Here is a 72,089-nt window from a genome sequence, read left to right on the forward strand (position 1 = left end):
TTGCATAGAATTCTCGATCTTGCATATAACGTAGGAAGGCTTCGGTTAAGTTTTTGCACCTTTTTCATCCAAATTACGTTTCTTTTTAGTGTTTGTGAAAGGGACTGCTAAATTCATGCTACAAGGGTCTGTACATGTCGTGTGTAAGGGTGAATAAATAATGGAGTCTCGGTTTTGCCAAGCTCGAAGGGAAAACGCTCGGGTTAGTAGCTGTTGTGACGTTAGAGTGCAAGATCGAAAGTTTTGGGTTAGCAGCCATGCATGGCTCGTTTCCAGCCTGGAAGCCGACCCCCTTGGGTCCGTGGTATGGCTGGGAGGGGCTGGGAACTGCTGGTCTTGGCCCTTAAGCAAGTCGAAGGAGCTTAGGTGAGGGGACTTAGGTAGCTTGGGTTTTTTGGATGGCCGTCAGGTGCTTTGTTATGGCTGGGAGGGGCTGGTCTTGGCCCTTAAGCAAATCGAAGGAGCTTAGATGATGGGACTCAGGTAGCTTTGGTTTTTTGGAGGGCCGTCGGGTGCTTTGTGTGGGGCGGGCTTCTTGGACCGCAAGGTGGTTAGGGTTGGTCCAGGAGGGCATGGTGGGTTTAGTCTTGAGTCCAGCCAAGGGTGGTTAGGTGCTGGACCCGTTAGCTCGGAGATGGGAGCGATAGATTCAAGTTTAGCGCCTAGGATTTCCAAATAAGGGTTGCTGGATTTTCCAGCCACTGTCCAGGGCTGGTTCGAAGTTCTAAGGGGCTGGTTTTGAGGTTTTGAGGGCCTTTTTGATGTGTATAAGGTGTGGTAAAAAGTTGGGAGTAATTCGGTTAAGTTTCGAGTCGATACAGATTAAAATCGGGACCTCGATTCAAGTTTTAAAACGAATCGGTTAAGTTTGATATTGGGATCGAGTTTACGTCTAAGAATGATTTTAAATATTTTTTGGGACATTCTAAGGAGTTTGGTAAGCTTCCGGTCAATTTTAGAGGTATAGGGGTAAAACGGTAATTTTGGATTTCCGGGGGCAAAATGGTCATTTTGCACCCGAGGTGAGATTTTGGTAATGGCAGCGCCCTGAGCACATTTTATCATGTTTTAAATGTTTATGCATCACGTTTTTGATTTTTACTAAATTATGATAAATATGGTGCATGTTTGATTTTAAGGAAAAAGTTACGTATATGCATGCTTTTATTAAGTGATGAATATGATGATGTTTTTGAATGATGTGAATTGGTTGTGACTAACGATGTATATGTATACGATGACATGAGATATGATGAGCTGAGGCCAAGGTTCAGTGGACGGGTAATGCTGTCGCTGATGTCCCCGCCGTCCGATACCGTGGTTATACGTAGATGGATCCATCGATAGAGCTGATACGAAAGTCACAACTAATGAATTGAATTCAATTAAAAGAAAATGTATACGTATATGCTGACATGAGATGACATGATTTGACACGAGATGATTTTACACGACACGTTTATGTTATGCTTTTAAATTCATGAAAGATATGTTGAGTATGATATTGTTCATAGCTGTGTGTCATGTATATGTACTTATTATTTCTGGTACAAGTGTGTTGAGTCTTTAGACTCACTAGGCGTGTGTGATGCAGTTGAGCTTGAGGATGAGAGGACTGGAGATGCCGAACTCTGAGTAGGCAGACCTGGTGCGGTGACACGACCCGATGATCGCATGTTTTCCGCATTAGGATTTAGGAGATTTGAGAGGATATGAAAGTTTTTATACGTTGATGTTTTTAAGATTTTTATTCATTTATGTTTACGTATATCATTGGATGAGTTTGGTTATTTTAAACTGCGCTATTTTTACTGTCAATTGTTTAAGATCATTTTTCTTTATGTTATATTTTTCTGTAGCGCGCATGCATGCGAAACTTTTAGTAGTTACAATTATTGGCAACAACATTATCAATCATCTCATTCCACTTTCTATCGTTCATAATTTCCACCGGTCTATCTCCAATAGCCGCCAAACAATTCTCCTTTCTTAAAACTATTTGTATCTTTACTTTCCACAGCATAAAATTCCTTCCGTTGAACTTTGCTATCTTGTACCTGCCCGCCATTATGTTTACAACAATTTTAGTAGAATAGACAAAATATTCCCGCCTTAAATAAAAAATATCAAAAAAATATTTTCTGATGTGGAAAATCAGTCTAGGCTGCAACCACAGAGCATACTCAAAATTTTAAACCAAGGCTCTGATACCACTTGTTGGTCCCACTTGCGGTAATTTGAAATAATAAATCCGAAAATAAAGAATAAACTGGCAATGAAATTTACGTGAAAAACCCCTAAAAATTATTATGATAAAAACCACGGGCAAGATGAAAAGAATTCAACTATAATATTTTGTGGTGTACAACTCACTCACTGTGTTTCCAAATAGAACACACACTCTCTTAATACAGGAGAACAAACACTTAACAAATATTATAGAACTAATAGGATGAATAAGAAAACTCAAGAGGAGGCTTGTAAATGAGATGCACCAACTGATGAAGAAATGCATCTATTTATATATGCATTTCTTCGTATGAACGTAACCTTCCGTTTCAAAATTTGTTTAGGCCATTTTGACAATTATTTTGCCAACCTTTGTTGACTCATTTAATACACAATTGACTTTGCCGACACCTTTTGTAACGATAATCATGATACAACGATTGTCTTTGTTACCTATTTTCAACAGTTCTACTTTGTAATTTTATCTAAAGTAGGATTTTTTTGGGAAAAAACGAGGTTATACGGATCACAAAGAATAGAATGCAATTGAAATATCACTTTATTACCATGTAACATCTGTACCAAAAAAAGGACAGTGGGTTGGAATTAATCGCCTTGGGTAGAATTGTAAATTACTCATCCAAATCTATACAATCATCGTACGTGCGTTGTTTCTCTCCTGTCCTCTGGCAACAACACAAACAAAAATAGAAAATATTGGAATTTGGCAGAGCTGGATGACGTCACCCTATTCGTCATGGTTTTCTCATTTCAGGTCATCGGCGCTGAGGTCGAAACCTTTGTCGCGGGATTCGGAAACTAACGTCCGGACGAGCTCCGGCGAGGGTCTCATCCGACGGCTGGGCCTTTTGGAGCTCATTCTCCTCGGAATCGGAGCTTCGATTGGCGCGGGGATATTTGTCGTCACCGGGACTGTAGCTCGCGACGCCGGTCCGGGTGAGTTTTTTCGATTGAAGCGGATGCATTGCATCAATATTCGTCCTTTGGGGGCATCTCGCAAGTCATTTCGAGTTTCTTTATTCCAATTGTCATTCTGTGTCATGGCATAACACCATTGTTGTTACCCCGATGCAGGAGTTACGATTAGCTTCATCGTAGCAGGGGCATCTTGTGTTCTCAACGCGCTTTGTTACGCCGAACTAGCCTCTCGCTTTCCCGCAGTTGTTGGAGGGGCTTACCTGTATACATACACCGCTTTCAACGAGCTAACCGCTTTTCTAGTGTTTGTTCAATTGATGCTTGACTATCATATAGGTGCAGCTAGCATAGCACGCAGCTTAGCGAGCTATGTGGTTTCCTTGTTAGAGCTGATCCCTTTCCTCAAGGGTAACATCCCAAGCTGGGTTGGTCATGGTGAAGAAGTTTTTGGAGCATTATCTATTAATATATTGGCTCCTATTCTCCTAGCTCTCTTGACATTCATCCTTTGTTTGGGTGTTGGAGAGTCTTCTATTCTGAATTCATCCATGACAGTAACAAAGGTTGTCTATATTTCTTTCATTCCTTGTTTTCCAATGGAAGTAAACTGGCATCAATAGAAGCATTTGCTGGTAATAATTAGTTCATACGGTATATTTCTATGCCTTTGATCCCAAAATGACCTGGTTAAAATAGAAAATTTTGTATGTATACGTATTATTCTAGGTGGTAGATAAAGCTTTGGTTGTTAGATCATATAATGACATCGATATGGATTAAGCAGTTGGTATGTTTGGAAGAGAAAATAAAAATTACATATTTCTGGATTAAATTACTTGCTATTTCCGTATAAAATTAAGGTGGTTGTTGATTTCTTGTGTTTAGGAACTCTAGGTGAAAGGCGTAGATGTTGGTGACACTGATTAAAAGTTCACTGCGACATTATGCGTAATACATTATCCTTGTACTGCTTGAGATGCATTATTGTTTGAACCTAGAGCAAATAAATTTTTATTTATTTTTGGTGTTTCTTCTTTCTGGATAAACCTGCATCTTGGTATTCCTTTGGAAGAATAAGTAATTTTGAAATTATGGAGCTATTTCAGGAAACTATAGAGAATAAAGCACATCAGGGAATTCTATATGGTCTCTCTAATTTTTAATTTTCTGAAATAAAGCTTATGATTTGGACCTGATACAAAATTTCAGTGTTTAATATGTCGCCTTCCAAATATATGTCAATAATGCAAGAACATCAAATGTTATTTCCGTACTTCTCGTTTTCTCATTTACAAGGTTGAACTAGAAAGAAGCATCAGGGGTTTGAGAGGGCTGACAGATCAATAAATCTTTTGCAGGTGGTCATTGTTCTTATGGTTATTGTTGTTGGAGCTTTTGAGGTTGACGTCTCAAATTGGACTCCTTTTGCCCCAAATGGAGTTAAATCAGTACTTACCGGAGCAACAGTTGTCTTCTTCGCATATGTAGGATTTGATGCAGTTGCTAATTCTGCAGAAGAATCCAAGAGACCTCAGGTATGAGTTATGACAAAGGTAGAATTTGTCCCCTTGAGGTTTTGTTTTTGGCTCCGCTAGTTGGTGTAAATAACATTGTTTATGCTGTTAAGGATGCCAAATTTTTCCATTGTCTTATTTTTGAACTTTTGTTTCAGAGGGACTTACCATTAGGCATAATTGGTAGTCTCCTGATCTGTGTTGCATTGTACATTGGAGTCTGTTTAGTGATTACTGGAATGGTTCCATACCAATATCTTGGAGAAGATGCTCCTCTATCTGAAGCTTTCACATCCAAGGGCTTGAAATTCGTATCTGTTTTAATCAGCTTTGGTGCTGTTGCTGGCCTTACTACAACACTTCTGGTTGGGCTTTACGTCCAGGTGAATGTGTGCCTTTTTATTTCCAATTAGAGACTAAATTTAGGTCTTCCCATTTCTAAAAAGTAAATGTATCATGTTTTCTAATTAGTCTCGGCTATATCTCGGTCTCGGAAGGGATGGTTTGCTACCAGCTATATTTTCCAAAGTACACACGACAAGACATACCCCAATTCATTCACAAGTTTGGGTTGGTATTATTGCCAGTATCTTGGCAGGACTTTTGAACGTGCATGTGCTCTCACATATCCTATCAGTTGGATCTTTGGTACGTCGGTTTTGACATTTCAATTTCATTCCCCTGATATTGATAATAGTAGGAAGGTTTCTTAATTTCTGGAGTCCCATAATTTGTGGCAGTGTATCCCATAGACAACGCGTGGCAAATTGAAAATCTTAAATTTATTTATTTAAAGAAACTTTGATATTGTAATTGTGACAAATGGATCATGCCACTCATGTGAATGATTCTTTTCAGACAGGGTATTCTGTAGTTTCAGCATGTGTTGTGACTCTTCGTTTGAAGGATAACACTTCAAGTCAGGCTTCTACCAAGTGGATTTCTAAATGGGTGGAGGGTGTCATTTGTCTCCTTACAGTTGCCTGTTGTGGTTTTGCTGCTGGTGTCTTCTTCCGCTTTGGTGCTTCATTTGTACTCGTGCTTGTTGCTATTATTATTGCTATCTTCTCTGGTGTGGCTCTTTGTCTGCGGCAAGTAAGTTCGATTACCACATGCACAGGATGGTGCAACGATCTTTGGGAACTTTATTGCATCCACAATTTTTATGTGCAATTCTATGCATAAACATGTTCACAAGAAGGCATTGACTTGGATTAATAAATACACGGACCAAAAAACTTAAATCAACCAGAACTTCAACTCATCTAGGGTGAACTCTACTGACTGCCTTGGTCTTTCCATTATGAAGGGACCTGTGAGTGCATTTTGTGGCTTTGGGGTGGGGGGGGGGTGCGGGGGTGGGGGGGGGTTGTTAAGATGTCCTTTTTGGCATGCAATTATTAATGGTGCAACAATCATGGTGAAATGAAATACCGTGTGAACTTCATGTTATGCAGACCACAACTTACTCATTTGTTTTAAGAGTCTTTGTAAGAGAAATGTACATATATTCCTCTGGTTTTAGAGACTAGGATAAGAAACTAGGGATGTTATGATTCTTCCTCTTCCACATTGAAGTTCTAAAAGTTTCAATGCACAGAGAAATTCAATAGCCATTCGTTGATAGTAGCCGAAAACAAACTCAGTTGTCTAAAACTATGAATTATTTATTGTGGTTGGTTGATTTAGTACATGTGTTTCTACTAGAGATTCTTCACTGCTCATGGATTTTAGTTTCTTATTATTCGATTTGCATCTACTTCCTGTTATTCTTTCACGCAATGAAACAAATTTATTAAATGAACTTTTTAATTGTGAATTGGGTTACACTTCTCCTCGAATTCGTCTACTGAACTGGGATACAATCTTTTAACATCATGATATGTTTTCTTCTAAATTCGTCGGATACAACATGATACACTTCTCTTTCTGAATTCTTTAACTTAAATCTTCACTCTGATACAAACTTCTTGTCTCACGTTCTGTTCTGATAGATATGCAATTTCAGTTGATATCTCACCATGGAAAAAAAATAGAAGCTTTGCTTTTCAGACTGGCATGAAAGTGCGTCCACTTATATTTTTCATTGATTAGGAATAAGCATGAGTGCATGACTCTTGAAAAACAATATGCATAATAGAAAATGTGTGCTCCATTAGTTATTTGTTATTGACGAGGGTTGTACAATGCCTTGATGTGCTATTGTAGGCGTATACAGATCCACCGGGTTTTTCTTGTCCTGGAGTTCCCATAATTCCTTCCATTAGCATTTTCATCAACATTTTTTTGTTTGCCCAGGTAATTGAATCATTATCTTGTTCTGCATTTTGAGTACAAAACCATCGCTTCACATAACCTTGAATTTAAATTTGAAGAAACAATGAAGACCAAGTTGTTTTATTCTTCATGTTGCAGCTGCACTATGAAGCCTGGGTGAGATTTGTAGTCCTCATCATTGTTACAATTGGTGTTTATGCATTTTATGGCCAGTATCATGCAGATCCTGTAAGTTCAAATGTGTCGATTATCTACCATAGAGCTCCTGCAGTTGAAACTACTTAGATACAACTCTTTATGTAACTTTGTCTTCTGTAATAATTGTCTTATGACTAAATTTATGTATTAATCCTCTTTTGAGTATTTGCCGTTGAATAACAAGGCAATTTCCATCATGGAAGACCAAAAGTTACCTTGAATTCGACATAAGATGTTGGAGGTTAGAGTTGTATCTGTGTAGGATTCCACATGTAATCTGAATTAAGTATATTAGCTTTTCCAATGTATACATACATATGATGAAGTGTCAGTTTATAAGTGTAATTTGTTATGAATTGGATATTCTGTAGTAATTGTCTTATGACTAAATTTATGTATTAATTCTCATATGAGTGTTTGCTATTGTCCTCACATTTGAGCTCGTCTAACCGAATTCGATCTCAAATTTTCTCTCATCTCTATTTTAGACTTGTGCTGACAGGAAGTTGACTAGCATTTCAGCCTTACCGTCCAAGTAAGCAGGCAATTTCTGACCATGCATGGGCACTGAAACTATTACTCTATTGTGGGTAACTGACTAACCTTTCTCTAACTCTTCCTTGCCTTCACTATTCGTGCCGGATGTCAATCATTAAATTTTTCCTTGGGTTTATGGAACATCGACTTTTATAGTTCTTTTTTGTCAGTCATCAACTTCTTGATGGAGTCTTATACTGATCCATACCTATTTATTCCCAAAAAAAAAATATAGAACAGGAGAGGGGTTCCAAAATCTATCAAATGGCAATTATGTGGTCTCTTGTCAGTTATTATTATTTTTTTTTTGCAGGTTTTAAAGACTCGTGCAGTATACCTACTGCTACTCTTTGTATTCTGTTTCTTTCATTCTTTCATTCTTTTCCTTCCTTTTTTTCCTGAAGAAGTTATTTGTGTAAATGTTTTTATCTTGCTTACTTAGCAGACAAAGTTAGGAATTCTGCTATATTTTTTAAAATCGTCTATTTGAAAATCCTAAGCGTGTGGTGTGAGTGTGCACTCGCATAATCACATTTTACATCAAAATTCGTTATCGCTTCACCTTTTTTTCAAGTTATCGCTAGTTCCAATCACTTTTTCCATTTGTTTATTTCTCTTGTTCCAATTGTTATTTTATATTATAGTCCATAGGAATCGAAAGAGGAAAAAAAAATCACAGCAGAGCAAAGTAGCTCTCTGATACCATATTTAGCAGATATGACGGAAGCCATTGATGAAGAAAAGATAACTTCCATTAAAGAACATATTGGTACAAGTGAAAATGAAAAGAAAATCTGTATTACAAATGACAGAGCAAGACCACTGAGCGATGTTTGTAGCTGATTCTGGTTATGGTCAGCTTTCTTTGATGATTTATATAGAAAGTGCAAAGATTGTGCGAGGCACACTAGAAGTGTTAGCATACTTGATGATGAACAAGTACCTTATGATCTTATATTATTTTTCTGTAAACGCTGGGGGAAATGATATCAAATGATGCTGTTTAACCATATGGCTCGCGACGATGTGCATAACGATAATCGTCTTCTACGGTGTGCAGATATTCTATTTTTAACAATGCTTGTTTGCTATGGTGAGTAAACCCTCTGATGTTTCACCAATGTTAGCAAACTTGTATTAAAGAACAGTGTTGGGCGCTTTTAATGGTTGGGGTGCTGAATGTGTTGAGGTGAAGAACAAATGGCACTAATAGAAATGGCTTCTAGCTGGCTTGAGGAGGTAATGTTTTTACGCCAAAGGGTTTCTTATTCAAGAAGTAGAGGGTGTCGTTTCAGAAAAATTATACACAATATTTTAACCTTTTTCCTTGAGGTATCCGTATTATTTGAAATCATCAAATGATATCTTTATTTGTCATTTTTATTTGGTCAAACCGTTAATTGAAATATGATAACAAAGATAATAGATTCAAGTCTAACTTGTTTTTCCCCATAAAACTTGTAAATTTGATATACATATCGAGCTACGACAAAGACAAATTAATATATGTTTGTGAAATGTTTGTAATTCAAATCAATACATTGTCAATTCATTACAAATGAATATTTTATCTTATGATTTCACTATTTCAAAATCATTTTTTTTCTTATTTCATATATTCATATTTTGTAATTTTTATAAAGATATCATTAAAACTACTCATAATATATATTTATTTACATGTAAAAAAATATATTATTTTGAAATTGATTACTTTAGTCATTGATATTTTCCACGATATCGTTAATAAAAATGGTTATTCATGTAGATCTAGTATATTCTCTTTAGTCATTTTTTTCTCTTGTATTAATTTTCATTTCCATATACATTTATCTAACTATTTTTGTGAAATTTTTTGAAATTACATAATTTGACATGAAATGATCTACTTGAATTTTATCTATCCAAGCAAGTCAAGGATTGTGAAATTAATAGATTTAAATTTTATCAATCCAAACACAACTCAAGGGTTCAGACCTAGAAGACATAATACCAAAAAACAAGTTGGAACAAAACACTTGCAATAAAATGACCACATCTGAAACACCTCAATGAAGTTTTTATCGGAGTTTAATTATAATTAAAAATTAAAGTATAATTTAATCTACTCAAGGATATTACCCTCATGATGACTCCAATGACCACTATTGTACTACAATAAATTTATATCCCACATATTAGATCAATAATGATCACTGAATTTGTAGTGCAGACAAAACTTTTAATAAATCATTAACCCACACACAAAGGGAATGAGTTTAAGAAATAAGAAAAACATCACGTTCCAATAAAAGAATAGCTCACAATTTATCTAGCTTAATTGAACCCATATTCTTACCCTCTGAGTTGTCTATTTTATTTATTTATGTTTAATGAAAATAATAACGATTTATATTTAATAAATATATATGTATAGTTTTATTTATTTAGACAATTTTTCGGAAAAATACAATTTAAATAAAAAAAATACAATTTAAATAAAAAAATATTTAAGTAGATGTCATGTTAGAATATTTATCTTAAAAAACGTCTGTTTTAATCGTATGTTTGCATGTTTTATAATTATTTTTTCGTACTATCAAACATTGTTCATGTACATGTAAATGTGGGTGAACATACCTCTTGACGGTATCTACATAAAATAGCAGAGGAAAGAACAAGCTAACTATATGCTGAAATTAGAAGGAAAAAAATGAAACATATTTCATTCAAATTTGAAGGGTTTTGTACAAAACCAAGTGAGAAAATCCTAGAAGATATGTATTTACAAATACATTGAAAATACTTGAATAGTGAAAATATATCATTAAATTCTTCAGCTGCTGTTTAAACTTACTCTAAGGTCATCTCCAACCATAAAATCTATTTTGGTAAAAATTTCACACTAAAATAGTGCGATTTCTGCACCAAATACAACATTCATCTCCAACCCATTTACTTCAAATCTTACACCAAAAAGAATATTCTCGAAATATTCTTTTTATTTTACATATATTAATTATTATATTTTATTTAATATATTTTTAATTTTGTATTTGTATTCAATTATATTAATTAAAAATCATAAAAAAATTAGTTTTAAATATTATAATTAAAGTAAATAAATAAATATTTTTAAAAAATGAACTATTATTATTTTATAATTTTTATGATTAAATATGTAATTATTCAAATAATAAAATCAATAATATACTATTATTCAAATAATATTTATAATTTTAAACATAAATATTCATAATAAATATAAATAAAAAATAAAAAAAATAGAAAACCCCTGCGCCAAATTGGCGCAAGAGCGCCCCGTTGGAGATGTTAATGCTGCACCAAAATGGTGCAGCGTTGGAGATGGCCTAATGCTCTTACAATCCTGAATATAATCTTGACATGGTTGTTCCATGTTAATGTCTGCTATATTCATTGGAGTGATGCAGAATTTCCATGCTCAAAGCAATACTTTCCGTTGTATTTGGACGATGCAACCGAGAAATCTCTCACATGACGCTCATAAGATCTTTAACATCAAAGCTGGTGAATTTATTTTCTTCACAGTAAGTGTCTGCGGACCACGTAACCAATTATCTAGATAGTTATGAGGAAATAAATAATTTCCATGATTATTGATTTTTTTCTTAAAAACACTGTAAATATCGAAAGTTAGCAATTCCGAAAAACAAAGAAATAAGATAAGAGAACGAGATGTATAAAATCGAATTTTCATTCGCCAACAAAAATAAAATAATAAAATGATTTCCTTGACTCCATAATAGAATCCAACATCGCGTAGCCATAGTATGGGCTAGGCTGGGCTCAAGCCCAGCAAAAATTATCAATTTTTTTAATATAGACATAGTGTAGTCCAATTATTTCCTTAAGTCCATCCATTACAAAAATAAAATGAAAAGAAAAAAAAAGAGAAAGTAAAAAAATGATATAAAAAAAAAGCTCATCTCTTACAGCTTCAGGAGCGCCTGGAAATTGGAATATTCATCTCAATAGAGCTTCTCACTCTTTGTGAAGCCTTGAATCCCAGTGATGCTATTTATTCTTTGATTGATAAATTTTATCTCAATGATTTTTCCAAAGATGACATGAAACATTTGAAGACTCAATTGGATCATTACATGCTCGATGTATTTGAGGATTTGGGGTTTAAAGATGTTGATTCTCTTCCTAAATTGTGCCGACTACTAGTTGAAACAAAGAAGTCGAGGATTTATTTCATTATTGATAGACTGATTCGTTTGATCTTGACTCTTCCAGATTCCACTGCTACAACTGAGCGAGCATTTTCAGGGATGAAACTTCTCAAGACACCACTTCACAACAAAATGGAGCAGAAATATTTAAACAATGCAATGGTTTTGTATATTGAGAGAGAGATTGCTCATGACATTGATATAGATTACATAATTGATAGATTTGATCTTTTGAAAAATCGAAGGTTGGGACTAAAGTAGTGTTTATTATTTAAGTTACTCTCTTTCGCGTAAGTTTTTTTAATTATCATGCGTAGTACTCTTTCATATGATTTGTGTTTGAACTTTTGGAAAATATTTATCAATATTTGATGATTATATTGTGAAAATTGTGGATTGCACTTAATCTTTATGTCACGTGGAAAATGTTGTATTGATTTCTATATTGATTTTTTTTATTTTCTAGCCCCCCATATTTTGAAATTCTGGCTACGCCCCTACATCCAAGAAAATCAAAACCACATCACATGGACTATAAAGAACGAATCAAACATTGAAAAAGAAATTCTATCTTGGCCACAACAACAAAAAAAGGTTGGAACAAAATCTTCTATATAAAAATTATAAAGTGGTCTTCCCCTGCACAACGAATAATAAGACTTGCTAACTTTCCTTACACCAACTGAACAAAATTGTCTAAATAATCTCGGCATGGGTGTATATAAAAAAACACATGGTACAGAGAATTAGGTGAACCCTCTTAATTTATTTTAAATCAACACCACAACAACACTTCCAAAAAATAGGTCCATGATCACTTAGAACACATTCGTGATCATGACCATACTAAGTCGGGCCGCCATGAGTCCATATTCCTCAGAAAATGAAGAGAAACTGGCCATGGATTATGTAACGCGTAAGACTTGGACGATGAAAACGAAGCATTTACACCCAAGTTGGTGCACTTTGTGCTGTCACAAGTATCAGAAAATAAAATTGTGCAATGACTAACAACTATAACATTTTTGCATGGTAGTAAGCGCTTGATCATAACAATTGATATCATCAAACCATATGTAAAACATCTTCATTCTTCTGTCAACCGTCTTCAATACTTGAGTTAGTTTTAATACAACATCTGTCTCCTTCAAGATCATTCTTCAGGAGGAGCTGTTGGAAGAGTTGGCCACCCTGGAGAGTCAAATGCTAGATCTAGCTGAGACAGAGGATATCTAGTTAGCTCTCGGCCGAAGAGCTTTTATCGACTTACAGCTGAGAGAAAGTCTTCGGTGTTTGATCGTTCTTCGAAAAGAAAAAAATTATAAACCACAAAATCAGACAGCTCTCGATGACTATGCAGTAATCTCTCACTTGGAATTTAACATTATCTCTACTGCCTCTAAAGTTTGTTCCATAAGGCAAGAATTTCAAATGCTCGAACTACCATTGCCCAAACTTTTGAGGTTTATGTTGAGGCGGAATATGCCATGATTGCAGAAATAAGGATGGAAGAGGAAACTTAAGAATGAGTTAACACAATGAAACCTGATCATGTGTAATGCCTTGAAGTAGATATCACAAGTTGTTGATTTAGTAATGTGAGATTACTAAATGATTAACGATTTCTAAAAAATAAAATATGACATATTTTGGTCCTATGAAGTCCAAATGATTTGAAATTTGAATATAACGTAGAAAACTCAAAAATATAGAAGTTTCATGTTTTGAAAAATGTGATCGTTTAACTTATTCCAAATGGATATATCGAGGTTAAAAATGTTAAATATATTATATTATATTAATAATATAATATAATATTAAAAAAAGAAAATTGAAAATTGAGGCGGTGATTCAATTCCACCGCATCAGAAAGCATTTCGACAAAGAGGTGAGACAGAGGAGAGGAAACAACATTTCAATTTTCTTTTTGATCTTACGACTTATCATTTTATCTAATCGACGAACCGACTTCAGTTCAAGGATCGTTGGCATGAGGTCTTCGATTTGAGGTATAAATTTTATAGTTTTGGTGATGTTTGAAATTCAACTATTTCTGGAATAAATCTGATAAATTGTTAAATCATACAAAAATTGAAGATTGTTGAGTAATGTATGATTTTAACGAAGAAGAGAAGATTATAGTGGTATTAGTTTGAATTATTCTCAATTTATTATAATTAAAGATTTTAATTGTTGGATTGAAACTGGAGAGTTGTTTTTCAATTGTTATTAATTCTGATTATATATTCGAAGTCTATAAAATATAGGCTACATGTTGATATAAAGTTTTCGTAGTTTAACGGATGTTGTAAATAGCCTAATATTTGAAGTTAATTTATTAAGGTGTATTTGATGTTAGTATTGATAACTAAATACACCAGAATATTAATTGTTGACTGATGAAGATGTATAATCGAGTTTTATATTTTGTTGAGTTAATTATTATTGGGCTATTTGATGTTGTGCATTGAGCCTGTTATGATTGTGTTGATACAGGTGACAATGATTGATATTATTATTAAATTATTTAGATACATCATAAGCCTCAGGATCAAAGAAATAGCCAGATTTTATATATATACTCGATTATTAGGTACGTGTTGACGTACGAGCATATGTTTTTATTGTTTAGTATTGATGAATACTATTATGTTGAACGATGATAAATCAGCGGAATTGAGTGATTTGATATTATATTTGTTGTTTATTATTATTGTTGATTTTTTTGGCAGTCGTTGTTGGGAGATGTATCGTTGTTGTTGTTCGATCGACGATATTGCTGTCGTCGGAGTAGGGGTGCGACGTATCGTTGATGCTGTTCGATCGACGATATTGTTGTCGCCGGAGTAGGGGATGCGGCGTATCATTGATGTTGTTCGTTCGACAATATTGTTGTCGTCGGAGTTGGGGTGCGACGTATCGTTGATGTTGTTGTTGCAGTAGTATGGGAGTGATGTCGTTGATATTGTTGATGGTTTGATTGTACAGAAACAGCAAAAGGAGTATTTCTGTTATGATTTCGGTTATATTTTGTGTTGTTGTTCATATAACTACTATGTATTACGCTGATGATTGTTGTGTATGCTCACCTTCGGAGGCTGTTTCTGTTGGACATATTACATGACTATGCCGTGAGACATGATAGAGGTGGAGGATGGTGTGCCTGGTTAAACAGTCCTGTAGTTGATAGTTATAGAAACACTATAGCTTATTATCTTATTTGAGTTATGTGTGAATTTATTATAGTGTTTCTGCTACATTGATGTAGATAGTGTGATGATTGCACTATGTTATCGTATATGCATTATATTATTATGTCGTTGAAAAGAAATTTTTTAGATATAAGACGTCACATGTTGTATGATTACGTGACAAGGTTTGGGGTGCCACACGTGGTGCTATCAGAGCATATGTTAGATTTTTGTGATGGTTAGGAGTTTGGCTTGTGATGAGGGAGTTGGATGGCGATATTATCTACGTGTGTCTATGCATTTGACTTGTTTTTGCTGATTTCTTGATATGATTGATTGGTATTTAGTTGCGTATGCTTTCGTGCGGAAGGTGTGATGATGATTATTGGATTGTAATTGTTAAATGTTATGATAACAATTTGATTTCCAGTGATGGCAGCTAGAGAACAGGTACATCCGCATGAGGAAACAGAAGAGGTTGACAGTGGGTTTGGGAAGATGAATCCACCGCCACCTCCTCCTATGGGACAAGCATCTGCAGATCAGCCTTTATTGCCCGGTGAGTTGAGTTTGACACAGTTTAGCATTTATCTTTTTCTGAGATTCGATAGCTTTGAGACTGGTGAGCGAGCAGAGGAGTGGATTGAGAGGATAGAGTAGATATTTGTGACTGCTCCATGTGCTAGGTCTGCTTGGTTACGATTGGCTACATTCCATCTTTCGAGGGATGTACTATCGTGGTGGCAGACGACTGAGGCTGGAATGAGAGCCCAGGGCCGAACTCTTGATTGGGATGTGTTTCGATCTCGTTTTCTTGATAAGTATTTTTCTATAGCAGCCAGACAAAAGAAAGAACGAGAATTTGAGGATTTGAGACATGGTAGTATGTCTGTTGTTGATTATGAGTCTCGGTATTCTGCATTGTTGAAATATGTGCCACATGTTGGTACGAATGTTCATGCTAAGATGAGGCATTTCTTGATAGGGTTGAAGTTAGAGTTATTTGATCGCGTGCAATCAAATAACCCGATATCATTTGAGGATGCAGTGACGAGGGTTGAGATGGCTGAGTTGGTGATGCAGGAGTATGGGGCTCAGGGACGATTATCAGAGATGACTACGGAATCATTGCGACTGCAGGGACAATCTTTTAAATATCAGAAGGGTTCATCTTCTTCTTCATCCTCATCTGGGAAGCGTCGATTTGATTCACGACGTGTTGAGAGTCGTGGGGGTAGTTCTCAGTCTGTTCAGGTGCAGAGAGGAGATCCTAGAGGAGTGAGATGTTTTCGTTGTGGGGGACCTCATCTGATCAGATAGTGCACACAGACCTGAGATCACTTGTTTTGAGTGGCGGTGTGGGCCATATAGCCAGACATTGTCCTAGTCGTGAGGGACAACGAGAGCCCAGGAATGATAGAGGTAGATCCTCAGATAGATGAGGACGACAGCCTCAACAATTTACACCACGACCTTCTGGAGGACAGCCACGTATGTAAGGAGCTGGTCCACCTCAGGCACATGTGTATGCTTTGACATGAGAGCAGGCAGAGGAGGCACGATAGGAGATGATAACGGGTAAGTGTTATTTATGTTCTTATCCTGCTTATATTCTATTTGATACAGTCGCATACTTTTATATCGAAAAGGTTTGTGGTTGAGCACCATATGCGCCCGTCTCCATTGTCTATGCCTCTTTCTGTTTCAACACCATTTGGAGTTGATACATCAGTCGTATCTATGATATCAGATGGTATTATTTCTTACGAGGGCTACGAGCTGAGATCTGATATGATTATTCTGGAGATGACTGATTTTGATTGTATTGTGGAAATTAATGTCCTGAGGAGATGTTGTGCGACTGTTGATTGTTATCAGCAGGGTAGTATATTTTTACACAGATCAGAAAGAGCATTGGACCTTTTATGGGAAAGGTTCTCGTCCCCGTGTTCCGTTGGTATTTGCTATCCAGATGTCTCAATTATTGGAGCATGGACATGAGAGATCTTATTTATGCTGTAAATGTGACAGAGAAGAAGAAGGAGGTGGGAATAGAGGAGATACCTGTAGTTGATGAGTTTGCCGATGTATTTCTGAGGAGATTCCAGGCTTCCCACCAGCCTGTGAGGTGGAGTTTGGGATTAAGTTGATGCCAGGTACTTCCCCTATTTCTCGTGCTCCTTAAAGAATGGCACCAGCAGAATTGAGAGAGTTGAAAGCCCAGTTACAGGACTTGATGGACAAGGGATACATTCGTCCTAGTCTATCGCCTTGGGGTGCACCAGTCCTATTTGTGAGAAAGAATGATGGAACAATGCAGCTTTGTATTGACTATCGACAACTGAATAAGGTAACGATTAAGAATAAATATCTCATCCCTCGTATTTATGATTTGTTTGATCAGTTGCAGGGAACCTCAATGTATTCAAAGATTGATTTGAGGTCAGGATATCATCAGATACGAGTTAGAGATGAGGATATCCAGAAGACAACATTCAGGACCAGATATGTGCATTATGAGTTTTTAATTATGCCGTTTGGGTTGACGAATGCTCCAGCTGTGTTTATGAGTTCGGTGAATATGGTATTTCCTCCTTAGCTCGATCAGTTTGTTATTGTGTTTATTGATTATGTGTTGATATATTCCAAGAGTGAGGTTTAGCATGCAGGGCACTTGCATTCAACATTACAGGTATTGTGAGATAGAAAATTGTATGCCAAACTCGTGTGGTCTTCTTGGGTCATGTTATATCAAGAGATGTGATTTCTGTTGATCCAACGAAGGTTGAAGCTGTGTTGCAGTGGTCTGCACCTACATCTTTACCGGAGATCCGTAGTTTCTTAGGTTTAGCAGGTTATTATCGTCGATTTATCGAGGGATTTTCAAATATTGCTAGACCTTTGACACAATTGACTCAGAAAGTTGTGTGATTTCAGTGGTCTGAAGCATGTGAGAGGACTTTTCAGGAGTTGAAGCACCGACTGATGACCGCACCGGTGTTATTAATCGCTACAGAAAACGAGAGGTTTTTTGTTTATACTGATGCATCATTACATGGTTTAGATGTGTTTTGATGCAGGATCGACATGTTATGGCATATGCCTCGAGACAACTAAAGCCACACGAAAGAAGGTACCATGTGCATGATTTGGAGTTGGCAGCCATTATCTTTGCCTTGAAAATATGGCGATACTATTTATATGGTACATCGTTTACGATTCATACGGATCATAAGAGTTTGAGATTTTTGTTTACACAGACAGAGTTGAATATGATACAGAGAAAGTGGTTAGATTTGTTGAAATATTATGACAGTGAGATTGAGTATCATCTTGGTCGAGCTAATCTTACAGTTGATGCATTGAGTCGTAAAGTGAGCTGTACCACAGAGGATGTGAATCGTTTATCAGCTATGATGATGTCTTGTTGTTCCTTTGGATACGGTTTTGATATCGCAACGACTCCTATCCAGGTATCTACCTTATTAGCTGAACCTTATTATGGTTGTATTCGTGAGGCACAGATGACAGATGAGAGAGTTCAACGGGAATGAGTTAGTTTCTCGGAAACAAGATACTCGTTTTAGAGTAGCTGATGATGGTAGTTTGAGGATGAATGATAGATGGGTAGTTCCTGAAGCATCTGAGTTGCACCAGGACCTACTGTGGCGTGCACATTATAGTCGGTATTCTATCCACCTTGGTGGCAAGAGGATGTCTAAGGATCTATGCTCTCATTTTTTGTGGAAGGGAATGAAACGTGATGTGATTTCTTTTGTACGTCGATGTCTCAATTTTCAACAGATCAAAGCTGAGAGGAGAAGGACAGAAGGTGAACTAAGGAGTTTAGAAGTACCGACTTGGAAATGGGAGCATATATCGATGGATTTTGTGACTCATTTGCCAACGAGCACTAGAACTATTGATGCTATTTGGGTAATTGCTGATCGATTGACGAAAGTTGCACATTTTATACCCTATAGTATTAATAGTACATATTTGAAGATGGCACAGTTGTATATACGAGAGATTGTACGGTTGCACGGGATTTCAATGTCTATTACTTCTAATAGAGATCCTCGATTTTCTTCTCATTTTTGGGAAGGATTACAGACTGCGATGGGGACAGAGTTAAGATTGAGTACGGCTTATCATCCTCAGACAGATGGTCAGACTGAGCGTACTATTCAGACGCTAAAGGATATGTTGCGTGCTTATGTTATGGATTTTAAATCTGTTTGGCAGTCATCTATTCCATTGGTGGAGTTTGCATATAACAATAGTTATCAGAATAATATTCAGATGGCTCCATTTGAAGCATTGTATAGGAGACTTTGTAGATCTCCATTATACTGGGATAATGTTGATCGAGCAGTAGTTACAAGCCATGAGATGATTCAAGAGATGGAACAGAAATTAAATTTAATACAGCAGCGATTGAAAGCAGCTCAAGATAGACATGCCGCCTATGCAAATAAAAGACGAAGACCCTTAGAGTTTCAGCAGGGCAATCGAGTATTTTTGAAAGTTTCTCCGTTTTGTGGCACAATGAAAGGAAAGTTGGCACCGAGATATGTTGGCCTGTATGAGATATTTCAGCGGATAGACACTTTGGCTTATCGATTGGCTCTACCTCTATCTTTATCTGATATTCATGATGTGTTTCACATGTCGATGTTGCCGAAGTATGAGCCAGATCCTTCACATGTGTTGGATATTTCTGAGGTCCAATTAGATCCTGATGTGTCTTATGTTGAGAGGCCAGTTTGTATTTTGGATCGATCTGAACGAAATCTTCGTAGTAAGCTTATACCGATGATGAAGGTTCAGTGGGAGCATAGAGGTGTCGAAGAGGCCACTTGGGAGACAGAGCGGCATATGAGGGAGCTCTACCCCTACTTATTCTGATGGTATGACGTATCTTTATTTATGCATGTTATTACTTTTGTTGATTAATTTCGGGGTCGAAATTCATTTAAGGAGGGTAGAAACTGTAATGCCTGAAGTAAATATCACAAGTTGTTGATTTAGTAATGTGAGATTACTAAATAATTAACGATTTATAAAGAATGAAATATGACATATTTTGGTCATATGAAGTCCAAATGATTTGAAATTTGAATATAACGTAGAAAACTCAAAGATATAGAAGTTTCATGTTTTGAGTTTTGAAAAATGTGATCGTTTGACTGGTCCAAACGGATACATTAATATTAAAAATGTTAAATATAATATAGTATATTATTTTATTAATATAATATAATATTAAAAAAATTGAAAATTGAGGAGGTGATTCAATTCCACCGCATCAGAAAGTATTTAGACCAAGTGCTGAGACAGAGGAGAGGAAACAACATTTCAATTTTCTTTTCGATCTTACGACTTATCGGTTTATCCAATCGACGAACCGCCTTCAGTTCTGGGATCATTGACATGACGTCTTCTATTTGATGTATAAATTTTATAGTTTTGGTGATATTTGAAATTCGTCGATTCCTGGAATAAATATGAAAAATTGTTAAATCATACAGAAATTGAAGATTGTCGAGTAGCGTATGATTTTAACGAAGAAGGGAAGATTATAGTGGTGTTATTTTGAATTATTTTCAATTTATTATAATTAGGGATTTTAGTCGTTGGATTGAAACTGGAGAGTTGTTTGTCAGCTGTTATTATTTCTGATTATATATTCGGAGTCTACGAAATATAAGCTACATGTTGATATAAAGTTTTTGTAGTTTAACGGATGCTGTAAAATAGCCTATTATTTGAAGTTAATTTATTATGGTGTATTTGATGTTAGTCTTGATAAGTAAATACACCGTAATATTAATTGTTGAACAATGAAGATGTATAATCGAGTTTTATATTTTGTTGAATTAATTTTTATTGGGCTATTTGATGTTGTGCATTGAGCTTGTTATGATTGTGTTGATACAGTGATAATGATCTGATATTGTTGTTGAATTATTTAGATACATCACAAGCCTCAGGATCAAAGAAGTAGCCAGATTTTACATATATACTCGATTATCAGGTACGTGTTGACGTACAAGCATATGTTTTTATTATTGATGAATACTATTGTGTTGAATGATGGTAAATCACCAGAATTGAGTGATTTGATATTATATTTGTTGTTGTTTATTATCATTGATGTTGTTGGCAATTGTTGTTGGGAGACGTATCGTTGCTATTGTTCGATCGACGATATTGTTGTCGCCGAAATAGGGGTGCGACGTATCGTTGCTGTTGTTCGACGATATTGCTGTCGTCGGAGTAGGAGTGTGACATATCATTGATGTTGTTGTTGCAGTAGTATGTGAATGATGTCGTTGATGTTGTTGATGGTTTGATTGTCCAGAAACATCAATTGGAGTATTTCTGTTATGATTTCAGTTATATTTTATGTTGTTGTTAATATAACTGTTAAATATTACGATGATAGTTTTTGTGTATGCTCACCTTCGGGGGCTGTTTCTATTGGACATGTTACAGGACTATGCCGTGAGACATGATAAGGGTGAAGGACTAGGTGTGTCTAGTCAAACAGTCCTGTAGTTGATAGTGCATAGAGAGATTATAGCTTATTATCTTATTTGAGTTATGTGTGTATTTATTATACTGTTTCTTCTATACTGATACAGATAGTGTGATGATTGCACTATGCTATCGTATATGCATTATATTATTACGTCGTTGAAAAGAAAACTTTTATGCATGAGACATCATATGTTGTATGATTATGTGGCAATGTTTGGGACGCCACATCCTGCTTTCTTCCATAACAAGAAATCAGATTGTGGTCCTTCGACCACCGATTTCACGGTTGGTTCTACTTCTGATCAAACCAGTGACACCAACTCAACCGGTTGACATAAATGTTCCCAATGATGCCTCCCCCATTATCCCCACTTGTGAAGGTGCAATTAGGGCTGATCATATGAGCTAATCACAATTCTCAAATATTTGTTATTTTATATAATTAATAGATTCTCATGTATCACACATTGCTCTCCAGCTCATTCTTCAAGATATTATCAGATCTACAAGGATCACTCAGAGCATGAAAACAACTACTCAACTGTTTTTTGCTAGCAACAGTTAAAAGAATGACATGAATTTATATTTATATATATTATGAGGAGAATGCCATTAATTTATATTTACATGTATAGTTATATAGATATTATTTAATTTAATGAAGAGAATGACATTAATTTATATTTATATGTATATTTAGATTAGATTTATATTCATATATTCTTGAATTAATTAAAAATCATTAATTAATAAAATAAATAATTTAAAATGCAATTCATAATTCTAAACAATGATTCATTTATATACATAATAATAACAATAGATTTTACATGTAAATGTCGTGGAAGATGTATATAACTTAACTTCGTAGATTTGGATTCTCCACTGTATTTTTTGTCGGCAAAGATGATTGGTCAACAAATTTGAAAAAAAAAATGAGGTAGGGACAACACATTTTGTAGACTTTGAAAAATTAAACTAAGGTTGGCATTTTGACGAAGGATATTCAGACGAATAATGCGTTATATATGCGTTTTCACACTGACAAGAAGCTCTATAAATAGAGCTCCACCTTCATTCTGAAATCATCATTTCTTTGAGTTTTATCTCATCTTATAGCATTTGAGTGCTTAGTTCTATAATATTTGTGAGGTGTTTGTTCTTCTGTATTAAGAAAGTGTGTGTTCTCTTTGAAAACACAGTGAGTGAGTTGTATACGATAAAATATTATAGTGGAATTCTTTTCATCTTGCCTGTGGTTTTTCACCCTAATAATTTTGAAGGGTTTTTCACGTAAATCTCAGTGTCCATTTTATTCTTTATTTTTGGATTTTATTATCTCAAATTACCGTATGTGGGACCAACAAGTGGTATCAGAGCCTTGATTTAAAATTTCTTAAAATTCTGAGTATGCTCTGTGGTTGCAGCCTAGACTGATCTTCCACATCAGAAAAGATTTTTTGAGATTATTTTATTAAGGCGGGATTATTTTGTTCAGTCTACTAAATTGTTGTAGACATAATGGCGAGCAGGTACGAGATAACAAAGTTCAACGGAAGCAATTTTATGCTGTGGAAAATAAAGATACAAGCAGTTTTAAGAAAGGAAAATTGCTTGGCGGCTATTGGAGATAGATAGGTGGAAATTATGGATGATGGAAAGTGGAATGAGATGAATGATATTGCTGTTGCCAATTTACACTTGGTTATAACTGACGAAATTTTTTTTCAAGTATCTCTGAGATAAAAATAGCCAAAGTTATCTGAGTTACTCTGACAAAGATGTACGAGGTCAAGTCGCTACACAACATGATTTTCCTAAAGAGAAGGCTTTATACTATTCGGATGGCGGAATCCTCATCGATGACCGACCATATCAATACACTAAATATTCTATTTGCCCAACTCACTTCCATGGGGCATAAAATAGGGGAAAATGAACGTGCAGAGCTTCTACTTCAAAGTCTAACAGATTCATATGATCAACTTATCATCAACATAACCAACAATATTCTTATGGGCTTTTTAAGATTCGACGATGTCTTAACTGCGGTTCTCAGTGAAGAAAGCCGGTACAAAAATAAGGAAGATAGTTTGGTAACTTCGAAGTAGCCAGAGGCTTTGCCGATGATAAGATGAAGATTTATGGACCGTGACTCCAGTGGGAGCCAAAGACGAGGTAGATCAAAGTTGAGAAGTAAGAAGAAAAATATTTATTGCTTTAAATGTGGCGGTAAAGGGCACTTCAAGAAAGAGTGTACGAGTATCGAGAAAAGTTCTCAAGGAAATATGGCCAGTACTTCAGGCGGTGGTGAAAAATTATTCAGCGAAGCAGCAACTGTTGCAGAAGGCATGCACAAATTTTGTTACACATGGATTATGGATTCAGGAGCGACGTGGCACATGACATCTCGAAGAGAATGGTTTGATCATTATGAACCAGTCTCAGGAGGATGTGTATTCAATTGAAATGATCATGCCTTGGAAATCGCTGGTGTCGGTACTATCAAAATTAAAATATTTGATGGCACCATTCGCACCATACAGGAGTTACGACATATGAAGAGACTGACTAAAAATCTTTTGTCCTTGGGGCAATTGGATGACATCGGGTGCAAAACTCGTATCGAGAACGAGATCATGAAAATTGTGAAGGGTACGCTTGTGGTTATGAAGGCGGAAAAAGTTGCTGCAAATCTGTATGTACTTTTGGGAGAAACATACAAAGAAGCGGAACTAGCTGTTGCATCAGTTGGTTCAGGAGAAGAATTAATAGTGTTTTGGCATAGAAAGCTCGGTCATATGTCAGAACGAGGGTTGAAAATTCTCTCAGAACAGAAGCTGCTGCTGGGACTCACAAAAGTGTCACTACCCTTTTGTGATCACTGTGTTACCAGTGAACAACACAGATTAAAGTTTGCCACTTCTACTGCCAGGAACAAAAGCATATTGGAACTGATTCATTCGGATGTTTGGCAAGCACCAGTTGTATCCCTAGGAGGAGCGAGATACTTTGTCTCGTTCATTGATGATTTCTCTAGGAGATGTTTGATGTATCCAATCAAGAAGAAATCAGATGTTTTCCAGATCTTCAAAGATTTCAAAGTACGGGTTGAACTTGATTCTGAAAAGAAAATCAAGTGTTTGAAGACTGACAATGGAGGAGAATATACTAGTGACTAGTTTGATGCATTTTGTCAACATGAAGGCATCAAAAGACAATTCATGACGGCTTACACACCTCAAAAGAATGGAGTGACAGAGCGGATGAACAGAACCTTGTTGGACAAAACAAGAGCTATGTTGTTGACTGCGGGTCTAGACAAGTTATTTTGGGCAGAAGCAGTCAAAACCGCTTGTTATATTATCAATCGTTCTCCTTCAGTGGCGATTGATCTGAAAACTCCGATGAAAATGTGGATCGGGAAGCCGGCAGATTATTCTCATTTGCATACATTTGGAAGTCCTGTGTACGTTCTGTACAATGAGCAAGAAACATCGAAGTTGGATTCGAAATCCAGAAAATGTATCTTCTTGGGTTATGCTGATGGAGTAAAGGGGTTTTGCTTGTGGGATCCTATTGTTCACAAGCTTGTCATCAGCAGGGATGTTACCTTTGAGGAAGATAAAGTAAAGGGAGACAAAGGCACATTGAATTCAGAAATTACTATATTTCAGGTGGAAAATAAGACGGAAGAATGTCAAGTTTCTTGTGAAGCAGTACCAGAGCACGAAGAACAAGAACATGTTGAGTATGAGGTTTCCAATGTGAGGCAGTCAACTCGAGACAGAAGACCACGAGGTTGGCTTTCAGATTATATCACTGAAAGTAATATTGCATATTGTCTATTATCAGAGGATGGTGAGCCATCGAGTTTCCACGAGGCTACTCAAAGCTCGGATGTATCCTTGTGGATGATAGCAATGCAGGAAGAATTGGAGGCATTAAACAAGAATAAAACTTGGGATCTTGTTACACTACCACGAGGAAGGAAAGCCATTGAAAACAGATGGGTCTATAAGATCAAGCGTGATGGAAATAACTAAGTGGAGCGGTATCGTGTTAGATTGGTTGTAAAAAGGTATGCTCAGAAAGAAGACATTGACTTCAATGAGATATTTTCTCCTGTGGTTCGGCTAACAACAGTCAGAGTGGTGTTGGCATTGTGTGCGGTGTTTGACCTACATCTAGAATAGCTAGATGTGAAAACAGCGTTTCTTCATGGAGATCTTGAAGAAGAAATCTATATGCTCCAGCCAGAAGGTTTTGCAGAAAAAGACAAAGAGAACTTGGTTTGCAGGTTGAACAAATCTTTGTACGGTCTCAAACAGACGTCGAGGTGTTGGTACAAGAGATTGATTCCTATATCACGAGCCTTGGATACAACAGACTGAGTGCAGACCCTTGTACATATTTCAAGAGGTCTAGTGATGATTATATCATTTTGTTGTTGTGTGGACGGCATGTTGGTAGCAGGTCCCAACAAAGATCAGGTCAAGGATTGAAGGCACAGTTGGCTAGGGAATTTGATATTAAGGATTGGGACCAGTAAACAAGATTCTAGGGATGCAAGTTCACCGAGATAGAAGTTACAGAAAGATTTGGTTTTCCTAGAAAAATTATTTGAAGAAAGTCTTGTGACGCTTCAACATGCAAGATAGTAAGCCAATATCGACCCTTCTTCCTGTTAACTTCAAGTTATCCTCCGAGATGTGTCCTAGCAATGAAGCAGAGAGGATGAAGATGTCTCGAGTACCATATGCATCAGCAGTGGGAAGTTTCATGTTCGCTATGATCTGTACAAGACCGGACATTGCTCAAGCAGTAGGAGCAGTTAGTTGGTATATGGCGAATCCTGGACGAGAACATTGGAGCACTGTCAAGAGGATCTTTAGATACATTAAGGGTACCTTAAATGCTGTATTATGTTATGAAGGATCAAATTTTACGCTTTGGAGCTATGTTGATTCAGATTATGCAGGTGATCCTGATAAGAGAAAATCTACTACTGGTTATGTGTTAACACTTGCAGGGGGAGCTGTAAACTGGGTTTCAAAACTGCAGATAGTTGTGGCGTTATCTACAACAGAGGCAGAATACATGGCAGCTACTCAAGCTTGGAAGGAGACAATATTGATTAAAAGGTTATTGGAGGAGATCAGACACAAACAAGAGAATGTTCCTTTGTTTTATGACAGTCAGAGTGCCTTGCACATTGCAAGGAATCCAGCCTTTCATTCTAGGACGAAACACATTGAAGTCCAATTTCACTTTTACGGAAGTAGTAGAAGAAGGAAGTGTGGATATGCAAAAATTCCATACAAAAGATAACATAGCTGATTTTGTGGGGACCCGAGCTCTAACTCAATTATTTTCGGGATTAGTCGCGGGCTCTAACTCAATTCTTTTCGGGATTAGTCGGATCATGGTTCAAAAATACGGGTCAAAATTTTGTTTTTAACATTAAATCAAATGTTTATAACTCAAGCACCAAATAATTCTATATTCATTTCATTACAACAAACATAATATACATGTCTCGTTTTATTCATATTCTGCAAACCAGTAATTAAATATAGTACATTTCAAAAGTACAACTACTAGTTCATCTGCTACGCCCGTGATCACCACGCTATGTCCATCTCTCACCTCTGCCGCGACCCTGATCCTGCCCCACCTGTTGTTATGCACACATACAGACATAACAACAGCCGGAAACTCCGGTGAGAACAAATTCCAGTATAAAACATGTATACATGCTGATACATAATCATAAATTAGAATCAAAGCAATAATAATGGGCTTCATAGTCTATGAAACCAATCTATATAAACATGCAATTCAAATCAAATCATGTCTTGACTCGACTCGACTCTACTCTAGGGATCCCGGTGTGAATAAGACGTCACTGTCTGTCACCTACCCTCCCAATCGGGGTAACTGTACGTCTTATTCTTAGACTTCGCTCATGTCTTTATCGAATGTCTACAATCGGAGTGAATCTGATCCGAAGCGTCGATACCACCGAACATCTAGTTTGGCAAGTCTGCCAATGACTCTCCTATCTCAAAGGCTTAAATATAAATCTATAAACAAGATAGCATCCTATCAAGAGATTTGAATATAAATCTATAAACAAATCAAATTCATATCAAAAGATAAACAACAGTTCTAGTATGTGATTTGGTTGGGAAACTCAAATTGAATCTCATTTGAGTTGTGTCTTCCCCAAACAAAACATGAATTATACCTTTCGTCGCACAATCTGTGTCGTAGTCAAAGTCTCGAAGACGAATCTGTCAATACCAAATCTAAAATGGAAATGTTGATACATATTCTATTAATCTCTAATCTCAATCAACACATATCCAATTCAATACTTGATCTCGGTACCATTTGACGGCATAACAACGTAATTTCTCAATACCGGTCAATCCAACTCCCACATATATCAATAATTCATAAGTCTCAACTCATAATCATCATTATAAGCACATGATAGTACTCAAAATCTGCATATTTAACTCTAAATATGCTGGAAAATAATAACTATAGCATACAACAGTCCGTTCTTCGATCCGGTTGCGTTTCTACGATATCAATAATCTCAAAAACATATTATAGAACTCAATTCATCCTTCTCATAACACATATATATCAAAATGTGCTGGAATTGAATGAAACTTACATCTTCTTGTAGCTAGTGATGAGAGGAACTCAAACCAAAATCGGATTAAAGTTTGCATGTAAAAATCTTGTACAAGCTAGCGTCAAAAGTGAAAGAACTTTCCTTTTCCTTGATCCATTCTCCCTATCGATTCTCAGCTGTCCAGGAGAGGAAATGAAGACACATATCCTTTATATTGCATGGCAAGGACAAGTGTTGTAATTCTTTGAAGTACACGTCTCGTGCATATGCGCGACATCACCCGCGCATATGCGCGAGACCTACTGGTCTCGGCAATGTCAATCACAACACCCCGCGCATATGCGCGCTTCTTCTCGCGCATGTGCGCCAAAGTCTATGGAGGTGTCGCGCATATGCGCGTCTTATCTCGCGCATGTGCGCCAATGTTCTGGACGTGTCACGCATATGCGCCGGTCTGGTCGCGCATATGCGCCAATGCTACTGTAGTTCTCGCGCATAGGCGCGCATATCTTCGCGCATGTGCGCCCACTGTTCTGTCCTATTTTGAATATTTTCTCATCTTTTCCATGTCTTTCCTACTCCCATCTCACTTAGCACTTCTCCTGACATGTCATGCATTCTCATATCTACGAATATCACATTAATGAAGACTAATAATCTCGAGCCTTTACAGATTTTCTGACCAAGCCATTGATCACTGATAAGTTTGAGTGATCTAGATTCTCAAGTGACTTAGCGGAAACGTAAACAGCAGGAAATGGCAAGATTTAAAAGATGTGTGAAGATGTGTTTGATTCTCAATCAAATCTCCAAGTGGGAGAAATGTCGGCAAAGATGATTGGTCAACAAATTTGAAAACAAAAATGAGGTATGGACAATACGTTTTGTAGGCTTTGAAAAATGAAACTAAGGTTGGTGTTTTGACGAAGGATATTCAGACGAATAACACGTTATATACACGTTTTCACACTGACAGGGATACAACTCACTCACTATGTTTCCAAAGAGAACACACACTCTCTTAATACAGGAGAACAAAATAATATAGTGGAATTTTTTTCATCTTGCCTGTGGTTTTTACCCTAATAATTTTTAGGGGTTTTTCACGTAAATCTCGGTATCCAGTTTATTTTTTATTTTCGGGTTTTATTATCTCAAATTACCACATGTGGGACCAACATTCTTATCTTGGAATTGATGATTTAACATAACCATGTTGCAAGTCGTTTAACAAAGTATGGCAGAGCTCTTGGTGATATTGTGAGGACCATCATTGAGTCTTACTTCTAATAATAAAAAACTAGTGAAAAAAATTCAATTTACTTCTAAATCAATTTTAAAAGTTTATGGTTGGAGTAGGTCTTTTGTGAGACGGTCTCACGAATTTTTATATGTGAGACGGGTTAAACTTACCGATATTTACAATAAAAAGTAATAATTTTTCATGGATGACCCAAATAAGAGATTCGTCTCACAGATTACGATTCGTGAGACCGTCTCACACAAGTTTTTGTCTTATAGTTGTTATTATGATCACCTACCAGCTCTCTAAATACCAGGCAGTAAACCTCCTCTTTACAACACCTGTGTGTTAAAAACTTAAAAGGACGAAGACCAAAAATTTATGCTGTAATTATGTAACTTTCAGATAACATCTTTAAATTGCTTTCTGACTTAAACATCGGAATATATGTCCAACTTCTCTGACGTTTGTTAGTGACACAGGTTATGACACACAAAGTTTTCTTTTCACCAGCTACTGAGACCCGTTTACGAGCTAGCTGAAATAAGCGTCTACGATTACTTGGATCTGTTTAAGAACATGCAGAGTAGTCCTGATAATCACAATTTTTGGCTACATCAATCTGATTTGTCTAATTATAAAAAGATCAAAGGAAAAATCATAATTATCATCGTTTTTTTTTTAAAAAAAAACTTGAAAATGACATAATCCTCGTAAGGAAGTTCAAAGCAATGACATAATCACGAACAATTTATGCCAAATTGACATTTAATAAACATGTTTATGACTCAATCAAGGGAAATGTCCATCCTTTTCCAACAATTGTTTAATTACGAATAACATGTCATAGCTCCTAATATAATAATAAGTCACAGTGGAATAATACACAAAATCCAAAAAAATATCCCCTTTCCCAATTTTGTGAACCAAATTCATAACTTTTGGTGTCACAAGTCATCATTTAATATGCAATGCCAAAAAATCATACCTGTATTTCGAATTATTGGGAAATTAAAAATTATTGAATTGTCGATTGACATGACGTATTTTTTATGATTCAACCCCCCTTGAAGGATATTCCGCTTGGGATATTCTTCCAATACAGTCAAAAGTTTTTATTTATTTATTTATTTATTACCGATAAAGTAGTTCTCAAGATAGATTTAACGATCATTATTAAATTTAAACCTTGTTTATTTGGGATTATGAAGATCAATAAAATATCAACCATCTGTTTTGGATGTGATAAGATCCATATGTTTAGAAGCATAACACAAGAAAATGTTGTTCCATACACTTTACATGTTTAGAATAGCAACCATCTATTTTGGATGGAATAGACCACAAACGTCTAACTGTTTTGTTTTTTTTTTTTTGGAAAATATAAACTTTTAGTGAAGTTAGATGTTTGGTATATATATATAAAAGATTGGTCATAATTTTTTTTTGACTTGTATCTTTCTTTGAGGTTATTTTTTTTGCAAATTAATATATTCAAACGTTTAATTAAAGAAAAGATCAAATTTACATTAAAAATAAGCATTATTATTCATCAAAATTCTTGTTAAGAGGCTAAATTTTTAATTTTCCTTTTGATCTAAAACTAAAATATGTGATCTAGCCGATAATATGGGTGCAATTGAGTCGAGTCCGAGTATCGCACTACTCGAAATTGACTTGAAAAAAATTTGAAATACTCGATCTCGACTCGATTCCGTCGATTCCGGTATTAATTTTTGAGCTCGATCTCGACTCGATAATGTACCGAGTTACTCGAACTCAAAAAACTAGATTTCAGTTTTTTAAAAAATTTAAATTAAACAATTTTGTGCGAAAAACAGTCAGAAGGTTCTTATGAAGATTATATACTCAAATATAGTGGATTAATAAGATAAATAACTGCGATAAGAAAATGACATAAGTATTTTTATGAATGTTCGGAGACTCGATCTCTTACGTCAGCCCTTCTTCTACTTAGGAAATATTTCACTAGAAGACTACACTTTATAACAACCCACTTTAATCTTAGGGCTTATCAACTATCTAATTTGAAACTACTAGTATTCTCACAAACATATGAGATACACAGTCTAACAGCTAATACAACACTTAATGAAGTAAAGTGATGAATCCTTCGATTCAAGCTGTCAGAAAACTCCTCAAATGATTTTGGCAAGAAAAGGTCGAATGATTTGGCAGAGGCCCTTGTTAATCCTTGAACATCTGATGAGTGTTTTTTGATGAGTGGGCTGTTGAGCAATATATATTTTGTGAAGATTAAGAGTGCTTAGAAATCTTTTCAGAGAATGCTTCAAGTGTTTAAATTCTCGTAGTTGTTCTTTTTCTCTCCTCTTGACATTCTTTATTTATAGTACTTCTTGTATCTTTTAGTTCAACGTTCGACTGTAGCTCAATAAATGAGCATTTATGCAATAGTACTGAAGTCTCAGTCTTTTCTTGATTTATTATATACTTTAATTAATGATTAATTTGGCATTTACCAAATGTTATAGGAAACGACTGATGACAACAAAAAGTAACTAGCTCTGCGCGTAGAGTTTTAAGAAAAACAGTTCGATCTGCTGACATCATGTTTTGTCGTTCATGATCAGTCCATCAATTTTTCTGATAAAGTAGGTGAGATCCTTGTAGAATGCGTGGTTTGTATCTGAAGATAACTTTGCTCGGATATTTATTATTGTTCTTGGATAGAAGGAATGATCGAGTAGTCCATGTGCCACAAATTGGGGCGCAAGAGCGGTTGAGTAAATCAAATATGTTGTTGATGATGAAACGATTGAATAGCTTAACATTACATGACCGATTAAATAGATTCTTCTGAATTGGTGAAGTACCTATAATACTGAGCAAACGACATTTAAATTTAATATAATATTATATGTTATCACCAAAGCTAAATGATCTAAAAATTTATCCATTTTTTGTGATGACAAAACGTAAAACCTAGAAATAATACACAATAAAAGAAAAATTAATTTTATTGAGATAATGAATTTAATTTTTACAAAGAATAAGAAAAAAATAAAAGCCTATTGCACCTACATGTATAAAAAAAAAATCTACCTCCTAAACCAGGAGCTTCCACCACCTCCGGATCCAATATCTCTCTTATGATAATCTCTCTTTTTCTTCTCCTCTTCAACTGTGTTCTCTTCTTTTAGCTTCATCAACCTTCTTTGGCTCAAGCTGAGAGAGAAACGTTGCATACTAATACTTTTCAATCATTGGTTTCCTAGTTCTAAGAGGAATAGACGGGTTACAAATGACCAAATTGTGTGGATAATTTATATTCCACCGGTAGTTTTTTCCAAGATGATGTGTATCTTGTTGATGTTGATAATCTTCTTCAATGATGATTCCTTTTTCTCCTCTTCCTGGATCACTCTCTACGACCGGTTTCATGAGCTTTGGATATAGTCCGGTCTGATTGTTCTCTATGATCATTGGACTGGTAAGAACATCTTCATTGTGACTCCTTAACTCAATCTCACTATCACTCTCATAGATGAGATTTGTGTTTTCCAATTTTTGACTCAGCTCATTGATATTCACATGTTCCTGAGTTACACATACAATAGATTCATCAAAGACAACTAAATGGTTTCTTCAACTGTCTGAGACTTGTTGATAAAGACTCTGTAAGCTTTGATAACTGATGAGTAACCGATAAATATTCCTTAATTAGCTTTATCAACGAAGGTAGTTAAATGAGTTTTGTGATTGTTGTGAATGAAAAACTTACAACCAAAAATTTTGAAATATGAGATATCATGTTTCATGTCATTTCAGATCTCATAAGAAGTTTTATTATTTATTTTATTAATCATATATTTGTTTTGAGCATAAAAAGTTGTGTTGACTGATTCTTCTTAAAGCCTTTGATAAACATTTGAATCAGCAATCATTGTTTTAACAGTCTTTTTTAAATTATGTTTTCTTTTCTCAACAACACCATTATATAGAGGAAATCAGACAAGTGAGAACTCATGTTTGGTTCCCTGATCATCTAGATAAGATCCTAGGGTTTTATTTGTAAACTTTGTACATTTGTCACTCCTTATCTTATATATCACGGTAGATTTCTCATTTTGCGACCGTTTTAAAATTTTGATCAAATTTAAAGCAGTTTGATATTTAGATGGTAGAAAGATTACTCAAGTGTATCGGAAGTAATCATACACTATTATCAGAGCATACTTATTCCCCCTATATTCTTTACCGTTATAGGACCAAATATATCTATACGCAGTAAATCCAAGCATTTGGTGGAAGAGTTATACCTTCGCTTTTAAAAGTAGTTTTTACTTTCTTGTAAAACTGACATGCAATGTAGATCTTATTTTTGATAAAAATGCATTTAGGAAACTGATCACCAACTATTTTTTACTCAAATTTTCAATAGATTTGAAATTAAGATGATTCATCCGCTTCTGCCACAACCAATTCTTGTCACTATGCTGAGCAACAAAACATGTAGGGGGAGGAAGTTGATTATATTTCCAACTTATTCTATAGGTGTTTTGTTCTCTTAGTCCGGTTAGCATGACGTCATCATTGCTAGATTTCACAGTGCAAATATGTTGGTGAAATTCAACTGAGTAACCATTGCTACACAATTGAATTATGCTAATCAAATTATAACACAAATTTTCAACTAGTAGGACATCTTTAATAATTAATCTACCATGGATAATCTTAACCTTGCCCATGGTTCTACCATTTGATTTATCACCAAATGTGATTCTTGATCCTTTGCATTCAATCAATTCTATTATAATCGTCTTGTTTCCGGTCACGTGCCTTGAACATCCAATGCCTTGAGCATCCACTGTCAAGCTACCAGGTTGACTCTTCGACTTTTTTTACCTTCTGTACATGTCAAGAACACAAAACATTTTTGGTACCCACATCTGATTGGATCCAGATCTGATTCATCCTTTCAGGGCCCACACTTGATTATCTTAATAGGTCTACCAGTGTGTGTAATGCCCGAGATTTTGATTCTGTTAATCTGAGATTATTGATTTTGAACTGATGTGATTATAGAGGGACCATTCCAAGACAAGATTGGGCAAAGCATATGAATTATGCCATTTTTTGGGCAGAACTATTGGCGCCCGAGCGGTAGTTTTTGACCGCCCGAGCGCCAGTGTTCAACAAATATATGTCTCGGACAGAAGGTTCGGCGCTCGAGCGGTAATTTGTGACCGCCCGAGCGCCATTGTGCAATAAGAAAAGTGCTTGGACAGAAAATGCCGCGCCCGAGCGGTAGTCTAGCACCGCCCGAGCGCCGACCGAAATGCTTGGAAAATGAGCCACGTTTCTTTGGAATGCAATTGGGATATATATATATACACACACGCCTATTTCTTCAGCAGAAAGAAGGAAAAAGAAGAACGAAAAAGGTCAGGGGAAGTGAAACGTCTGCCCTTTTTATTGCTTTAAAAGTACTAGAAATTTTTTTTTTAAACACTCGATTTTCGGCCATGACATATAACACATGAAAATATTTTTATAAAATATTTTACCCCTTTAAAATAAAATACCAACCAACTAGTATTTCAAAAATCAAGTGCAATAGTCATAAATGAAATCGTCAACTGTTTTGCCCAACTTAAAAAGCAATAAGTTTGAAAAGTATAGCCCATACTAAACCTCTGAAAAAGCATAAATAAATGGTCTTAAAAATCTTTAACATAAATCATGAGTCAAAAGTCGTAAATGCGGAATAATAGAAGCGCTGGTCCTCGGGTTGTGTGCACCGACAGTCCAATAGGATCATCCATCAAGACCTCCATCAAACTCACCTGCATCCATCACACCTAGTGAGTCTAAAGACTCAACACACCATCATCTTTAATAGCAAATAATATATATAAAATCACATGCAACAGTGAAAATACTTTTAGGTAAAAATAACATTTCATGATATGCATAAATAACCTTAATCTTTTTCCTTATCATGACATAAAAGCATTTTAACATGATTATAAACATTTTTCTTTTCCTTTTCCTTTGTTGAATTCAGATCGTTAATTGTGACTTTCCTCAACATGACATGAAAATCGATGGATCCATCTACATATAACCACAGTACTAGGCGGCGGGGACATCAGCGACACTCTCACCGGTCAACTGAGCCTTGGCCTATCATGATCGAATAGAAATACGATCGTCGGGGTTCCCTCGGGGGCTTTTTCCCATAAATGGGTTCCCTCTGGGGCCTTTTCCCCTCACGATATTCCCATCTTACCGTTACCACATATTCGCAATGATGGAAACACGATCGTCGGGCTCCCACTGGGACCATAACCCTCACGACGTCGCCACCATTAACGAATTAGTCACAATCACTTCACATCCTTCAACATTTTTCATTCACATCACTTAGAAAAATCATGAATAACATTACATTTTTCATTTTTGAAACCAAGCATGCAACACGTCTTTTAAATGTCAACCTTAAATCATAAAAATCCCTTAGGCATTTAAAAATCATAATTTAATCATGAATATTTCATAAAAATTTAAAAATAATCATAATATCATAAAAATAGCATTTAGGGGCACTGCCATGACCTTAACTAATTTCTAGGTGTAAAAAGACCGTTTTACCCCTAGACCCGACATTTTACGTTTTCGACTTTTTTCTTGATTTCATGACTCTAACATGTCCCAAATAATTATTTAAGCTTACCTGAATTTTTCATAATTTTATTTGGCTTAAAACTTAGACTTTTTCATTTATCTTTAAATAATTGTTTTGACGGTGTTTTAATCCCGAAAAATCCCAAACTTTAATATAAAATTCCTAAATTCTAAATTTAGTCTTTTTTATATTATTTTAGCCCTTATGGACCACGACTCGACCCCCGTGAGCCGTTTTCCAATTTTTCTTATTTTAAAAACCCTAAATGACACATAAATTTCACCCCCGAGCCAACTTCTGATTTTTACGAGTTCCCCCCGAACAATGTCGACCCAATACTTGACCAACATCTTAAACTAGCCTCCTGGATCCTTAGACCACTAAGAACCCTGCCCAAACAACAAAACCGAATCAACCCAAGAGGTACCTATTCTGGCCGAGAGTAGTATCCTACATGGACTCTATGTTTGATGCAACCAGGACCCTAGCCGACCCTCTAGCCACAACCCAGCGCACCGAGCACTTACCTAGGACCCTGAGGACTCGCCCCAACCCTGCCCAGCAAGCATGGACCGAGCCCTTCCCTCCCAGTGAACAGCGCAACTCCTGCACAGATTCTGTGCGTGCGCGCGGGTAGGAGTCCTTGTATATCAGGACTCCTCCCAACCCTCCAACTCGAATCCTAGCTTGTCTAGGACTCTAGTCTCGACTCACCCCAGTCCCTAGCCAACCCTGAACCCACGCCAAGACCAGCCCTCCCCCTGGTGCATGAAACCCGATCCCTCACACTTGACAGCAACATCATGGTTGTTTGTTCTGATTCTGCCGTTCCCTAATTTCTTTGTGGTGTTAGGGTGAGTGTTTGTGATTCTAAAACGTGCATAATCCTTACCTGGTCCCAACCTAGTATCATGGCAGCCCCTAAATACGTACAAGACATGAATTTTGGGCATAAAATCAAAAGTTCAAAGCATGCACATGATGAATTCCGAAAATTCTGAATAATATTTCATGATCTTCATGCATACACTAATTCAAAACATAATATGATATGATGGATGACAAAAGGAAGATTAAGGCATGTCTTTGCGTTAAATACGCTCGAATATCCGTTGACGACGAAGAACGGAGGAACGACTTTGGCTTGTTCTTGCTTGCCCTTCGAAAATCTCCCTAGGTTGCTTTGTGTGTGCTGCCATGTGTGGGTGGATATGGGGAGAGTTTTTCAGACTTTTAAAACTAGGTGGCCGATTGATTTTGTTTCTAGAATAGGGTTTTCAATTTAATTAATACATTAAATACTAATTTGTTTACTAAGTAGGCCTTAGGCCTAACAAGCCATTTAAATTAGGCCCATTAGTTTTAATTAGCATTTAATAAAATATTAACAAAGTCTTTGTTTAATTAATCTTGTGAATTTATTAGCCGGGTTGCCAAAAAGTTCGTATTTTTGTTGAAAAACCAACACCGATAAAATTTACGTCCCGGCGTATAGAATCACCTCACAACCCTTTATTTTCAAAAATACTAAAAAGCATCGACCATATTTTAAATAATTAAAAATAATTATTTAATAAAAACATTTTACGTTTTTCAGCCATCGGTCCCCGTTCCTCGATCGTCACTTGAATATTCCTTAAAAAAATACAATTTTATGCATGATGACAATAAAATCTCATTTAGCATATAAACAAGTAGGTCACATAATTAATTAGCAATTAAAATCAAGTAATTACCCATTTTTCATTTTTTTCCTAGATTCGCATGCAGTTGGATTACGTCGTCTTAATTTTTGGACCTTACAGGAAGTTTCAGAAAAATCCTTACGCCTTTTCATTTCATAGATTTGTGATTTGTGCAAGATCCGCCCGTCTGATTTTCAATCCGTCTTCAGTACCGTGTTCCTATCAACGAGAACTTCAACTTCAACTGATGTTCCTATCAACGAGAACTTCAACGGATTTTCCAGTGGTATATGAAATTGCTGATGTTTTCTCAGATGGGATTTCAGAATTGCTTCCAGTCAGAGAGATAGATTTCAGCATTGATTGCGTACCAGGTACAGTTCTTATTTAGTACTGATTGAATTGAAAGACCAGGTAGAAGATTTCTAGCCGAGAGTTACATCTGATTGAGTGTTTCTATTTGGGATGCTCAGCTATGTTTGTGGGTTGATGAACCCTGTATTCAGAAATTATTCTGATGATTTTACGCTTGTTTTATCTATGATATCCCGAAATATTTGAAGCATATGACTGATCAGATCGAACATTTGAAAATTGTATTGAATATTCTGAGAATTGAAATGTTGTATACAGAAACTGTTGAGATGTGAATCTTGGCCGAGACAGATTGTATTCGGAACATGTTAGATCCGAAGATAGTATATCGGTTGATCTTAGCACAGTTAAAATCGTGATCAGTGGGCTGAGACCGATAACATTGTTAGAAATTACAGTTTTATGAGTTGGCAGATCAGTATCGATGAGTGATGTTTGGAATCTGATTGAATATTGCTGTTGTTCTGAATCCGTGTTTGAAACAGATAGTAGACAGTGGAGAATTCATATTGTGCAGTCCGAACCAGAGCTGATTTTGAGAATTAAAGCAGTTCAGAAAGTTGATCAGAATGTACAGAATTCGATATCGATAGTTAGAGCAAGGTATCGATCAGAAAATCAGGTATGTGATACTGTATTATATATGAATAACCGATTTGTTGTGCCAGATGTTTCGGGTTTGAAACGACAGGTATTGACAGAAGTGCACACTAGTTGATTCAACAGTTATTCTGATGATTGAAAAGACAGATTTTGGGCGAAACAGATGAGATCAGATATAGCAGAATTTGTACTGAAATGTCTGAATTGCCGACAGATAAAGACAGAAAGAAAGAAGCCAGGAAATTGGTTATATAGCTTATCGATTCCTGAATGGAAATGGGATTACATTTCCAGGGATATCGTGATGAAGCTACCGCATTCCTCCCGAAATGGAGCATTGATTGAGTTAGAAGTGCCAGACTGACCAAGTCTGCAGGTTCTAGTTCGTATATGAAGACGTACATATATGACTAGATTACTGAGATTTCGGCCAAAGAAATAATTTGATTGCACGAAGTGTGTAAGGACCGTGTATCGTATTATCGTAAATCCTGTGTGATTATCGATAATTCATGAATTTGATATGTGATTATACATTTTATGTATATTATGACAATGAAATTGAGAAATGAATATTGAATATGAGTTGACGTTGTAAGAGCTCGAGTGGAGAGGCCGGACGCCAATTTAGTGCAAACATAAATATTTGTACAGAACGTGTGGCGGCCGGGGGGTAGAAAGTGACCGCCCGAGCGCCAGGGTATATGACAATTGTGTTCGGGCAGAACATGCCGCGCCCGAGCGGTAATTTGTGACCGCCCGAGCGCGGTGCAATTGTTAGCCGAGGGCAGATTGTCTCGCGCTCGGGCGCGAGAATTCTACCGCCCGAGCGCGAGAGCGGTGGAGATAATAATCAGATTTTTGTTTGTTTCTTCTTCATTTTCATTTCAAGAGTTTCGAGAGAATACGAGGGAATTCATTTTCTATCATCCAAATCGACTTCGAAACGCTGTCTAAACGCGAAACAAATTATATATTTGTGATCTTCACGTCGAGGGCTTCTGACTGAGGTAATTTTTTTCTAGTTCCAGTAGCTCTAAATATCAAAGTGCTGGAATAACATGTATTTGAAGTTGAATTTCCTATATGTAGTAGAATAACCGACAAGAAACTCATATTCGAAGTCGGAATTGAATTATGATATGATTTGAATTTGATATGAATTTTTGAAGTTTCAAATATCATATCAATGATTTTGGAGTATGTTATTGATGTAGATAAAGTGTAATATCGATATCTTCAGGCTACATCAACTGGAAACGAAGAATTGAGGTATGTTGCCACCGGGTAACATACGACAGGTATCTGTATTATATGATATATGTCGGATTGATTTGATTGATTGGAATGAGATTATGTGTCTATATGCCTTATTTGTTGATTGATGTTGCATACATGACATTGAGATTGAGATATCGATGTATAAAATAAATGTTTTGTTAACACACATCATTTTATGCATACATCGATACATGACATTCACGTTGAGCTATGATCCTTGGATACCTTGATATGATTGGATTGGATTCCGGGGTTTGTGAACACAATCGCTATGCCGGTATTATATTACCAGTAAAGCATAGACAATTGTGGCCCCATATGATTGGATATGAGATTTGGGATTTGATGGCGCTTTGCCGACGCTATCATACGAGTATCCCATATTGGCCGGTGTGCCAGCTCGAGCATTGATTTGATAGCGATTCGATTGATTCTGACATGTGCTCAGTGGATGGGCATTTGACCTGATACCTCCACGACATACATGCATTGCATACCATATATCATTGTTTAGATACTTGTGGTATATATGATTGGTTGTTCCATACGGAGCTTTGCTCACCCCCAAGGGGTGCTGTTGTTGTCTTTGTGTGTGGACAATGGCAGGTACTCCAGGATATCAGGAGACCGGAGAGGGTACTTCTGGAGGGAGCCACAGCTTGGGCTGAGGTTTTATGTTTATGTCTTGTTCCCAGTATATATGTATATGTATCTATATACCGGGGCATGTCCCGAGGATATGAGTTGTTTGTATATGATTGGTGTTGATTACGTGGGGGCATGTTTATGACGTGAGATGAAATACTATTTTTAGTATTCAAATAAAATGATTTGGGCTCATTGTAAAGAAAATTTAAACTCGTTTTCCGCTGTAATTAGTTAACTCTAATCAGATTGGATTGTAATAACGATTAGGAGCTAAGGGCCCCATACTAGATGGTATCAGAGCCTAGCTGGGAATGCTCGATTGAGTCTTGTGCATACGTAATAGGCACAAATGAATTGTGCGTATGTTTGAATTATTTGTATTACTTGCTCTTATTTGATTTGAATTGAGTAAGTATTTGATGAGATTGACGATATGAGATGATGAGATTATGAAATTGTGATATTCATCTTTTGATTTGTAGATGGATCCCACAAATGAGACTGCGAGTAGCAGTACTGAGAGGATTGTTGGGCAATTTGAAGGATTGTCCATGGATTTAGTGATGGCTCGATTCCAGGATCTAAAACCACCGAGGTTCTTTGGCACTGAGAGTGCAGAAAGAGCTGAAGCCTGGTTGAAGGATATTGAGCATCTGTTTAATATTGTTGAGTATTCCAAGGCTCGGAGACTGAAACTTGCTTTGTATCAGCTGAAAGACCGAGCTAAATCTTGGTGGGAAGCCGCTGAGATTGGATTGAAAGAAGCCGGGATTGAAGTCACCTGGGATGTCTTCAAGGCCCAGTTTTTGGAGCAGTATTCCCCTCCATCCTATTATACTGCTCAGGAAAATGAATTTAATAATCTGCAGCAGGGAACGATGTCTGTTGCGGAGTATGCTTCAAATTTTCTACTCTGTTGAAGTATGCACCTCACGTAGCTGAGAATGCGAGGGCAAAATATAACAGGTTTGTAAATGGATTACATCCTGCTTTATATACATATGTTGTTTCTGGATTGACTACCAGCTACGCGGAGGCAGTTGAACGAGCCAAGGCAGCCGAGGCTGGACTTAGGAGAGGAGGTTCACAGTATACTCCTCCACCTCCGGTGTCAGCTCAGCAGCCTACTTTGCGACCGAGGGGTAAGAAGTTCAAGAAGGCTGGCTCTGCTTCTTCGTCTTCTTCGAGCTCTAGTGGATCACAGAGGGGGAGTCCTGTGATTGCTCCTTACTGTAGCCATTGTGGGGGTAAACATACTATCGAGCAGTATCGAGGTATGTTTGGCACTTGTTATTAGTTGATGGACCCAAGTGGAATTTTTATGGCAAGGGTTCCCAAGCCAAAATTCCATTGGTATCTTCCTTGGAAATGTCCCGATTGTTGACTAGCGGAGATGAAGGTTATCTTATCTACGCTATTGATATTTTGAAGAAAGAGTCTTCTTTATCTGAGATTCCAGTTGCGAAAGAATTCCCGGATGTATTTCCCGATGAGATTCCTGATTTTCCTCCTCATCGAGAAGTTGAGTTTAGTATTGATCTTGTGCCGGGGACTGTGCCTATTTCTAAAGCTCCCTATCGCATGGCACCTCTGGAATTGAAAGAATTGAAAGAACAATTGCAGTATCTTCTCTATAAAGGGTATATTCGACCGAGTGTATCACCTTGGGGAGCTCCAGTTTTATTTGTTCGAAAGAAAGATGGTACTATGCGAATGTGTATTGATTATAGACAACTGAATCGGGCTACTGTGAAAAACAAGTACCCACTTCCTCGTATTGATGACTTATTTGATCAGCTTCAGGGTACTTCTGTATACTCGAAGATTGATCTTCGTTCTGGGTATCATCAAGTACGAGTTCGAGACGAGATGTGCCCAAAACTGCTTTTCGTACGAGGTATGGCCACTATGAATTCTTGGTTATGCCTTTTGGTCTCACGAATGCTCCTGCTATCTTTATGGATTTACTGAATCGGGTCTTCCGAGATTATCTAGACCGATTCGTTATTGTTTTTATTGATGATATTCTTGTCTATTCGAAATCGAAAAAGGAGCATGCTGAACATTTGAGACTGGTACTTCAAACTCTTCGTACTAGTCATTTATATGCCAAATTGTCCAAATGTGAATTCTGGATGGACAAAGTGGTATTTCTGGGCCACGTCATTTCGAGACATGGCATATCTGTTGATCCTGCGAAGTTCGAAGCTGTATTGAATTGGCCAAGACCTACGAATGTTCCTGAGATCCGTAGCTTCATGGGTTTAGCGGGATATTATCGACGTTTATCGAGGGATTTTCGAAAATATCTAAACCTATTACTCAACTGACACAGAAGAATCAGCGATTCATTTGGTCAGATGAATGTGAAGCTAGTTTTCTTGAATTGAAGACGAGATTGACCACAGCACCTGTGCTTACTATTCCCTCAGGTACCGGAGGATTTGTGGTGTGTACAGATGCGTCTGGTAAAGGTTTGGGCTGTGTTCTGATGCAACATGGCAAAGTGGTTGCTTATGCATCTCGTCAATTGAAATCTCATGAAACACGTTATCCTGTTCATGATCTCGAATTGGCTGCCATTGTGTTTGCTTTGAAGATTTGGCGCCATTACTTGTACGGAGAAAAGTTTGTTATCTATTCGGACCATAAGAGTCTGAAATATCTTTTTTCTCAATCTGATTTGAATATGAGGCAACGCAGGTGGATGGATCTCCTGAAGGATTTTGATTGTGAGATTCAATATCACCCTGGATCGGTGAATGTTACTGCGGATGCCCTTAGTCTGAAAGTTCATGATTCTGTTTTAGCATTTGTTTGTGTCGCCAAGGTACATGAAGATATATGTACTTCTGGTTGGACTTTTCACTCGAATTGGAATCTGTCACTGTCTCAGCATTGTAAATTGAGCCGAACTTGATATCGAAAATAAGAAAGGCCCAACGAAGCGATGCTCAGATCCAAAATTCGAAAGAACTTGTATCTGTCGGACATCAGTCTGGATTTCAAATTTCTTCTGATGGTTCTTTACGACTTAATGGTCGGCTGGTAGTTCCTGATGATTCTGATTTGAAATCTGCCCTTCTTCGTGAAGCACATTGTAGCAAATACAATATTCACCCTGGAGGTCGAAAGATGTATTTGACATTGAGACCTCAATTCTGGTGGAAACGTATGAAGAAGGACATTGCTGAGTTTATTTCAAAATGTCTTGTCTGTCAGCAAGTGAAAGCCGAGAGAATGAAACCGGGAGGATTGCTCCATAGTCTTGAAATCTCGAAATGGAATTGGGAACATATTGCTATGGATTTTGTGACTCATTTACCTCGTTCGCCCAAGGGCTGTGATGCTATTTGGGTGACTATTGATCGGCTTTCCAAATCTGCGCATTTTATTCCGTATGAACGGACTTATCCTTATAAGAGAATGGCCCGTTTATACATTGAGAATGTTGTGAGACTGCATGGTGTGCCAGTCTCAATTGTATCTGATCGTGATCTCAGATTTACTTCTAAATTATGGGGTAGTTTTCAGGAGGCGATGGGTACGCGTTTGGCTATGAGTACTGCTTATCATCCTCAAACTGATGGCCAGACCGAGCGTATGATTCAAACGTTAGAGGATATGTTGCGTGTTGTTGTGATGGACTTCAGAATGGGATGGCAAGATGCCTTACCATTGGTCGAATTTTCTTATAATAATAGATTTCAGACGAGTATCGGTATGGCACCGTTTGAAGCTCTATATGGGAGACGATGTAGATCACCGTTATTCTGGGATGAAATTGGTGAGAGACAATTGACTGGACCTGAAATGATACAGGAAATGAACGATAAGATTCAGTTGATTCGGCAGCGGATGAAAGCTGCTCAGGATCGTCAAACGAGTTATGCGAATAAACGAAGACGACCTTTGAAATTCTAGAAAGGTGACAGAGTATTTTTGAAAATATCTCCCTTTAGAGGCACTGTTCGATTTGGCATGCGAGGGAAACTATCTCCTCGTTATGTTGGTCCATACGAAATTCTGGATCGAGTTGGTGATCTTGCGTATCGATTGGCATTGCCACCAGCTCTATCTGCCATTCATGATGTGTTTCATGTTTCTATGCTGAGGAAATATGAACCAGATCCATCACATGTGCTTGCACCTGATGAGGTTGAACTTGATCCTTCTTTTCCTATGTTGAACAACCTGTTCGCATTATGGATCGAAAAGAAAAGATATTGCGAAATAAATCGATCCCGTTGGTTCGGGTACAATGGACACGACATGGTATTGAAGAGTCGACGTGGGAATTGGAAAGCAAAATGCGAGATTCGTATCCGCATTTATTTGATGCTAGTCCATCTGTTCCATTGTATTCGATGTATTCTGATCCTTTTACTGATTTTAGTTTTGATATGTACTATAACTGGTAACATATATATGTTTGCCAATGTTATGTATATTGAGATGTTTGATATTTCGAGGACGAAATCTTTTAAGAGTGGGAGAAATGTAAGGACCGTGTATCGTATTATCGTAAATCCTGTGTGATTATCGATAATTCATGAATTTGATATGTGATTATATATTTTATGTATATTATGACAATGAAATTGAGAAATGAATATTGAATATGAATTGACGTTGTAAGAGCTCGAGTGGAGAGGCCGGACGCCAATTTAGTACAAACATAAATATTTGTACAGAACGTGTGGCGCCCGGGCGGTAGAAAGTGACCGCCCGAGCGCCAGGGTATATGACAATTGTGTTCGGGCAGAACATGCCGCGTCCAAGCGGTAATTTGTGACCGCCCGAGCGCGGTGCAATTGTTAGCCGGGGGCAGAATGTCTCGCGCTCGGGCAGTGAGAATTCTACCGCCCGAGCGCGAGAGCGGTGGAGATAATAATCAGATTTTTGTTTGTTTCTTCTTCATTTTCATTTCAAGAGTTTCGAGAGAATACGAGGGAATTCATTTTCTATCGTCCAAATCGACTTCGAAACGCTGTCTAAACGCGAAACAAATTATATATTTGTGATCTTCGCGTCGAGGGCTTCTGACTGAGGTAATTTTCTTCTAGTTCCAGCAGCTCTAAATATCAAAGTGCTGGAATAACATGTATTTGAAGTTGAATTTCCTATATGTAGTAGAATAACCGACAAGAAACTCATATTCGAAGTCGGAATTGAATTATGATATGATTTGAATTTGATATGAATTTTTGAAGTTACAAATATCATATCAATGATTTTGGAGTATGTTATTGATGTAGATAAAGTGTAATATCGATATCTTCAGGCTACATCAACTGGAAACGAAGAATTGAGGTATGTTGCCACCGGGTAACATACGACATGTATCTGTACTATATGATACATGTCGGATTGATTTGATTGATTGGAATGAGATTATGTGTCTATATGCCTTATTTGTTGATTGATGTGGCATACATGACATTGAGATTGAGATATCGATGTATAAAATAAATGTTTTGTTAACACACATCATTTTATGCATACATCGATACATGACATGCACGTTGAGCTATGATCCTTGGATACCTTGATATGATTGGATTGGATTCCGGGGTTTGTGAACACAATCGCTATGCCGGTATTATATGACCCGTAAAGCATAGACAATTGTGGCCCCATATGATTGGATATGAGATTTGGGATTTGATGGCGCTTTGCCGACGCTATCATACGAGTATCCCATATTGGCCGGTGTGCCAGCTCGAGCATTGATTTGATAGCGATTCGATTGATTCTGACATGTGCTTAGTGGATGGGCATTTGACCTGATACCTCCACGACATACATGCATTGCATACCATATATCATTGTTTAGATACGTGTGGTATATATGATTGGTTGTTCCATACGGAGCTTTGATCACCCCCAAGGGGGGCTGTTGTTGTCTTTGTGTGTGGACAATGGCAGGTACTCCAGGATATCAGGAGACCGGAGAGGGTACTTCTGGAGGGAGCCACAGCTTGGGCTGAGGTTTTATGTTTATGTCTTGTTCCCAGTATATATGTATATGTATCTATATACCGGGGCATGTCCCGAGGATATGAGTTGTTTGTATATGATTGGTGTTGATTACGTGGGGGCATGTTTATGACGTGAGATGAAATACTATTTTTAGTATTCAAATAAAATGATTTGGGCTCATTGTAAAGAAAATTTAAACTCGTTTTCCGCTCTAATTAGTTAACCCTAAGCAGATTGTATTGTAATAACGATTAGGAGCTAAGGGCCCCACAAAGTGCCGAAAGGTAAATTATATCAGACCGTGATTTTGTTTGACTTTGCATGTTTGGCAGAGTGTACAGCAAGAGTTGGGTACGAAGTTATATCTGAGTACCATATATCATCCACAGACTGATAGATAGTCGGAGTGTAAGGCTTGAGATTATTAGTCTTCATTGATGTGATACTCGGAAGATATGAGTATGCATGACATGCAACGGGAAGTATTAAGTGAGATGAGATGAGGAAATATTCAAAATAGGACAGAACAGATGGCGCACATGCCCGAAGAAATGCGCGCACATGCGCGACAATTCCAGAAGCATCGGCGCACATGCGCGAGATAAGGCGCGCATATGCGTGACACCTCCAGAAGCTTTGGCGCATATGCGCGAGATGAAGCGCGCATGTGCGCGAGGTGTTAAGATTTGCATTGCCGAGACCAGTAGGTCTCGCGTATATGCGCGGGTGATGTCGCGCATATGCGCGAGACGTGTTGCTTGAAAATGATAACACTTGTCCTTGCCATGCAATATAAGGGATATGTGTCTTCTTTCCTTCCCATTTCAGCTGAAGAATACCGAGAAGCTCCAGAGAAATTCTTCAAAGCTTCAACTCTTTTAGGACTTTGATTTTACAAGATTCAATCATCCAAACGTTAATCCGATTTCGGTTTTGAGCTCCTCTCTTCAAGGGCTACAAGAGGATGTAATTTCATTCAATTCCTGCATGATTTGAGATATTGTGATTGAGGAAATTGTGAATTACACTAGATTATATGTTCTTGTGAAGTTGGTGATCGTATACTCGCAGTCGGATCAAAGAAATATTATTGTATGCAATTATTATGATTTTCAGCATGTCTTGAATTGGAAATATGGAGGTTTCAGAATTGATATGAGTTTATGATGTATAGAGTATGAGGGATATGAGTTGATGATATTGATTCTTGTTGTGTGAGTTGATCGGTATCGAAATAATACGTCGTTATGCCGTCCAAAATGTACCGAGAATGAATATTGTTACGTACATGTATGGATTGAATAGAATGTTGATCTTGTATCTATTGAACATTACCGTTTCAGATTCATTGTGCCTCACTTCGACTTCGAGACCTCGACATCGATAAAGGTTCAACAAGAAAGGTATAATTCATGTGACTTTGGGGGGACACAACTCAAATGAGATTCAATTTGAGTTTCCCAACAAAATCACATACTAGATTATGTTTATATTTTGAATGTTTATGCCTTGTTTATAGATTATATTCGAAGCCTTGAGATAGGAGTCATTGACAGATTTGTCAAACTAGATGTTCGGTAGTATCGTCGCATTGGAGCAGTTCGACTCCATGTGTAGACACCCGATACAGACATGACCGAAATCTAGGAATGAGATGTACCGTTACCCCGATTGGGAGGGTAGGTAGCAGACAACGACGTCTTATTCACACCGAGATCCCTAGAGTAGAGTCGAATTGAGTCAGGACATGATTTGATTGATGTTACATGCTTATATTGATTTGGTTTCATAGACTATGGAACCTATTGCTTTTGATATTATTCATGATAGTTGTTTCATGATTTATATTTTATTTATGCATGCATACCATGTTTTATACTGGGATTGGTTCTCACCGGAGTTTCCGGACTGTTGTTATGTCTGTATGTGTGCATAACAACAGGTGGGGCAGGATCAGGGTCACGTCCGAGATGAGATCGAGATAGAGTGGTGGCTTCGGGCACAGAGGACTGCTAGTGATTATTGTACTAGACTTGTACTACTTATGATTTGGAGATTGTATGGTATGGAACTTTAGTTTGGTATGGATGTATTAGGACAAACCATGTATTTACGTTTGTTGTAATTAAATAAAGAGAATTCTTATGCTTGGTTTATATACATTTGATTTAAAGTTAAAAGCAAAAATTTGACCCACGTTTTCTAACAACAATCCGATTAATCCCGTAAAGAACTGAGTTAGAGCCCGGGTCCCCACATGGAGCGAACTATCCAGACACTGGAAGATATGCTTAGAGCGGTAATGCTTGATTTAGCACTAGTTGACAAGATTCATTGTCACCCCAGTGAGTTTCGTACAACAGTAGCTATCAAAGGAATATTAAGATGACATCTGTCGAAGCGTGGTACGGTAAGAAATGCAGATTCTCTCTATATTGGGATGATATCTCTGAGATTCCCGAGATTGGGCCTGATATGATCAGAGGTATGACAGAAAAAGTGAAGCTAATTCAGAAGAAAATGAAGGCAGCTCAAGAGAAACAGGTCAAGTATGCCAAGGTTCGACGTAGACCATTGGTATTTGAGGCAGGAGACTGAATATTCTTGAAAATTTCACCTTTCGGAGGAATTGTCAGATTTGGCAAGAAAGGGAAGTTGTTTCCACGACATATTGGGCCGTACGAGATTCTCAAGAAGATAGGAGATCGTATATATCGACTCGTATTACCACCTTCTTTATCAGAAATACCTGATATTTTCATGTATTGTTATCGAGGAGATATCAGTCTGATGCTTCACATATTATTCAACCAGACGAGGCCGAACTGAATGAGACACTGAGTTACTTCGAGAAGCCGATTCAGATTTCTCGATCGTAAAGAAAAGCAACTCTGAACGAAGAGTATTCCGCTTGTGAAAGTTCAAGAGAATTGTTATAGCATCGAAGAAGTTATCTGGGAGACTGAGTCAGACATGAGACAGAGATTCCTAGAATTATTTTATTGATGTGAGTTTTTGTTTAGCTTCTGTTATACATTCTTTCCGATATGATTTGATTGTCTGTGATTTCGGGGACGAAATCAAATCTTAGGGGGGAGAAATGTAATGCCCGAGATTTTGATTCTGTTAATATGAGATTATTGATTTTGAACTGATGTGATTATAGACGGACCATTCCGAGACAAGATTGGGCAAAGCATATGAATTATGCCATTTTTTGGGCAGAACTATTGGCGCCCGAGCGGTAATTTTTGACCGCCCGAGCGCCAGTGTTCAACAAATATATGTCTCGGACAGAAGGTTCGGCGCCCGAGCGGTAATTTGTGACCGCCCGAGCGCCAGTGTGCAATAAGAAAAGTGCTTGGACAGAAAATGTCGCGCCCGAGCGGTAGTTTAGCACCGCCTGAGCGCCGACTGAAATGCTTGGAAAATGAGCCACATTTCTTTGGCATGCAATTGGGATATATATATATATATATATATATATACACACACACACATACGCCTTTATCTTCAGCAGAAAGAAGGAAAAAGAAGAACAAAAAAGGTCAGGGGAAGTTTCAGAAAAATCCTTACGCCTTTTCATTTCATAGATTTGTGATTTGTGCAAGATCCGCCCGTCTGATATTCAATCCGACTTCAATACCGTGTTCCTATCAACGAGAACTTCAACTGGACGTAAGTTTTCTTATGTTCTGATATGATTTGAAATTATGATGTTGTCAGAATCAGATATGATTGATATATGCAGTTATTGACATAGTAGACATCGTATAATTGAAACCGGATCGAAGAACAGACTGTTTATGTAATTGTTATGAATTTTCAGAGTTAATTTGATTGTGATTAGACCGATTTGATATCAGAATTATATTGTTATCGATTATGAGATGTTGGGATTGATATCTGATTGATACTGTGTCACTGGGTATATTGATATTATTCAGATTTGGATTAGATGAGTTGTTGATTCGTATATACTGATATTGTATTGCCGGTATTGCGAGCTTGTACAGATTTTAGATTATGATCTGTTATTGTTGAGATTATGGGCTGTACTGATATTGATTATGAGTCGTGTTATTATATCTGTGATGTTGAGATTGACGGGAGTATCGAGATTATATTGTTATGCCATCGAAACATCAGTAGATTGACATTGAGCTGATTTGGTATTGATTGAGATTGTATCGTTGTATCATGACATTGATCAGATTATGGCTTGATTTGCGTATGGATCAGAACAGGTCTTGAATTGAGTTGTATATTGATATTGTGCCTATTCGATATCGTCATTTCAGATTTGATATGGACAGATTTGACTTCGAGACGTCAACTTCGTCAGACCGAGAAGAGAAAGGTATAAATCAATGTGGTACCGGGAGAACGACTCGAGTATGATATACTTGAGTTTCCCTAAATCACATACTTATTGTTATTGTGTGCAGTTGAGTTTCCCTAAATCACATACTTATTGTTATTGTGTGCAGTGATTTGAATTGATATGCTTGTTCTATTGATTTATAGAAAGCAGGTATTAGACGAGTATTAGACGAGTAATCTTGTGACATAGGTGCCGGATAATGATGGAATCGTCACTGGCACATTGCACATTGTCACAGGATATCGATTTGGCGAAAGTGCCAAAGTCTGTAACGGATAGGTCAAGACACCGGATGTTTGGTTATATCGATGTTGAATAGAATCGGAGTTTCTTCTATTACTGAAATTCGATATAGGAATGCCAACATCTGGAAACCGGGATCCCTAGACTAGGAATGAGTCTAGTCTGAGATATGGAGTCATGAGTTGATTTACAGATTTATATTGACTACGTTTTCAGATTTGATACATATTACTGATATCTGTTCATGTTTTATATTGATTATATGAAATGCATGTATACATGGTTTATACTGGGAATATAATTCTCACCGGAGTTATCCGGCTGTTGTGTTGTTTGTATATGTGCATGACAACAGGTGGGACAGCACCAGAGTCAAGATGAGGACGAGAGAGGACTAGTTTAGCGTGGAGATTCGGACCCAGAAGTAGATCTGTTTCATTACCTGACATGTAGTGAATGAACAGTAGTCGTTATGCTTTACTTTTGTACAGGACTTGTACTTAGATCTGGATACTGATCTTGTAAATGAAATAAGATTTATTTCATATGTTTCCGCTTTTGTATTTTTTTAAAAAAATTAGACCTTGTTTATTTAATTGTTTTAATTATTCCCAAAGATGATTAAAAACTGAATTAGCGTCCGGGTCCCCACAGTGTGTGACCAGAAATTGAATCGGTCGATGGAGTTGTGTGCAGTGCTATGATGTGTTCTAGTTTAACCATATGTTGTTTAGGTCGTTTGTCTTTGCTATCCAGTATGTACCTTTTTCGAACAGTCCTGCAATTAAAGTATTGTGATGGTTTCCTCTTTTAGACACTTTGTCTAGATTGAATCAGCTTCTTCCAAGACCGATTGGAACTCAACCGGTTAACATGTCCAGTTCTATTTGATGAATTTAAACATGTCTTTCCAGACTTAGTGTCATGAGGTTCAACGTATCTCAGTTCTCTATGCTTATATTTATTCTCATAATGGACTTTCTGGTCTGTTAGGATTTCGAGCTTATCATGTTCATATATCACATTGAACCGAACAAAGTTTATAATATTAGACTTGCCTTTGTCTATATGCAGTTGAGTACTCATTTCAGTATAATTGCAATCAACATTGTCAATGCCTAGAATGATTTTATCACCAGCTTGCTTTTACTTTTCAAGCATCTTACTTAATGAAACTGAAGATTAGTTCCACGTGTTGATTACTTTAAGAAAATTTTGATTTTCATTCAAAGTGGCTTTGAACATTCTTCTCATGTTATCATTCTTAGTGGCCAGCAAACTTAGTTTTACCTTTAAGCTGTCAAGTTCCTTTTGCTGTATGCAGATGCATTCACTTGACTTATCTTTCAGGCTTACTTTTTCTGCCTTCACTTCCTCGAATGATCGACAGAGAATCATGTACTATTTTACCATATCATGAAGTGCAGTAACAAGGTCTTCTTGTGTAAATTCAATAGAATTGAAATCAAATACATCATCGTCGTCGTCTTTTGGTTCTGAGTTTTCCATCAAGCACTTGACCAGCTCATCATCACTGTCACTTGAGTTGGCTTCCGATCCAGAAAACTCACTTTTCGAGTCTGCCCACTTGCTTTTGTTTTCCTCAGCAACAAGAACCTTCTGATCTTTCTTCTTCTTGAAGGATCTTTTCTCATACTTTAACCATCTTCTCTCGAATGGTTTCTTTTCATTCTTTTTGGGCCTATCATGGTCTGCAATAAAGTAGTCCTTCTTGCCACAGTAATAAAATGCTTTACCATCATCTGTCTAGTTCTTATTATAATAACGTTTATCAAATTTTGATTGATTGTTGCACATAGATTTATAAATTTCCTGACAAATAGAGGCATGGCCTCGTTGCTTAAATGCTCAGTGGACTTCTTGCTTGAAGTTTATTCGACCGGAAGATCAACAATGGTTGCAGCTAGAGCCTTTGTTGGTTGGGATGTAGATGACTCTTCTTCAGTCTGAATTTTAAGTTTGAACTCGTAGGCTTTGATATCAGCAAAAATTCATGCAGCTCTAGCTTGTTTAGATCATTGGATTCTCTTATTGTTACCATCTATACATCCCATTCTCATGGCAGAGCTCGCATTACCATCAAAGCAATTTCACGATTAGAATATTCCTTACCTAGATATGCAAGTTCAATAATGATACTGCTAAATCGTTCATCAAACAAATTGAGAGATCCTCCGGGCATCATCTTGGTTCTAACGAACTTCTGAATGACCACAATTGAATTGTTCTCATTCGTCTAGTCGTTTTCCTCACAAAGTTGAGTAAAATTCCCCCAGATTTCTTTAGTTGCAGATAAGTTTTAATTTTACTGAACATATTCTTATCAAGAGTTTTATAAATTATATATTTGGCAATATTGTCAAGATTGACCTTTTTATCCTTGGTGGTCCACTCAAACCGGTGCTTCTTTACCATCTATGGTGCACCATCAGATATTACAATGACTGTATTTGCCTTTAAGATCTTCATTGGTCTTTCAATGATGATATGCCACATATCATCATCATGTACAAATAAGTATGTTTGTATATAAATTTTCCAGTGGTAGAGAGCATTGGAATCTTATTTAAAGAAGTCATCGGAGTATATGTATATAAAAGGTCTAGAAAAACCTACTCTGATATCACTTGTTAGAATAAGTGATGTGTTTAGAGGGGGTAAATAAACATTTTTAAAATTTTCTCTAAAAAATTAGGACTTTACCCAAAGGCCTAATATCAATAAAGATATTATTTCATCTTATTAATCAATGATCTTCTTATTAATATTTCAATGTGAGATTTTGATTTCATTTCCAACAATTTGTTATCACAAAAACTAAAAAGCACAAAAACTAAAAATCTAACAGCCCTAGTCAATAACGATTCACGCATAAGTCCAATGTTATGTCAAAACTCAGACTAAAATGATGATTAAAATGGGAAAAAAAAATGGTATGCTAGAGATTAAATCTTATGTGATCAAATAATCAAAAATTTAAATAAATCTGTTGAAAATATGAAAAATATTTGTGTTGAAAATTATAATGTTGAATGTTGAAAATTCGGTAAAATTAGGTGTTGAATATTGAAAATTAGTGTATGATGATGTATGTAATGATGAAATTGTTTTTGGATTGTTTTCCAAAGAAATCTTATAAATAGGTCTCAATTTGTAAAGATTTGATACAATTGAGTAGAGAGAAAAATATTATAAAGTGTGTTGTTTGGTAAATTTTGAGATTTGAGATTTTTACTTTTTACCATAAATTTTTACTTTTTCACAACACGTTATCAGCACGAAGCTCTAAAGGTCCTCCAAATTTTTCCAAGCTCCAAAACAGAAGAAAAAGGTAACAAAAGTAATAATATTTATTTTACTGTTTATTTATTGTGTATCTATTTAATATATAATATAATGTTATTCAGAAATAACAAAAAATAAATTTTTCAAAAACTTTTTATAAATCCTGGGAGGATGTTAAGACGACATCCCACACTCCCGGTAAGGGATACGACAAGTATAAAAGCCTATAAGATTTTTAAACAAAATAACTTGTGACACCGCATTATAATAATGTGATATGATATACATAATTATTTAAACATGACTAATATTATATACATCATATTATTACCATAAAATTATACAAATGTATACATTTATTTTTTTATACACCAACGGTCATAAACGATAACAAAACGGCTAGTTTTTGCCCTATAAATATGATCTCACAAACTCTTTCAATCACTTCAACTTTCTCCTATTCTCTAAAAATTATTCTTCATCAAATTTTCGAAGAAAAAAGAAGATGGCTTTCTCAAGGTTATTTTTAATTATTTTGGTTATTATACTCACGAGTCTTTTATTTATCGGAGAATATCCTCCTCGTGTGTTTTCTTTATTTTTACAAATGCTTGTACTTGTTGTTTATCCATTACTTTGTATTGCAATATTCATTAACTAATACAATGCATCGTAATTTTTTTTAGTACCACCATGTCAAATTTGACAAAGCTCGAATTTGTTGCGCTCGACATCACGGGAAAAAATTATATGCCATGGACTCTCGATGTAGAAATGCATCTTAAGTCATTGGGTCTAAGCGAGACCATTAAAGAAAATGGTATATCTTCATCACAAGAAAAAGCAAAAGCTATAATATTTTTGCGTCGGCATCTCGATGAAGGTTTAAAATGTGAATATCTCATCGAAAAAGATCACATGGCTCTGTGGAAAGGATTGAAAGAAAGATTTGAACATATAAGGGAAGTTATACTTCCGTCCGCCCGTGATGAATGGAATATGCTAAGATTCCAAGATTTTAAGAAAGTTAGTGATTATAATTCAGCGATGTATCGAATAATCTCGCAGTTAAAATTTTGTGGACATGAGGTTACAGAATCGGAAATGCTTGAAAAAACATTTTTCACGTTTCACGCATCAAATATAACTTTACAGCAACAATATAGAGTGCGTGAATTTGCGAGATATTCTGAACTCATCGCCTGTCTTCTTGTGGCGGAAAAGAACAATGAGCTATTAATGAGAAATCATCAGTCCCGACTCACTGGATCAACAGCATTTCCAGAAGTAAATGCAGTGAGTAAAAATGAATTTAAACCTGGAAACCAAAATCAAATCCAGAGACAAGGTTTTGGTCGAGGTCGAGGTCGAGGTCGTGGTCGTGGACGTGGAATTGGTCGTGGTCGTGGTCGAGGCCGTGGTTTTGAAAACAATAGAGATAGTTATTTTTATAACTCATCTCAAAAGGGCGTCACGAACCATCCACAAAAAAGGCATCATGAGAACATGAGTGTTAATGAAAATCACTCGAAAAGATTTGAAAGTTCTTGTTTCAGATGCGGCACTCCAGGACATTGGTCTCGTATTTGTCGAGCCCCTGAGCACCTTTACAAGCTCTATAAAGAATCGATAAAGGGGAAAGAAAAAGAGACCAACTTCACTGAACGAAGTGACCGTTTGAGTGATTCAACTCATTTTGATGCTGCTAATTTTATGAATGCTTTCTCTGGAAATGATCAATATGTTGGTGGATAGAAATGAACAATATTGATGCTACAGATTTTCTCAATGATTTTTCTGAAAATGAACAATATAATGGTAGAATATAAATGTACAATAATTTATTTTTCATGTATTCATATAATAATGTTTTATTGTACAATTATGATATGTGTTATATTTACATATGTATTATCAGTAATTTTATTTCATTGCATATTTTTTTTTTGAAGTTCAAATATGGAAAATGCTATGAGCAAAGCTGAAGTTTGCATACCCGATAGTGGTACAACACATACTATCCTCCGAGATAAAAGATATTTCTTGGAACTAAAACCAACAAAAACAACGGTGAATACAATATCAGGTCCTGTAGACTTGATTAAAGGATGTGGTAAAGCACAATTTTTGTTACCTAATGGTACAAAATTTTTGATAAATGATGCTTTATATTCACCACAATCGAAAAGAAATTTGTTGAGTTTTAATGATATATATTTTCCCATGGTTATGATACTCAAACAATAAATGAAGAGAATGAGAAGTATATGTGTCTTATCACATATAAATCAGGAAAGAAATATGTGATTGAAAAACTACCAATGCTCCCTACTGGATTTCATTATACACATATAAGTCTCATTGAATCAAACATGATAGTTGATAATTCTTCAATATTAACCAATTGGCATGATCGATTAGGACATCCTGGTTCAACAATGATGCGAAGAATTATAGAAAATACACATGGTCATCCACTGAAAGACCAGAAGATCTTTCAGAATAATAAGTTTCAATGTAAAGCATGTTCTCTTGAAAAACTTATTATAAGACCATCACCAGCCGAAAATCCAAACTGAATCACCAATGTTTCTTGAACGTATTCAGGGTGATATTTGTGGACCAATCCATCCACCATGTGGACCATTCAGATACTTTATGGTATTGATTGATGCCTCCAGCAGATAGTCACATGTATGTTTATCGTCAACTCGAAATGTTGCATTTGCAAGATTACTTGCTCAAATAATAAAATTGAGGAATCAATTTCCCGATTATACAATCAAGAAAATTAGACTTGATAATGCTGGTGAATTTACTTCCCAAACTTTCAATGATTATTGTATGTCTATGAGAATCATTATTGAGCATCATGTTGCTCATGTACATACACAGAATGGATTGGCTGAATCATTGATTAAACTTCTGCAAATGATTGCTAGACCAATGATTATGAAAACAAAGTTTCCTATTTCTATATGGGGACATGCAATTTTACATGCTGCTTCATTAATTCGCAGTCAGACCAAGTACATATCATAAATACTCCCCGTTGCAGCTTGCATTTGGTAAAGAACCAGACATTTCTCATCTGAGAATTTTTGGATGTATGGTGTATGTGCCTATTGCACCACCGCAACGAAAGAAAATGGGACCTCAAAGAAAGGTTGGAATTTATATCGGTTATGATAGTCCATCAATCATTCGATATCTTGAAACCTCAGACAGGCGACGTGTTCACAGCACGTTTTGCTGATTGTCATTTTAATGAGGAAATATTCCCAATGTTAGGGGGAGAACAGAAACATAGCGAAAAATAAATTACATAGTATGTATCATCATTGTTACATCTGGATCCAAGAACAAAACAATGTGAAAAAGATGTACAGCAAATTGTGCACTTGCAAAGAATAGCAAATCAAATACCAGATGCATTTGCAGACACAAAAAGGGTAACTAAATCATATATACATGCTGCAAATGCCCCTGCTCGAATTGAAATTCCGAAGAAACAAATTGAAGATACTCATGATGTCATTAAACGCCTGAAGCGTGGAAGGCCAGTCGGTTCCAAGGATAAAAATCCTCGAAAAAGAAAATTCATAGAGAAACACGATGATCACAAAATAAAGAATGATGTTCCTAAAGAAACACATGATGATCACAAAATAGATAATAGTGTTCCTGAAGAAACACATGATGATGAAAATGTTCTATCAGAACCACAAACTGACGAGAATCATGAAATCTCTATCAATTATATTAATACTGGAAAAATATGGAACCGAAAAGATATAGAAGAAATTGATGATATATTTTCTTATAATGTGGCAATCGACATCATAAATGATAATGAAGATCATGAACCGAAATCTTTTGGTGAATGTAAAAATCGGCAGGATTGGATAAAATGTAAAGAAGTCATCCAGGTTGAATTGGATTCGCTAAATAAACGTAATGTTTTTGGACCTATAGTCATTACACCTGAAGGTGTAAAACCTGTTGGATACAAATGGGTTTTTATTCAAATGAGAAAAATGAAATAGTAAGATATAAAGCTCGACTTGTTGCACAAGGTTTTTCTCAAAAGCCTGGAATTGATTATGAAGAAACGTATTCTCCCGTGATGGATGCAATTACGCTTTGGTATTTGATTAGCTTGGCGGTATCTGAAAATTTAGAAATGCATCTTATGGATGTTGTTACAGCTTACTTATATGGATCACTTGATAGTAATATATATATGAAAATCCCTGAAAGATTTAAGATGCCTGAAGCACAAAGTTCAAAACCCAGAGAATGTTATTATGTGAAATTACAAAGATCATTATATGGGTTAAAGCAATCCGGTCGAATGTGGTATAATCGACTAAGTGATCACTTGATGAAAAAGGGATATGTAAATAATTCAATATGCCCTTGTGTTTTCATTAAGAAAACAACATCCGGATGCGTAATTATTGCTGTATATGTTGATGATTTAAACATCATTAGAACGAATAAGAAAATTCAAGAAGTTGTGTCATACTTGAAGGAAGAATTTGAAATGAAGGATCTTGGAAAAACCAAGTATTGTCTGGGTTTACAAATTGAACAAAAAGAATGTGGAATGTTTGTTCACCAGACAAATTATACAGAAAAGATCCTTAAACGTTTTAATATGGATAAATCATATCCTTTAAGTACTCCAATGGTTGTTAGATAATTAAACATAGAAAAGGATCCATTCCGTCCATGTGAAGATGATGAAGATATTCTTGGTCCAGAAGTACCATATCTAAGTGCTATCGGTGCTCTTATGTATCTTACAAATTGTACAAGGCCTGATATATCTTTTGCCGTAAATTTGTTGGCAAGATTTAGCACATATCCAACAAAGAGACACTGGAACGGAATTAAACATATATTCCGTTATCTACGAGAAACGACAGACTTGGGACTTTTGTATTCAAAAGATGCTAATCCAAGTATAATTGGTTATGCAGATGCTGGATACTTATCTGATCCACACAAGGCACGTTCCTCAACTGGATATGTATTTACTCGTGGAGGCACTGCAATTTCTTGGCATTCACAGAAACAAACGCTCGTAACAACTTCATCAAATCATGCCGAGATTATTGAACTACATGAAGCAAGTCGTGAATGTGTGTGGTTAAAATCAATGACCCAACATATCCAAATATCATGCGGATTATCATTCGACGAGAAGCCTTTGATACTATATGAAGATAATACTGCATGTGTTGCTCAAATGAAAGAAGGATACATAAAAAACGACAGAACTAAACATATTCCTTCTAAGTTCTTTGCATTCACCAAGGAGCTTGAGAAGAATAAATGTATTGATGTTCGTCACATTCAATCAAGTGAAAACTCATCAGATCTCTTCACAAAGTCACTTCCTACGACAATATTCAGAAAGCACATATATAATATTTGGATGCGCAATCTATGAAATTTGTGAAGAATTGTTCATGTCAACATGAGGGGGAGTTTACGTGACTGCACTCTTTTTCCCTTACTATGATTTTTATCCTAATGGATTTTTCCTAGTAAGGTTTTTAACGAGGCAGTACAAAATCACGTAATGAAGACATCATCGTATCATGATCATCATCACAAGGGGGAGTGTTGAAAATATGAAAAATATTTGTGTTGAAAATTATAATGTTGAATGTTGAAAATTAGGTAAAATTAGGTGTTGAATATTGAAAATTAGTGTGTGATGATGTATGTAATGATGAAATTGTTTTTGGATTGTTTTCCAAAGAAATCCTATAAATAGGTCTCCATTTGTAAAGATTTGATACAATTGAGCAGAGAGAAAAATATTATAAAGTGTGTTGTTTGGTAAATTTTGAGAGTTTGAGATTTATATTTTTTACCATAAATTTTTACTTTTTCACGACAAAATCAACTTAAAATGTGACTTTGTAATTTTCCTTTTTAAAATATATATCAGAACAATTATAAATCTACTCAGCAATTTATAAATAGCTTTATTATTATTTTTTGTTCTTTTATCAATTAATAATTAGCTTGGAAGTATTCACCTATGCCCTATCCATTAAAGATGGAGACAGTACTGCGCCAATAATAGAGGGTGGTAATATTAAATTTTTTTCCTTCTAATTTCAATTTATTTATTTTATTAATCTAGTTAAATTTATAAAATAAATTTATAGTGGCTATAATTTCTTCTAAACAACACATACATATAAATTAGGATAAATTATATTTTCAAGATTTCACTTCCCTAAAATTTTATTTGATAACAATGGATTTAATTTGACATGTCTATAGTTTTAGATCGATTAATCAAAATTAAAATACTTCTACTCATTCACCAATTTATTAATTTTAACTTGAGACGGAATTTAAATTCGAATTAATAAATGAAAAAATTAACTTTCTAAAATTTTCCATATTTATTAATAATAATCATGCGAGCGTACTATTATTAAAATTATTAAAAATTCTTGTAAAACCGTCTCACAGGTTAATTTTATTTAGAAAGATTTCCAACCTACTTCAATAAAAGTAACATTTTTTTATGTAAAAAAATGTTATTTTTATCTGTAAATATTTATCAGGTCAACCCGTCTCGTAGATTTTTCTCATGTACTTATTCGTTAAAATTAACATTTGTTACACCAAAATGTTTCTAATAACGAGAACACCTATACTAAGCATATTTTTAATGTTTTAGTTAATTTAATGAAATTTATTGATACTTTATTTTAAAAATAATAATTCCTTCGTATTTTGATGCAAGATAGATTCGTGTTTGTTTTTATTAATTTTATAATAAATTATTATTAAAAAAATATTTTTGACTACTTTTTTAAAGGACACGTAACCCTCCCAAGTTAATAATTCATTTGCTACGCTGGCGACATCCAGTGGTCTCACGTCTCATTCCTGCTAACTTTTTAAATAAACTATTTGGAAAGATAGAGCTGCCCGTGGGTAGCGGGCAGGCTTCCCGGGCAGGGGGTGGGGACACAATCGCTGCTTTAGAATCTGGCCCGCAAGTGTCAGTTGGTCCACCTGTAAGTGTTACTCTTGTTTGGTTCGGTCGACCCTACCCCTGCGGGCAGTGCCCGCAGGGGTCGATCCAACGACTCGGATATTTTCGAGCCAATTTTTTTTTTTTTTTTTTAAGGGAGGTGGGCCCGGATCACTCATATGGAGTGATCCGGGCCGTTCATTGCCCGTGCAGACAGTGCCTGCACGGGTAGTTTGAAACAAACCCTCCTGTTTGGTTTACCTTTTAAGTGGGGTCCATTTGGATAAAATTATGGGAACGTGGGGCCCGATCCTACGTGGCTATGAGGTGTGGGCGTGATTGAAAACGACAAAAAAGAGTGGGTACTTTGTCTGCAATTATTGAAATTGTCTGTCGTTTATTAATGTTAATTAGGGATGTAAACTTTTTACACGAGTTTGGGTTCCATGAAGAAAACCTGAAATAGGGATAGGGATACAGATTTTTTTGGGTTTGAGGATTTTTTTAAATTCTCGATGTAGTTCGTGGCGGATATGAGATTACTATCTCCATTCCTGAACCCGCCTCGAAAATAATATCAATTATAAAATTATAGTATTATTGATATAAATAATATAATAATATTATTATTTTTTAAAATATTAATAACAATATTATTATTAATATTGATATTAAGATTAACATTAATATATCACTAATTATAATAGATAATAAAAAATTTTGGTTCAAGAAAATCTCCGAATTTGTCATTGTCTTGTCATATAATATTTTTGAAACGAGTATGATGGCGGGGATGAGAAGTTGATCCCCGAAATTTTGGGTTTAGGGATTCCTCGAACCCGATAAAGTGGAGATCGGGACGGATATGAGGATGAGGATGGAATTTGGGGACGAGGACGACTGATTCCGTGGATGCATTGGATTTAAGGGATCGCCAGACGGAGGCCGGCTTGACCCTAAGGTGGTAAGCTCTTTGGGTGCTGGTTTTTCGAAACTGATTTTTATTACTCAACCAAACATCCGGATCCAATCTACAGAAGTATAGATAATACGTACTCTCCTTTGGTTCTCAAGACCTCGACAGTTCCAAACGAGGCAATTCATGGAGCCGAAAATAATATCAATAATATAATAATATTATTATTTTTTAATATATATTATAATAATATATTATTAATATTGATATTTATATTATCACTAATAATAATAGATAATAAAAAATCTTGATTCGAGAAAATCTTCGAATCCGTCATTGTCTTGTCATATTAATATTTTTGAAACGAGGATGATGGCAGGGAATGAGAAGTTGATCCCCGAAATTTCAAGTTTGAGATTCCTCGAACCCGAAAAAACGGGCCCCTCGATCCCTAATGTTAACATCATCATTGTGGGATAGAATGTTAGTGGTTCTTTAAGGGCGTGCTCATTTCTGCTTATTATATGTCGTCGTAGCCTAGGACCGTGACCACTGTGTTTGATGTGGTATGAAACACAAATTTAAAAATACATCTTTGTGATTGCGACAAATAATATTAAAGTTTAGTTAGTAAATAATTAGTACAATAATAATACATAAATATGCCGAAAACAATATATTATATAAAAAAACAAGTAGATGAAATATTTGAAATAATTATATAAATAATAATCGTCTAGCTATTTTAAAAGAAAAATGAGTAGGTCTCTTGTGAGAAGATCTCGCGAATCTTTATAGATGGGTTAATCCTACCGATATTCACAATAAAAAAAATATTCTTAGCATAAAAAGTAATATTTTTTCATGAATGACCAAAATAAGATATCTGTCTCACAAAATACGACTCGTGAGACCGTCTCACACAAGTTTTTGCCAAAAAATATATATATCAAATCTATATAATCCAATCATCGATTCATTTTTTTGTCAACCAACCACATAACTAGCTCATTTAGTTTATCTTGTGACATTGTTGAATTAAAATAAAATTTTATTAATATCAACTTTAATAAGCTTCTCATGCAACTGTTACTAACATGGTTAACAAAATCTTATAAGTAATATAAGTATTTGAGAATAAATCATTCTTTTTTCAAACACCGTAAAATCTTAAAAAATTGTTGAAGCTATATACAATAATTCACCAAGCTAGTTAAATAATGACTCTTTAACTTTTCGAAAATTAAATAATATCTCAAATTTTTTATTTAAATTGTTCAAACAAAACTTGAAAATAAATCGAATTTGGTCATTATAAAAAAAATATTCAAATTAATTTTTCTTTATTTAAAATTGAGCCAAATTTTTTTTCCAATTGATCTTCCATGGCTCACGGACACCTGATCCGTGGCCAGCCTTCCCCTCTATATATAATCCCACTTCCCCCATCGCTTGGCTCCTCCTCTCTACCCCTAAGTGCCACCTTCCTCCGCCGCAACCGAACATAAACACAGAAGCAATGAGGTCCGGCGCTTCATATTACACTGGATGGGAGCAAGAAGACTACCCACCTCATTTTCTTGATTCCTGCTCCCTCTGCAACAGACAACTGAGCCACAACAGCGACATCTTCATGTACAGGTTTGGCGGCCCGTAAACATCTCTTCTTTCGATCTCTTGTGATTGATCTTGAATGGGTTTTTGAAGAACAATTCGTGACTGGAAATATTTACATTTATTATTGCAGAGGGAACACGCCATTTTGCAGCCAAGAATGCAGGCAAGAACAGATCGAAATGGATGAGGCAAACGAGAGAAGATCGAATCTTTATTCCTCGAAGAAATCGTCTAAAACAGCAAGACAGAACACGGAACCTAAGAAAGAATTCGACTCCAAGAAATCAGTACGCACCAGCACAGTTTCTGTAGCATGATACATACAGATGTATATATAAAATTAAGCACAATTAATTCAGAACCCAAAAAAGTAAGAAAAAATATCTCGAGGGAAAATGGGATACAGTAGAGGGAAGTAGGGTTGGATGAGATCCCTCCATCAAACAATTTTGATTTCCTATTTTGCCTTGTAACTTATTTTCTTGCTTCTTCCTTTTTTTATGACTACCGGCCGAATCAAACACTCGCGCTGCGTGTGTTAAATAATTGTATGAATATCGAAATAACATTTTTTAAGTCCAATTTTAGTATTAAAAAAAGGATCTGATATTTCAAACAATATTTCTTTGTTGCAGCACCTGAAAATGGCATCATATTGCGAGCAATATCTTTGTTTTGAACTTCTAATGAAGGTTGTCATAGTTTTGGTTAAAAAACTCATGAGATAAAGTAATTGTTTTTAAAAAAAATTGTTTGATTACAAAATCGTTTTCAAAAGCACTTAAAAAAATATAGTAAAAATTTGTGAGATGATCTCATGGTCGTATTTTGTGAGACGAATTTCTTATTTGGGTCATCATGAAAAAATATTACTTTTTATACTAAGAGTATTACTTTCTATTGTTAATATTGGTAAGGTTGACCCGTCTCACAGATAAGATTCGTGAGACCGTCTCACAAGGAGACCTAATCAAAAAATATTATTTAAAAGTTGAAATTTATGGTTTTTTGGTTTTTATTTTTTTAAAAAAAAAGTAAAAAGAAAAAAATATTTTTTTACATTGGATAAACGGCAAAATCAATTATATTTTTTTAATAAAAGCATTTAAAAAGCTGAATTTATTGTAGTGTTTTTTTTATGTTGCAATTTCTGTATCCAAACTCATTTTTATAATTAAATGGTATCGAAATGGCAAAATTGTTGAACCTCAAACAATGTAGACGAATTGAAAATTATATAGACAACTTTATTTTTAAGAATTTCATTTCCAAGTCCTAATCTGTTTATCATAGTTTTATTGTTTTTGGCATTCAATCGATAGTAGTTTAGAACTAACGACAATCGTTCGATTTCCTACAAGTTAGTTTCTCGCATTTATTTGTTGTATTTACATCTGACACGTCTACCGTAGAAATTCAGACTTACAAATATTTTAAAGGAGAAACCTCTTTTCTGTGATTTAAACAAATAATATTAATAATTACAATGCATTCACAGCATGTAGATGTCATATCTTGATTTGATACATATACTTTTACCTAGTATGGTTGCTTCAGTTTGAAAGATTTTCAAGGAACCTCTTTCTTTCTTTCTTTCTTTTCTTTTTTGTCCATAAAACAGATAAATTCATATGTTTAGGAACTTCAAATCTTGCCACAAGCGTGTTGTGTTTACTGATCAAATTCGAATCCAAAACGACGAGATAACAACTCTGTGTTGATATCATTGGCGTAGCCAGAATTATCTTTTCTGGTGGGCAAAATATTTTTAAATATTAATTTGAACTTCATATAATAGAAATAAAAAAGAAGTTAAAGGAACATACCGAATTCTTATTTAAGCCGAATTTTTCGATTTTTCAATACATTTTATGATAAATTTTGTATCAATACCCAGAATATATTCTTCTCTATGTAAACAACCATTGTATTGGCCAAAAGATCATTTTCTATTTTATTACGAAGTGGCGTCTTAATGAGTTTCATCCCTGAAAAAGCTCTTTCCGTAGTTGCTGTAGAAACTGGAAGAGTTAAAACCTAATCGAACCAACCTATCAATCAAAGGATAGATAACCGACTTCGTTGTTCTGGCCAATGTTTGGCACAAATGATGTAAAGAATCAAGATTCTGAAACTACGCATGACGCGGTACATCAAACTTATAATGATCTAATTCTCTCATCAAATCTTCTCTTTCTTCTTGAATGAAATCATGGTAGTAAAATTTATCAACAAGAGAACAAATGTCACATAGAGAAAATGATCTGAATCCATCAACGAGACTCAAAGCATTACTAAGAGTAAGAAGTTCCATTGTGCTCTCTGGAAATCTCTCGTTCAATTCCATCAATTGAAAATCTATTACTGCGTTGAATATTTCAAAATGATAGTGATCATGGACTGTTATATTATTTTTCAGCTGACAAGAACACTTTGTATCTCGTGTGTAGCAATCATCAAAGTCTGGTACCTCAATATCATTACATATCTTAGATTTTCAATCAACAAATTGTAATGCACTTGTACTGGTTGAATACATTACATACCTTGCCCTATTAGATTTTCAATCAACAAATTGTACTGGTTGAATACATTGCATATTTCTTTTTTCAAAGTTAATGCACTTGTATTTTCAACGTGGACAACTTCAAAAAATCGTTCTCTAATGAATCTATCCCGATCAACATATCTTAAAATGATAGCCATTTGTTTTTTTATTTGACTCATCAATTGCTTCATAAACTAGGATACAAAACTTGCTTTCTCCAATTTCTTCACGAATTTTATCTTTAACAATACCAGCAATAATTTTCAAAATCTATCTTTGAATTTCTGCTGATGTGTTCTTTGCATTTTTAGCTGCTTTTTCTAGAATACTACCAATTTCTGGATTCATTCTTCCCAACAAATTGATCAATTCTATATAATTTCCACGGTTTTTAGAGTCAACTGATTCATCATGACCCCTAAAAGCACAACCTTGCATTGCAAGAAACTTCACACTTTCTATGGACACCTTTAAGAGCAAACGATTTCGCTCAATTTGCTCAGAGTTTTGTTTTTCTAATCTTCTATCAATATGTTGATCAATATTTTTCAAGTCTCCCCATTTTCTAATAGCAAAGCTATCTCTTGAATTCTCATATCCTTCATGTCTCTTGAATGGACAATTTTTACAATTAACTCTTTTTCAATTTTTATATCCCTTGACAGTGAATGTGTCAAATTGTGCTGAATTAGTGTCACAGACATAACAAGGGAAACAAAATGCACTTTTTTTCTCAATAGAAAATTCAAGCCATGGATATTTCTGAAACCAAGAAGATTGGAATCTACGCTTTTGACCTTCACATTCAGCAAAATGATAATCATATATAGGCTGAATCGGCCCTTTATAAATATATGCTCTTCTTACCTCATCTTGTAGTTCAATGGGATACTGCAATATTAGGATGCGAATTCCAGGATCAGAAACATATTGCAAAGTGATACTCGGAAGTGGTTCATTAAGAGTCTCATTTTCAAGTCTTGGTTTTTTTTGTTGACGTTGGTTCTAAAATAAAAGGGGATGTGTTATTTGTCCCATTTAAATCACTTGTTGAAGCTGATTCGTCATTTTTATTTTTGAAGAAATCAAAGATTTTATGATTCTTCATCGCAATATTTCACTTGTAAATTGTAATCAAAATGAAATTTATAAGTTATAATTCGATTTAAATTGTAAATTCTGTATTTTTTAATCATAAAAATTTAATCTTAAAATTTCAGCATAATTCAAATATAAAAAACATCTTAAATCACTGTGGATTTTTAATATAAAGATAAAAACTTCACAAATTTTTCTTCTTCGAACAAATAAAAAATAGATACTAATTTCAATATTTACACATTTTCAACCCTAAAGATTAGAAATCTTAAAATCCTCAATGTTCACTTTCAACCTTAGAAAGTTCAAATCCTCAATGTTCACTTCACAACTTGTACTCTTGTTCCTCTTTGTATACTTCTAGGGCTAGTTTTCTACATACTTCACACCAATCTACATAAAACTACACAACAGTAGGTTTCCCATTGGATAGAGAACATCAAAAGTTGAAGCATCAATCATCATATTAACATAATATTTACAAATCATAATCTATATTATTGATAAAAATAAATTTGAAATAGTTTCTTCAATTTTTTCCCAAGCTTTCTCGTCTAATCGGCTTTTTTTTTTCTTCCAACAATAATTGTAAGAGTTATATTGTTCGACAGATACTAAAAATAATAAAAATATCAAAATAGGATGTAAAATAGTGAATTTGTGTTTAATCAGAATTAAGATTTGTGCCAGATGTTACAACATCTCGGACAACATGCAGCGGATATTATATTTTGAAATACAAATTGACTTTAAATAAATAGATGGACAAGATTAAATTTGTGCGGTGCCTTATGGAAAAAATCAATCACTAGAAAACCAAACCGTTTACAAAAACCTATCACTAGTGATTATAACAAAAGTCAATTTCCTCAATAAGTTGAGAAAATAAATAGCTTTCTTAAACAAATAACCAGAATAAAAAAGCAAAAGTGTGATGCTAAAAAGGAATCAACGAAAACGATCTTCAGCCAACTTCTTTACAGATGTTGTCTGTAGATGTTTCCAACATTTAAGACCACACGCGATCACCACTCTTCAACAACAACGGCTTCGAGAATTATTTTGCTCTGAAAATCTCCACTCTGTGTATGTATGTATGATCGATATAAAAGCCACCGTTAACCAATGTCCTTGACCTCTTATTTATTGATGAATACTTTTATCTCCACAAGGAAACCTATAGCACAAAGAAAGTAAGAGTTTTATTAGGAATAAACTCTTTTTTAAACACAAATATCATATCTCATCAATTTATTATCATAAATAACATATCTTCGAATATATCTGAATGATTACCTCATTATCTAAAAAAGGCAAAATCATATTAAATCTTTAGTTAGTCAAAGCAACAAGGAAAACATGTTGAGGAAATAATTTAAGTCAAGAAATATATCAATTAAATTCGGAAATAATATTTCCCTTCAATCTCTTCTTTTTTGCCTTTCTTGGACAAAATGAGATCAAACATATTTATCCTTGTTTAGCTCAAATCAACTCCCCCTGAGTTAGAGAATTTCTCTCCCCCTGAATAAAATATTGTTAGCAAGGGTGTTGTTAGTAGTGTTGGCAACATTCGGAACAACACCTGCACCATTTTATTAGCAGTTCACTCAGTAAAGATATCAGGTACAGAGTGAAACATAAGGAAAACTTAACACAAAAACAAGATAACTAAAACCAAAGAAATTGAACCAGAAACAAGAACATATTCAATAATCCTCATCCTACTCTTCATCATCATTCTCATCCTCATCACTGTCATCTTCCTTGGTCCCTGATGGACCAACATCCGTTTGAGCATCATCTCCCCCTTTTTGTCCGGGAAAGTTACCTACCTCCAAGATGAGCCTGAGGTCAGCAGCAAAATTCTCATAATATGCCAAGTCTGCCTTAGCCTGGGAGATCTTTTTAAAAACATGATCAAGGTGAGCCTGAACTCCAGCAACTGGAATCTTTACATAACCATCTAGTGGTCGATGAGAGGTGGAACTTGTAGAAGGCTCAGAAGTTGGAGGTGCTGTGGTAGAGTCGATCCATGGAAGGTCAATCTTTCTATTTCCCTTGAAGAGAGCAGGGACAATCTTCAGTAATTCACTGGCATGTGTGGAGTGTTCGGTGATGTCTTTAAGGAACCCTTGTGACTCCAAAATGCCATAAATGAGAGAGGGAAATGGGAGCTTGGATGACTTCATGCCGCCATGTGCATATTGCATAATAGTATAAAAAACCAGACGCCCAAATTTAAAGCTTGGAGTTGCCAATGGCAATAAAGTGATGACGAATGTCAATGTGTTTAGTTCGAAAGTGTTGTAATGGATTTTTTGAAATGTTTATTGCACTAGAATTGTCACAGTACACCACTAAGGGTTCACTCTTAAGCCCATAATCTTCTATCATTTGATTCATCCACAAAAGTTGAGTGCAACCACTTCCAACTACCACATATTCAGATTCAGCAGTTGAAAGTGAAACACAGTTCTGTTTTATACTATGCCATGATATCAAGTTCTTTCCAAGATAAAAACAGCCTCCAGAGGTACTTTTTCTATCATCCAAATCCCCTGCCCTAGTCAGAATCTGAGACCCCTACTAAATTCGAGTTGGTGTCGTGAGTATACCATAATCCTAAGTCAATGGTTCCGGCTATGTATCGTAGGATACGTTTTACGGCTTTTAAATGAGAAATCTTAGGATTATATTAGTATCTAGCACACAGGCAAACGCTAAACATTAAGTCAGGGCGGCTAGCAGTTAAGTACAGGAGACTTCCTATGATGCTGCGGTATAAGGTGTTGTCAACATTTTCGGCAGCATCATCTTTGGATAATTTTTCATTTGAACCCATATGTGTCTTCATGTGCTTGGTGTTCTCATTAGCAAATTATTTATCAAGTTTTTAGCATACTTACTTTGACACAAAAAGATGTCATCATGCATTTGTTTGATTTGCAAACCAAGAAAGAAACTTAGCTCATCAACCATGCTCATTTCGAATGTGGTTGACATGCACTCAACAAAATTATCAGCATGCTTTTTAGATGAGGAACCAAAGATTATATCATCAACATAAACTTGAAAAATAAGAATTTCACCTTTGGATTTCTGAATAAAAAGGGTATTGTCTACCTCACCTCGTTTGAAGCCAATTTCAAGAAGATATTCTGGTAGTCTGTCATACCATGCACGTGGTGCTTGCTTCAAACCGTAGAGGGCCTTTTTCAACTTGTACACATGATTCAAATTATGTAGATCTTCAAATCCTTTAGGCTGTCTGACATATGCTTCCTACCATGAGGTACCATTCAAGAATGCACTTTTGACATCCATTTGAAATAATTTGGTTTTCATGTAGTATGCAATGGCTAGCAGAACTCGGACTGACTCAATACGGGCAACAGGAGCGAAGATCTCATCAAAATCAACCCCCTCAACCTGTGTGTACCCTTGAGCAACCAACCTTGCTTTGTTTCGAATGATGTTCCCTGACTCATCGGTTTATTTTTAAAATTCCATTTTGTTCCAATTATATTGACGTGGTCAGGAGGTGGAACTAGATCCCAAACATCATTTCGAACGAATTCATAAAGCTCATCATGCATAGCATTGATCCAAAACTCATCTTTTAAGGCTTCGTCAACATTTTTAGGTTCACATGAGATACAAAGCATGAAAATCTAACCTGTGAGTAAGCCGAGCTCATGCATATAAGTCCAGCCATTTTTCGGTAATCGACTTTCTCTTTTTTCGAGTTTGGACTTCACCTTGCACACTTCCAATTATTTAAGATGATGGATGATTTTCTGTAATCTTAGTCGGTATATTCTGTCCATCATCTGCTGTGTCATCATCACTATTTGCTTCGTCCTCAAATTTAGTGACTTCAGTGTCACATGTTGTGCTAGGTGTTGCAACATCTGGGTCAACACCTGCATTTTCCAGTATGGTCGGGTTTTCCAGAAGATCATCAACGTCATCCTTAGCAGTTTTCTTCTTGAGATCTGCACAATCATAAAAAAAACAACATTAATTGATTCCATAATAGTCCTTGTTCTTAGATTAAACATACGATAGACTCGATTATTAGTGACATATCCTATAAACAGACACTTATCACTCTTTGAATCGAATTTAGCAAGTTGATCCCTATCATTTAAAGTGTAACAGATGCATCCAAAAATATGAAAATATTTGAGATTAGGCTTCTT

General features: G+C 35.8%; 3 protein-coding genes across 9 annotated transcripts; all 3 read left to right on the forward strand.

The window, feature by feature from the left end:
* The first annotated feature begins 2,902 nt into the window (after nucleotides 1–2,902).
* LOC142530762 (cationic amino acid transporter 9, chloroplastic) lies at nucleotides 2,903–8,898 on the forward strand. 7 transcript variants are annotated; one of them, XR_012816160.1, is made up of 10 exons: nucleotides 2,903–3,186; nucleotides 3,325–3,731; nucleotides 4,527–4,703; nucleotides 4,841–5,065; nucleotides 5,154–5,330; nucleotides 5,541–5,777; nucleotides 6,891–6,980; nucleotides 7,098–7,187; nucleotides 7,646–7,747; nucleotides 8,755–8,898. XR_012816160.1 is itself a non-coding variant. In XM_075636572.1 (9 exons), the coding sequence occupies exons 1-9, from the start codon at nucleotides 2,967–2,969 to the stop codon at nucleotides 7,694–7,696; spliced, it is 1,674 nt and encodes a 557-aa protein (XP_075492687.1). In that variant the 5' UTR covers nucleotides 2,903–2,966; the 3' UTR covers nucleotides 7,697–8,279. The 7 variants fall into 7 exon arrangements, 3 of the variants coding, with proteins under 3 accessions (XP_075492687.1, XP_075492688.1, XP_075492686.1); XR_012816162.1 differs by having other exon boundaries at nucleotides 7,660–7,747; XR_012816159.1 differs by lacking the exon at nucleotides 8,755–8,898 and adding an exon at nucleotides 8,008–8,275.
* On the forward strand, nucleotides 8,412–12,151 carry LOC142530610 (uncharacterized). Its single transcript, XM_075636433.1, has 3 exons — nucleotides 8,412–8,525; nucleotides 11,126–11,242; nucleotides 11,651–12,151. Exons 1-3 carry the CDS (start codon nucleotides 8,412–8,414, stop codon nucleotides 12,149–12,151), a joined length of 732 nt encoding a protein of 243 aa, XP_075492548.1.
* A 6,461-nt stretch (nucleotides 12,152–18,612) lies between these two features.
* On the forward strand, nucleotides 18,613–21,642 carry LOC142530611 (uncharacterized). The gene is made up of 3 exons (XM_075636434.1): nucleotides 18,613–19,017; nucleotides 19,384–19,924; nucleotides 21,530–21,642. Exons 1-3 carry the CDS (start codon nucleotides 18,613–18,615, stop codon nucleotides 21,640–21,642), a joined length of 1,059 nt encoding a protein of 352 aa, XP_075492549.1.
* Nucleotides 21,643–72,089: the final 50,447 nt, after the last annotated feature.

This window comes from Primulina tabacum, chromosome 17 (genome assembly GCF_025594145.1).
Source record: "Primulina tabacum isolate GXHZ01 chromosome 17, ASM2559414v2, whole genome shotgun sequence".
Classification (NCBI taxonomy): Eukaryota; Viridiplantae; Streptophyta; class Magnoliopsida; order Lamiales; family Gesneriaceae; genus Primulina; species Primulina tabacum.

Excerpts from the sequence above, each read along its gene's own strand:
- LOC142530762 (XM_075636571.1), top strand. The coding sequence starts at position 2,967 with ATGACGTCACCCTATTCGTCATGGTTTTCTCATTTCAGGTCATCGGCG. Across the intron at positions 5,331-5,540 it reads TCCTATCAGTTGGATCTTTG|ACAGGGTATTCTGTAGTTTC; the intron begins GTACGTCGGTTT and ends GATTCTTTTCAG. Across the intron at positions 6,981-7,097 it reads ACATTTTTTTGTTTGCCCAG|CTGCACTATGAAGCCTGGGT; the intron begins GTAATTGAATCA and ends TTCATGTTGCAG.
- LOC142530611 (XM_075636434.1), top strand. The coding sequence starts at position 18,613 with ATGAGAGAGTTCAACGGGAATGAGTTAGTTTCTCGGAAACAAGATACT. Across the intron at positions 19,018-19,383 it reads GAACTATTGATGCTATTTGG|ATGGCTCCATTTGAAGCATT; the intron begins GTAATTGCTGAT and ends AATAATATTCAG. Across the intron at positions 19,925-21,529 it reads GGTTCAGTGGGAGCATAGAG|TTTTTGTGTATGCTCACCTT; the intron begins GTGTCGAAGAGG and ends TTACGATGATAG.
- LOC142530610 (XM_075636433.1), top strand. The coding sequence starts at position 8,412 with ATGACGGAAGCCATTGATGAAGAAAAGATAACTTCCATTAAAGAACAT. Across the intron at positions 8,526-11,125 it reads GAGCAAGACCACTGAGCGAT|AATTTCCATGCTCAAAGCAA; the intron begins GTTTGTAGCTGA and ends GGAGTGATGCAG. Across the intron at positions 11,243-11,650 it reads GTGAATTTATTTTCTTCACA|CTTCAGGAGCGCCTGGAAAT; the intron begins GTAAGTGTCTGC and ends CATCTCTTACAG.